The sequence below is a fragment of the Sitophilus oryzae genome, unplaced genomic scaffold, assembly GCF_002938485.1.
Source record: "Sitophilus oryzae breed Bouriz unplaced genomic scaffold, Soryzae_2.0 scaffold_1395_pilon_pilon, whole genome shotgun sequence".
NCBI classification, from domain to species: domain Eukaryota; kingdom Metazoa; phylum Arthropoda; class Insecta; order Coleoptera; family Curculionidae; genus Sitophilus; species Sitophilus oryzae.
In genome coordinates, this window is record NW_022146054.1 from 1,039,340 (window position 1) to 1,111,428 (window position 72,089).

Here is a 72,089-nt window from a genome sequence, read left to right on the forward strand (position 1 = left end):
TTCATATCGGGAATTCATGTCTCTACAAAATACTATTAAGGTTGCCTACCCATCCAACAAAGATTTTTCTAGATATTTTCATTTCTATGAGTTAGTGTCAGGCAGCGCCGGTTTATACATAAAGCGGAACAAGCGGCCGCTTGGGGGCCCGGGTCCCGAAGGGGCCCGTATTTCGGTCATAAAGAAATATAAATATGAAAATGAAGTAGAAGTCAATAAATAAATATGGTCTTTTTAAAAAGGTAAAGTAAATATTTTAACTAAAATTTCTTTATTATGTACAATATAATGTTCATAATCAACGATCAACTGACAAGCGTATAGTAGATATAAATGTCGGCTTGAACTGTGACGATGAAGCGGTCGCAATTTTTAAATACTTAATACTGAGACTGTTCGCGTGTTCGATTTTACAAAATTACTACCCCGGCTATGAACCGAATATTGCTTAGTATAACGTCATAATGTTATATTTTTTATTTTAATGTTAATATTTTTATGTATGTGCAAGTGTGATTTACTGTTTAAACTTATTTTAATAGGCATTTCTTATTCTATACAAAATAAAAATTAAGTACAAGATTTTTCATAATTATTTTGTGATTCTTTTTTTATTATCACTTTTTATCGAAATAAAATATAAATAAATACGAATTATTCTAAATTATTTAATTCCGGTAATTGCGGTGTAAAATTTCTCTTAAACATCTTAGTGATACTAGATGGTCAGCCCGGGCTGATGCAGTTGCTGCTCTCAAACTAAATTATAAACCAATTATAGAATTTTTTTCTGCCATTGCGAATGACCAAGATGAAAAAGCAATAGCAAGAAATGAAGCCTCTGCACTTTTAATGAAAATGCAAAAGTCGAACCTGCATTGTTGACTACCATATGGTTTAAAATCTTTAAAGAGTCAATGCTACGAGCAAAGCTTTGCAAGATCCATCACTAAATATATCTCCTAGCATCGAGTTATTGAAGTCGCTAGAATCATTTGTTCAAACAGTCTGTGGAAAATTTGAATGTATCGAAATTGAGGCAGCGACTTTAGTGGATGACGCTACCTATAAAGAAGATATTTCTCCTAAAGTGGCAAAGAGAAGTTTAAAGTGGAAGCCCATTATGTAATATGTGACTCCATAATTCAAGATTTCGAAAGACGAATTAAAAGCTATCACACTGTCATCGAACGTTTTAAGTGTTTTTTAGCAATATCGATGAAATAGCATTTGAAGAGTCTGCCAATATCTTGAAAAATACATATAGGTAAGTCGGATGTAGAAGGAGATGTATTAAGTGATGAAATGGCTCATTTTTGAATACTATGTGCCAATATGAATAAAAAGGAAATGATTGAAAAATTTGAACTCGTGCAGTCACTAAAATCAACTTTCCCTAATGTGCTTACGTTGCTTGAAATTTATTTTACTATGCCAGTTTCTAATGCTAGCGGGGAACGCTCATTTTCTGCGTTAAAAAGGATCAAACTTATTTGAGATCCACCATTAGCCAAGAGAGACTCGATGCTCTTTCTCTGATCCACATAGAATTTGATCCTTCTATGTGGATCATTATCGAAAAATTAGATTGCAATTTAATAATTGGCCAGTTTGCAAAAGAGAAATGTAGAAACACATTTGATCAATGTCCCAAATTTTTATTTTGTTTACTTATTAAGTTATTTCGTTTATGTTCTGTTCAAAAATTACAAATGTTTTATTTTTGGGTTAAATGTTGTTTAATATTATTTAAATGTTTTTTATAAAATGTTTAATTATAAAATGTTTAATTATGCACATTATGTTCGTTGAAACTTTCGTTTTTTTTACGTAGATAATTTAGTAAATCATACAACACACAACACACTACATACCTAACCATAATCATTATATATAACAAACGTAGGATAGGGGGCCCGAAAAAAAAATCCGCTTGGGGCCCAATGGCCCTTAAAACCGGCCCTGGTGTCAGGAGATTTTTATCTCGATTTTTATTATTTAAAAAAATCGAGGGTGGCTGGTGTTATTATGTCTGATGTTACTTCAACACAGATATCAAATTAATTCAACTTTAACAACTAGTTTGACTATCATTTGTGTCAGTTATATCAAAAAAAATTGTCAGGAATATGCCGAAAATGAAAACTTATCCTACATCAGTGAGAATTGATTTAATTCTATTACTGGTGACTGAAGTGTGCATTCACCAATTAATAACACATGATCGAAAAAAAAACGGCGTCAGCGATGGCTATGAAATATAGATCGCTGTTATTTTATATGTCATCGATCGTCATTTCCAAGCCAACTAGACGCCGTTTTTTTTATCATACGGTAGCATATTCAAATGTTTCAGATTTATCTAGCCCCGACTTTTTTATGGGGGTATGTTAAAGACAGTGTTTACAAAACTCGACCAACTAATGTCGACAATATGAGAGAAATTATTGTGGCTGCTTTTCGAAATAGAATTTCACATATATGCCTTTTAACAAAAAGATCTTTTGAAAAGCGAATGATTTTAGGCAGTAAACTGAAAAGGAAACATTTTGAGCATTTGATTTTATCTAGCTAATTTTTGTCACATAATTATACATTCATATTTTAATTCTGTAGTCATTAAAAAATGATTTAAACGTGCGTTTTTTTTATTACCGACGCAAAAACATAAAAATAGAAATATCTAGAAAAATCTTTGTCTAACGGGTAGGCAACCTTAATAGTTTTTTTAAAATATATCAATTCTACATTGAATATCGGAATAATATACTGGGTGTTCCATTTAAAATAAAAGAGTAACTTGCTTTTAAATGTAACAAATGTGTAATATTAATTTTGATTCACCCTCTATAGCTTTTCGGGTCAAATTTTAATTTAGATTAACATACAACGGTTATTTTAATTAAATATCAAGCTATACAGGGTAAATTACAATTTAGGTATCTGTTATTGAAATTTAAAATTTATTCTTCATTTTCACGAAATGTGAAATACATATTAAATGTCAAAATCCTTACATTTAACGCGTATGCTTCTTTAATGAATCAATTACTATACGAGGTGTTCCATTGCAAAAAAACAACTTTGATGAGTAACCTTTTTTGAGGTCACCCTGTAGAATTCTATATATTTTTCTCCATGAAGTCCCCGCATCATATTTATGAGAGGCGCCAGCCCGTATAGGCTCAGCAATTTTTAACTTTATGGGGTTAAATAAGTGCAAATATTTTCAGGGCTAGTAGATTTCGATAAAAGAAACATAATTTTTTACCGTTTTTCAAATAAGTCCAAAATAACCGAGATATTTTAATTTGAAAATTTTCAAAAAAACAATTTTTTTTTTCGCTTAAAATTTTAGAACCACTGGATCTTTTCTGGGTTTTCTTGTAAAATTAATCTACCGCCTATGTTATAAAGTTATTATGTTATAAAGTTAATATTGTAACGTTTTTAGTTCGTTACATGTCTTTTTTATATATAATATATGATGTCTGGCCTATCATCACCCAATTTCCTCTTGTTCAGGCCGGATAGTTTATTTGACGCGTAATTTTTACGTTCCCTAGTCGCCAACCCTGTTATCGTTCGACACAACCCTGTTACTATCCTCAGGAGGCGCTGTCAACATCGCTTCTGTCAACTCTGTCGGTGCTTAACCTCACTTTGTTTTGACGCTCTGTTGTATCCCAGCTTTTAGAAATGGTGATTATTTAAATCTTGCTGTATAATCTGAATCAGCTGCTATTTCAAAGCAACAGGTAAAGATGAAATATTATTCTTATAGATTCGATATTATTATTGAATATTTTTAGGGTAGAGTTACGGATGTCCCAACTTGTATTTGTGTTTTATTGGCACGTTGGCGTCCCTTTTCTTTTGTCCTCCAGAATGTCACATGGAAGAAAGGACATGTTGTTTATTATTTATTGAGCCTTCGGAAGTATTTCGAGGTAGGTTTATTTTGTTTATTAGACCTTGTTTGGTTTTAAACAAGAGTTTCATATTTTTAGGGTCCAAGATACGGACTGTGTCCAAGGTACGGACTATTTCCAGGTGCCACAGCGTGGATGTAGCTTGAGTCCCATGCTGCTTCGTTCCCAGCTGTAAGCTAGTTAGTTACGGCTGTACCAATTTATGGTGTCTCATGCTGGCCCCTTTGGTTGTGTTGCTTGGCTGAGTACAGAGATGCGAGACCACCTCACGCTGCTACTGTTTGAAGCAAGATTACATAAAGAACAGCTAAGTGTAGATTTACGTTCTAGTTTTTATGTTTTAGATTTATTATATTTTCAGTCTTAAACAGTAACGTACATTTTAAATAATATCGTACAGACTATATTTAGTGGTTAGATTATTAAGAACATTTATGTCGATTCAGTAGTTACAATGTGATTTAGATTTTAGGTTTCATTATATTACGCCTTGTAATAGTATTACTTTCCATAGATATTATTATTGCGCTATATTAACAGATGAATAACGAGACATAGATTCTAGAATCTACAGGTTGCAACACATCAGATTTAACACCGCATAAAATTTAACAATTTAAATAAAGTAATGCTAATTTTCTTATATTTTCTATAACGTTACACGCATTGTATTTTTTCATAGTCTTTTCATAGAACATATTTAATATTATTTACATACATAGTTTTACTCAACAAATAACCACTATAATAATTATTAAAATTGTACAATGCTATTTACCATCAGAATTCATCATGAATAAATATAGTCATTAGTTTTAAGTAATATACAACTGTGTTTTCTTTCTCTGTACATGCCTGGCGCCCAATATCTATTTTTTTGTTTATTGTTCTTAATTAGTTTTCTTTCCAGTGAAATACCTTATCCACGACTGCTCTCCGATGAAAAGCTGCCGTTCGCAGCGGTAGTTGTTTAAAAAACGCTACAATATGTCTTTTTTTTTAACTAAAAACTAAAAAAAAATCCAAATATATTTTCAAAATATTCCAAATTTTCATTTTTTTCGCGAAAAAAATCTCATAGACGTGTTTCTGAGGTCGAAATACGCTACCCCGAAAAATATTTGCACTTATTTTGGACTCACTCTTTACAAATTTACTACACAACATACTACTTTATTACAGATACAGTTTTATCTTAATTTCGGTGAACACGTTCTGTTCCTGTTTTCTTATTACACCTCATACTACGATGATTTCAGGAGGACGTGGGAAGAGAACGAGTGAGGGAGAGGTGAAAACGGCCGACAGAGAGGGGTAGAGGACGACAAGAAGCGCAAGGAAACAATCGCGATCATTCATCATATTAATGGGAGAGATGCTATCGCATTGCAGCATATTACGTATCCAACAGCATACCTATGCCAAATGTACGCGCCCGTCCATTTGTCACAAGTAGGACCGTTCGCTATTAAGCTATTTTGAGTAGCGAGCCTATCGATCTTACGCGGAAATAAGCGACGTGGTTCGGATGCTCCGGTTCGCATTCTGATGGCCCTCAATTGGCTCCGGTGAAGAGGATCTAGCACTCTAAAAACAAAGGGTCCCTAGAAGGAGAGCCAGTTTCGATATCAATTATGTTCAAAAGAAATTTTTTTGCAAAGTCTGTTAGCTAATAATTCGTAGATTTCGGTTACACCATATAAGGATAATTTTTACTCAATATAAAAATAAATTACAATCTTCTTAAGGCTAACTGGCAGTAAGTGCCATTAAGAGTTAAAGGGGCGTATGGGCCAAATAATGACTTCTAGGGCAATATTATCATCGATTTTCATTCCCCAGCCGTCTTTGGTGTGGTTTTTTTTTCGATCGTATGGAATAAGAAACACTCCTCGAAACACTCCAATCTGTAATCTATATTAAAAACCTTCTTAAAAAATAAACAATATAAACAAATCAAAATACACTCACCGATACGAAAAACGGTCACCTTAAAATTTTCATGTATTTTAAAGTTTTATACCGGGTGCCTCTCAAAAGTGGCTCACCCCTATAACTTTTTTTATTTTTTCAGATAAAACAACGAGATTTGGTATGTTAGTATATGATATAAATTGGGATTGATTGACCTATTCAATTGTTTTCGGTCGCTTCCGGTTTCACCGGAAATGACCTTCCACCTCGGTATTTTTTTACTTTATTTGATAGAAAATTACACTCTGAATTAAATGACATATCATATGTCAATTTATGACATAGTCACTCAAAAATAGATTGTTTTTTAAATTTGAATCTAGAGTGTTATGACTGTGTTCAAAAACACTAATTTTTAATCAAGGAGCCTTGGAAAAATAGATTTGATCGTCTAATTTGAGAACTAAATCTCATTGTTTTGTCTGAAAAAATAAAAAAATTATAGGGGTGGGCCACTTTTGAGACGCACCCAGTATACTTTTAAGTAATTTGTAACTAATTACTTATTAGAATAATTTTTTAAGTAATTTGTAGCTAAATTATTTCACTTTTTAGTATCTCTTTCTAGGTGAAAAATGAAAATTTCCATCTGTCAATTATACGAGGGAAACAAAATGTTGGTGAAAAAGGTACGTGATATTTTGGTGAAAGTTTGAAGCACCCTATGGAGTACACTAACAAAGTATGGAATATAAAAAATATTTTATCATCTACAACATATTATCACAGATTATACAGATTATAATCTTTGTTTTTTCTTTATTTTTTTCCGTGGTTCCAATTTTCGGAATCGGGCACTAGTAAGGTGACTAGTTTGCGCACATAGAACGCCCACTTATGGCCTCTAAAATTGTGCACAGCGCCTGACCGGCACAGTTATTAGAGAGATATCGGAAAACCGAATAGCGTCATCCAGTATTTACGCGTACCTTATCATGGTTACGATATGCGCCAGCCAACGCAACACCCGCTAATAACGTTACCGCCTGACGTAATTTGCGGATCAATTACACCAAGCGCTCTTTCTAAATAACATTTATGATTGCTTTAGTTTTATTAGGTAGTTTTATATTTAAGTAGCTGGGATTAGTTATAATTAAATAAATATGGCCCAAAATATGGATTCCACCTCTTCCAATACTAAAGAACCTATAAAGAATCTTAGGTTTACAGCACATCACGACTTATCCCTTCTAAAAGAATTCGTTGCTTGTTGTCCTAAACCCATTGGCAGACATTGAACAATAAAGCACTGGAAATAAGCCCTTTAGTTTTAAAATACCTAGTAAACAAAAACAATTTCAAAGTTTTAAATTCAAAGTTAGGTTAAGTTTAAATAGCGGACGCGACAAGATTAGAATTCTTTCCGATCAGATAACTAACTATAAATGAAGAGAGTTAATACCACCTCACGTGAAGGAAATAACACCTGGCCTTATTAACGTCCATGCACGCTATTCGGTTTAGCGATATCTCTCTATTACGCTGTTTATTGTTATTTTACTCGAGTTTATTTTTGCGCACAGGAAATTTGACTCATTTGCACATCGTCATAAAAAACAATTTTCGTACCACGAATTAGGGACAAGATTTTTATCTGTATAGTTATAGGATACCTAATCTGTGATATTATCAACATTAAAATTTTCCTCGTATCATTGACAGAAGGAAACTTTATTTTTAATTTGGCAAGGGGCACTAAAAAGCCAAATAATTAAACTACAAATTGCATAAAAAATCATCAAAATCGGCCCACTAGAACGAAATATATTAAACTTTAAAATACATGAGAATTTTAAGGTGTCCGTTTTTCGTTCCGGTGAGTGTATATGTTTTGAGCTTAATACCTATTGATTAAAAATGCATTGGAATTAAAGTAACAAGTTCAATTAAATAAAAGTAATATATCAATATCGTCATTGCAACAAATCAAATTTTCAGGTTCATTATCCATCCTGAATATCTTAAAATTGGCGTAATCTTTTTATGTATACCCGGTGTTTCTCAAAAGTAGTTTACCCTATGACTTTTTCATTTTTGTCAGATAAAAAAAAGCGATATTTGGTTTGTTAGTATAGACATAAATGAATCGTGATTTGTTAAATGGGCATCAGTCATTGAATCTAAGTTTTGAGAAAAGTCACTTGGCTAAAAATCACTTGGCTAATAACATTTTCAATGTCAAGACAAAGGACTTTTTGATAACAAACTATAGCATGATTAATGTAGGATTGAAAAAAAAATAAAAACTCAAAAATGGCCTAAATGGTCATAACTATTTTAAATCCATCAGATATTCAATAATAATTATTATTGCATATCTTAATATTTTCTTGAACTTTAACATGATCAATAAAATAATTATGTACAAAATCATCAACATTATGTATACAAACAGCTAAATTATAAGGAATAAATAATTATCAACACGTTTTATATAAATCTAAAACAAAACCCCTAAATATTTATCAGCAGAACACCAAACATCTTAAATCACTCCTTATTATTTTGCCAAGTATTTACTTTCATATTATTTTCTCTCGGCGAGGCATTACCTACATCTGTGACGGTCATTTCAATAAATCTGGAACAACTTTTTGTCGACCGCCTGAAATTATACGTAGTTGGCACTCCTGAAGCAATGATAAAGTATTGTTCATTTAGCGTCCTTTATTGGACAAATCCTCCAGATATTACTCTGCCTTCGCTTTAATGGCTCATGTAATTACGGGGCATTTGTCATGTAACGTATTGACGCACGTCGAAAGATAGAATAAGAAGATAACGTTAGAGGTATTGAAATTATTGTAATAATACTAACATGGTTTGTCTACTTACAGGGATTTATGGTTAAAATTTTTTTTTTATTTATTCAAATGATTCTACTCCTTTTTGCATTTATTTTGAGTAATAGTATTTTTTCAGTATGTATCATAAGAGGCCGCTTGCAGGTATTTTTTATTGTCTTAAAATGATCATTTAGACCCCAAAAGCACCTCTGTAAAATATTTTTAAAATTATCTGGTGTATTTACGCCGTAATAACTGGTTAAAATTCAAATTGATGAAATGCCCGCTAAAACGTCGGCTGCACTGTAAAATGTGCCTGTATTTTTACTGGAATAATTGTGGAACATTTAAGAAAAAAACACAATTAAAGCCATGTAAATATACAGTTTTTCAGTAATTTTAAATAAATTTGTGATTATACTCCATGTTTACACATCGGATCGTAATTATTTCTAATGTGTAAAATAAAATCTCATAAAAATTACAATTTGCTTGATAAATACCATCAACATACTGAAAGTTACGTTAAAAATATAAAACCCTGTAAATTTACAGCAAGCTTTATAGTAATATTTGCCCAGTTTTCGGTCGATACGCAAGGCATATGATGGGGAAGACGCCATTAAAATCATTAACATTCGATAGTGGTTTGTGTAGGTGGTAGGTATTCTCCAGCGCTCTGGCATTGTTGCTTTTTTTGCAGTGGAACAGTGTTTTAAATTATAATTTAGGTAAGTACTTTAGTAGTTAATAATAGGGACTATGTTTAGATGTGATTTTTGTGGCCAAATATTTAATTTACTTAGGAAATACAATGCTTTTTGGCTTTTTTGAATGAGCGAAAAAATCCTTTCAAAAACTGGGACATCTAAAATCAATTTTGAATGTGTAATAATTCAAAATTGACTGATATACACATTACACATGATCTCGAATGTCCCAGTTTTTTTTTGCTCGCGGCCGTACATAGACGTGCAAACCATGTGTCCAAGAATATCGCAACAAAATTATTTGTTTCTTTGACTTTAATGTCGGCGATCAAACTTGTCGACAATTGTACATTTTACAGTAAACATAAATAATAGAAACTATTGCTTTAAACGTTTTTTAGAAAAGTAGCCACTATAATAATAATTGATAATATAATAAAAAAGGAATAAGTACACACATTTTATTTGGGATTGCTAGAATCCTGGTCAATTAGAATAATTTTATATTTCCGCACTAAGGGCGGAAAACTAAAGTTTATTTATCGATCACTTGCCGTTATGTCAATAATGACACCAATATTCTTATGGAATTTGCTGGTATCACCATTGTGGCATAACGGCAAGTGATGGATATTTGAAATTTACTTGTCCGCACTATAAATAGTACATATAGTATAAAAAAGTACAAATCTTTAAACTAAAATGCATGGGGAAAAGTGTACTTTGTATAACTTTGCACAGGCTCTTAAAAAAGCATTTTTAAAAATGTTTAGTACATACAATACATTACCATGTTCAATTTTAGAACCAAGTGCAAACCAGAAACTGTATTATGTGGCCATGAAGAGGCAAATCATAAATGAAGACGGATATGCCACTTTTACTGGAGCCTTTGAAGTATGTTACTCTGCCTGTACTATATATTTGGAGTCAAGTTTCTAATAAATGTTAGCACTAGTTTTGAAATGGTCGTCCAAAAATATATACTTGCCGACCATCCGGATTACGGATCGAAATCTAAGAAGGTCTGCATAAAGTTGCGGTGAGTCTAAAAAATCTGCGTCAAAAAAAATGTTTTACTTTAATTAAGAAATTAAAGGAGAAAAAACCCGAGTAGTTTTAGGAGTCAAATTCAAATACGTGCCTATTTATTTTTTTTTCTTTACCTATTTTTACCTATTTTATTTTTTACTTTTTAAGCAATGAAAACTTTTCTTTTGTTAAATTAAATATTTCCACATTTTTTATACCTGTTTTGAGATAACTCAGCAATAAAATTTTGTTACGAAATTTTCTGTTGCTTATTTATATATCTTTTTAAGTTTATTTAGTTAAAAGAAGTATGTTTCGGAAAGTGAGTTTTTTAGTATTTTTACAGACACAGTGTGTTTTGATAAAAATAGAGGCGTTATATTGCCTCCAGGCATTATTTTGTTGGCTATTCCTTCCTTTTTCTATTTTCAAGGTCTGCCAGAAACGACGTTTGACACCTGCCTTGTTTTTAGCGTAAAAATAATAAGCTAAAATTCTTTCACTACTTAATCGTTGTAATTTTACGATATAATCACAAACAAACAGCAGAAAATTAAATAAGTTATTTTGGCTTTTTTTACAAAAAAATATTGTAAATTTCCAAAAGAAATTTAAAAGAGGTCTAGATTTACAACAATTATTGTTGCAAAAATACAATTTTTATACAGAAGGATTACCCAATTTTTGTAACTAACTGGAAAAATACCGGAATTGTACATAAAACAGTAATATTACTATGATACTTTCATCAAATCTACTCGGATTTTCCCAGCATTTTAGAAGTAAATTTACATGCTATAAAATACGATACATTTACGTCAGGGTATGAAAAATACAAATTACTGTAATTTTGCAACAATAATTGGTGGCCAAAAGTAACCAACAATATTTGTTGTGATTTTACGACATTTTCATTTACAGTGTGTGACCGCGCTTACGATAGTGACGTCACGAGGAACTATTTTGTTTTCACATTCTATTGAGTTACGATTTTCGGGTTGAGTTTAGTTTTTTACTAATTTTCGAATGCAAAATGATTTATCGATATTGTATCGTACCAGACTGCAAGAGTACGACACTTTCCACTCCTAGAAAAAAAATTAATAAGTTGCCTATCGAAGAAAAACGGCGAAAAATCTGGCTCTAGAAAATTAGACGCCAGTCTGAAGTTGTTCAAAAAGGCAGATCTACGTTTGTGAAGACCATTTAATGTAAGTATTTATTTACATTTGTAAAATTACAAAATTAGCTTTTGAGATAGTTGAAAAAAAATACAAATATAAAACAGTTGTGTGTGTCTGTAGAAAATAAGGAATAAGTGTTAAACTAACCTCACTTTTATTTTTATAGAGTTTATAAATACATATAGTACGTTTTTTCTAGTTGGAGCAAAATATGGAAAACTATATGAAATGGAAAATAATGTATGTTCAAAAACGAATGAAAAACATCTGTTTTCCCTACATGTTTGCTTGCCACCAACATAAAAAACAGACATGCCCCCAACCTGCTCGAATAGGTGCTATGAAGAGGGCAAGTCAAAATTATTATTAGTATTACTTTAAAATGCGATTTACCCATAAAACAAGAAATTCTAAGAAAGAATTTTTACGAAATCGTGAAGTATAACAACCCATGTTCGTTCAACAAAGTTGAAGGAGTAATATTTTGGCCAACTGTATAAGAAAAACAATTTAAATGAAATAAATAAAAAAAAACGAAAAAATCCAAGATGGCGGCGGTTTTTTTCAAACTTCCCCCACTGGGCCCAAATGGGACTTTTGAGGGGTTAAATAGGAGATCATTATCTACACATTCCCGTTGAGATCGGCTGGTTACTAATTTTTTCCACCCCATCCTCCAGATTGACTGGCCTATTGCGATTTTTATGAGGAGCTTATTCTAAATTCTGCAATTTTATTTCCCAATCCTCTTTGTTATGTAGAAATATGAGCAACTTAATATAATAATTGACGTGTCCAAGCATTTTGTTTAAGTTCTGGGTGTGATATATAAAGAAATTATTCCTCTTTAAAGACTCACATTGCAAGATCTATAAAGAAATATATCGTTCCAAATTTTTATCCACAGCGAAGTGGGCAAAGATCGGCTAGTAGGTATCCAATAAAACAAAACTTATAAATGGACGAATTGGGAAAAAAGATAACTTTGTATTAGTACGTATTTTCCAGTTCCTGAAATTTCAGTTGCCATCATATTTTTCAACGGTCTTATTTTCAGTTATCGACTGGCACCTCTTTCCGGCAAAAACTCTTTCCACTTCATTTAAAAAGTTTGGCATAACGTTTCAATTTGTTCTCTCGGCGGCTGCCAAAGTACTTAGCGCCCCTTGTGCCGACGAAAAAACTTTTCATTCTAAAACTTTATGCCGGAAAGTTACAGGTTCAAGTGGTGGTAACTGCCATATTTACAGTTGAGGAAAAATATGCTGTATGTACAGGGTGGGGTCAAATTCGACGCTTTTAAATAGAAACACCCTTTTCTATAGGAGATAGACAAAAACTAATATCGGTGTCTGGAGCTCAATTTTTGTCAAAAACAAGATGGTGAAAACCGCATATCTGTTACCGTTTCGGAGTTACGGGGTGTTTTTCAAAAATATGCATTTTTATCAAATCGCTGTAACTTTTTTGCTATGGAAAATTTTGTATTTTTATGAAAGCATTTCCAAGGCACCTTTTTACGTAGAATTTAATGGTTTAAGTATATTTTTTTTTAATTAATAATTTAAGAATTATCAACAGAAAATCTGATTTTTTATATGGGACACCCTGTATATTTTTAATTTATTGAAAAGAATTTAAAATTACCTTTTCAAAAATATAACACACTTGATATTTTGCTCGATTCCTCTTCGAGATATAGAGTGTATAAAAATTCGCCCGCTTTAAATAAGTAGGCTTTGAACGGCCCCGGCTCTAATGCCAAAAAATTCTAGCTGTGAGCATCAATTAAAACGAAAATAATATTTGCTATGAGAGATGCAAAATTTTATAACAATTTAAAATATATTTAACCAACAACAACACATTTAAACTATATCTAATAAGTATAAAAATAAATAGCAAACCAAGACATGAGATTTTGCTACATATGTTCGACATAACGACCGTCTTCTGTTATGGACAGACGGGGCAATTTTTGAACATTTCTCGCGGAATTCATTAACACAGTAGGGGTGAAAGATATCCTCTCATAACTGCTAAGTATTTCTAATTCTTGTCTAGATTATACAGAAGAATAAGGAACTTTTATTCTTCCGCAAATATATCCATAGGATTAGATCCATGGGCACTAAGTCAGACGGCCTCGATGGCAGGGATCTTGGTTAGCTATTCAATTATTGTTGAAATTGGCTGCAAAAATTTGCTGATAACTTCAGCGTTCAGAGGCGGTGCGTCGTCTTGTTGGAAAATATGTTTTCGAGTTCCATTAAGGGCATATCATCAATAAGGGGTCCAAAGCCTACTAGTTAAAAGTGGCAAACTTTTAAAAGTTCTGTATTTTGAAGGGGATTATGACAAAATATTAAGTGTGCTATATTTTTGATAAGGTAATTTTAAATTCTTTTCAGTTAATTAAAAATATAGAGGGTGTCCCAAATAAAAAATCAATTTTTCTGTTGATAACTCTTAAATTATTAATTTTAAAACAATTATACTTAAGCCATTAAATTCTACGTAAAAAGGTGCTTAGGAAATGTTTTTATAGAAATACAAAATTTTCCATAGCAAAAAAGTTACAGCGATTTGTTAAAAATGCACATTTTTGAAAAACACCCCGTAACTCCGAAACGGTAACAGATATTGATGTGCGGTTTTCACCATCATGTTTTTCATGAAAATTGAGCTCCAGACACCGATATTAGTTTTCGTCTATCTCTTATAGAAAAGGGTGTTTCCATTTAAAAGCGTCGAATTTGACCCACCCGGTACTAATAAATATTAACAAAACATATTGAAATAATAATGTTTAGTAAAAGATGCATGAGAAAAGTAAAAACCCTTCTGGAATGTTTGTTATAAAAAAAAATAAACAAATAATAAAAATTAGTTGTAAGTGTCCATTGCAGTAGACAGCTCGCTGATCCAAGTATCCTCACTTTGAGGTGAAAAATCATCACCTTGAGACTGGTCGTTTGACGGTGATAATGGCGATGGCGCTGGCGCTGAAATTGAGCGGTGGGCATTTAGAGCAAGGGTTATCATTTCTTGTTGTAGCGACAAAGCCTGTTGAATTGGAAGAGTTCGTAAGAGAGAGGCTATGTACTTTCCAAAATAATCAAAATTGTCCTCTTTTTCAGCTGTGGCTCTTTTAGAAATTCTGTCTAATTTGTCTATTGCAGACATAAGTAACTCCAGTGTTTCATTTTCTACATTACGCTTTTTTTGCAATACCCTTTCCTTCCGTTCCAGTTTTTTTAATGGCGTTTCTGGGTTATTGGAGATAGTAGTAGATTTGAACTTGGCTTCAGAAGCAGTGCGTGCTGTATTTGGAGATTGAAGCTTGGTAAAATGTTTTGTTGCCTGGGTAGGGCATCTACTTTCATTTAAAGGTCCCGGCTGCGGTGCAGGATCGGTAGCTACATCCACCTCTTGAAAGTGGGGTTCAATTTGCGGATCTTGAGTTTCATCGTCATATAACTTAATTTCATGTGATGCCCTGGACTGACTGGACTGTAATTAAAGAAATATAATTAAACCTTATTATTTCGTGTGTAAGGGTAGCAATAAACTTTTAAAAAACATTTTACCAATTCTCGTGATTCAAAATTAAAGAAAATTAATAAATAGCGGGTAATTTGATGTTGAATTGTTTTTTTTTTTTTTTTCAGGTTCCGGCTAATGCTGTAGAATGGAATTGCATAGAGACTGGGTTTAAAAATAAATGGAATTTTCCGTCTTGCATCGGAGCCAAACGGTCTGACTTCAGATCCTTTTACGAAAACATCACTTCAACTACTTATGCAGCTAGACTACACAAAGCTATGGCCAAGAGTGGGCCCATCCCCAACATGGCACTTAAGAAACCTGACGGAAGCTACACGGAAGGAGATGAAGAGAGAGCCAACCTCCTACTTCATACACACTTTCCAGGTAGCATATCTATTGATACGCAAGTAGCTCCGACCGAACCCCACAATCATCACAGGGAAGACTGGGAGATGGCGAAGCTAGTAATAACAGAACATAAACTGAAATGGGCTATTGACACATTTCAGCCTTATAAAACAGCAGGAATAGATGGGATTTTTCTTCCCCTTCTAAAGAAGGGTCAGAAAATAGCTACACACCATCTATTAAACATTACAAGAAGCAGCTAACCATCTGGAGAAGAGCGAAAGTAATCTTCATACCCAAAATAGGCAAAACTGACTGGGCTAACCCCAAATCATTTAGGCCTATTAGTCTCAGATCGTTCATATTAAAAACGATGGAGAAAATACTGGACAACCATATTAGAGTAAATCATCTAAAGGTTAAACCACTGCACGATAGTCAGCATGCATATAGAGCGGGCAGATCCACAGAAACTGCTCTGTGCCAGTTAACTGAGCTAATACAGGCAAGCCTGGATAGCAAAGAAACAGCACTTTGTGCCTTCTTGGACATCGCAGGGGCGTTTGACAATATACCTCACAAGGTGGTCAAGCGATCTCTTGAAACAAGGGGGTGAACAATACGATAATTCGCTGGTTTTGGGAAATGCTCTCAACACGAACAGCAGAAGCTGAGATAGGTACCAAAACTGTAGTTGTTAAAACAACGCAAGGAACTCCACAAGGTGGAGTGACCTCCCCCCTACTGTGGAGCTTGGTAGTGGATGAACTACTGGAAGAATTAACTCTAGCGGGAATACACTGCATAGGGTATGCAAATGACATAGTCATGATTGCACGCGGAAAACATGTTGACAAAATTGTTATGGCTTGTTTTGTTGTTCCTTACATAACTGGTTACGAAAGGTGAATAGTGCCTATATAAATCCTGGCCTTGTAGACGAAGACTATTTTAGGTATCTCCATGTATCGGGTAACTGGAGGGATGCACAACATCGTGGCCTTTTACCCATGCCTGAAAGATCAAACAATAGAAATCCGACACGAGTGGCATCTCAGAAACGTGACAAATTTTGTTCGTTATTTAATGGAGAAGGAGTCGTTCCGTGGCAATGGCGAATGATAGAATAATAATCGTTAATTGTTTCTTTAATCTGATGGGTGTTCAGTTAAGGATTTGGTATTAACATTTTTGCTAGTTACCTAAAAAAAACACTTCATAGGGCAAATTAAGCTGTTTTAAATGAAGCCAAATTAAAATCGGCTGTTACCTTAAAATAATCGTAGATTGTTTAAAAATATATTTGATTATTCAAATACTATCAATCACCTTATTTAGGCGAATAAAACAAATTGCCAAAATATATTAGGAAATACGTAATACAGATATTTTCAATACCTCTTAATTAACAAAAACACCAAATCTTATTTTTTATCTCGGCTGCTAGCGCACATCTAAAAACTTAAAAATAGCTTCTAGCTTTTTCTTTTAAGGTAATTTAAATATAAAGATAATTTAATACTAATACTTTAGCAAGGAGGGACTACGTTGTGCTACGAGCAGGTCGCCAGGAATGATGTCCTTTTCTTTTAAAGGTTGTCTGACATCTGCTCCGGTCTGACGTATCTTTCGGTTGATGAGACGAGAGTTCGTAGTTTTCTTCATTAATATTAAAATTGCCAGGATTGCCGAGCAGGCAAAAAGGGACTACGCTGTGCTACGGGCAGCTCGCCAGGAATGATGTCCTTTTCTTTTAAAGGTTGTCTGACATCTGTTCCGGTTCAGTGTACCTCTCGGGGAAAGCTAATTACGGGCTAATAATTAATTCATCTTCTTAAGGGACAGTCAGGGTAGTTCAGTAAACGCATGGGTCGCGAATGTTCACGGAGCTAAAACAAGGCTTCGCCCAAATCCCGAGGCTGGTTTTGTAGCTCCCGTATTTTTCTAGGTGTGTCTTCCGGACGGCACCCTGCATCAGTGACGCTGGACGGGATCTCGCCGAAATCCCGAGGTTGTCCTGACCGGGCGGTGTGTGTGCGGGCTGCGCTTATCCAAACGACGTACAACTCGCCGAGACGTCGCTAACGTCTTCGTCGATCCAGGGCTCGCGTTTGTGTATCCCTCGGGACGCTGTTAACTTCGCGATCGATCCAGGACTCGCGTTTGCGTATCCCACAGGACGCTGTTAACTTTGCGATCGATCCAGGACTCGCGTTTGCGTATCCCACAGGACGCTGTTAACTTCGCGATCGATCCAGGACACGCGTTTGCGTATCCCACAGGACGCTGTTAACTTCGCGATCGATCCAGGACTCGCGTTTGCGTATCCCACAGGACGCTGTTAACTTCGCGATCGATCCAGGGCTCGCGTTTGTGTATCCCACGGGACGAACTTCGCGATCGATCCAGGGCTCGCGTTTGTGTCCCACAGGACGCTGTTAATTTCGCGATCGATCCAGGACTCGCGTTTGTGTATCCCGGGACGCTTTTAACTTCGACGCCGATCCGAGGTCCGTGTTTCGTTGTCAAAACGGACGCCGTTCCAAGAAATATTTAGCTGTGACCATCGGGATGCCTGTAACGACGTCGCCGCCGTTTAGAGAGTCGCGTCATAGTAGAGTGTGTTGCTCAGGTACTTACGTGTCTGTGTTCATTAGGACGCCGCTAAATTCGACGTCGATCAGGAACTCGCGTCGGCTTATTTAATAGAACGTCATTTTGGGAACGCGTTTTGAATTCGCATGATAGAATCAGTCAGAGAGTTGCATCTCGGGAATAATCGATCAAAACTCTAGAGGTACACGGTTGTTATTGTAAATTTTACTTTACGGGTCTTTAAATATACATTTTATTTCACTGTTGTTACGATTCGACGTGAACCTTCCTGGATTATTTTTGTACATAATTAATTAGTTAAATAAAAGCCTAGTGTTACGTTATAGTTAATTGTGTGTTTTATTTTCTTTTCATCTCATCACTCCCTGGTATCTCCACTGTATAAAAGCTACCCGTATTGGCACTAGCGGTCTCTCAAACACTTTAAACATTGGGGGTGGCGCCCGAGGAACCGAAACAAGGCAACTCGGCGTCCTTGACATCTCTCAAAAACGGGGGAGCGTCACAAGTTTTTGTACATTGTATGTGGCGGAGAATAGCCTTGCGAGTATGTTAAGGGTTATAGTTTTTCTTCTTTTACTTTGTTTCGTATGCTTAGAGAAAAATCATTTATTATAGATATCCCTTTTACCAACTTAAGGGCAGAAATTGGCATTTTGGGAGCAACTTTCGTTTTGGAAACGAGAACATTTTGGAGGAGTTTTTTTAAGCAGAAGTTTTTGAGCAGTTTTTGGTTTAATGAATGGTTCCTTGAAAGTTCCCTGTTGAGGGCTGGTGTGAAGGGCGAGTTCCCCCTTTTTTCGCAAATTTCCAAGTTTTCTGATGGTTTGAAGCAGTTACGTAATGGATATGGGTCCAAGTACGTAACCAAATCAACACTGATTGACTACAGCTTCAGAGCAAAAGCTAAGTACTGATTTACGTTTTGTTTTAGAATCTTTTTGCTCTTTTTTCTTAACATTCCAAGACCTTTTTATTGAAACCTTCTCATGAAATTTACACAACTATTACGTTTAGTAATTTATAATTGATAATATTTAATTTAAGTTTCGATATATCAAAATAACATTAATTTATTGTATTTTTTTTAAATGACTTTTTTTATTCACTTTCAAACTGGAGTTATTTAATTATTAAAAAATGTACATAGTTTTTTATTAAATTTTGCTCTTTTTAATTTGAGATATATCATTACTGAAGCCTGTGGTAATTTTCTTAATTTTTTAAATATCACATTAACTTGGCTTAAATTAAGTGGTGCCCAACAATATGCAAAAATAATTAAATGAACCTACACCTATTATTGTTCACCAGACGAAGAGCAGTCGTGCGCTGCGGTTTTCTTTTTAATGTTTACCTTCTTTTTTTATATTTTTTTCTAACCTTTTAAAAAGTTGCCGCACCATCCTTATCTGAACATCCTGTATACGTATTTTTTGGTATATTTTATTCGTTTATGTGAACTTTGTTACTTTTACCCAATAAAATACATATCTAAGAATAATTATTAATTATTTTTTACTCACCAAATTGGACTGTGTTGATCTAGCCTTCACATATGGCCTTAAAAAAGCGTCCATTTCTCTGAACCATATTACTTTTGGCATATATACATCGTCCGCAGAAATTCCACTTTTTTTACTTCCAGATATTTTTTTCAATTCTTGGGCGTACGAGCTGCGTAAATTTTTAAATTTAGTTATTACATGAGGTGGTGTAAAACCTGGTAAATTTAAGGTGTCTGCTATTCTTTGGGCTGCTGCAACACGTCTGTCCCTTTTTTTATAATCCCGATTTGTAGGGTCCCATAGTACAGGTTCATTTCTATACAACTCCAAAAATTTTAGAGTTTCTGCGTCGCTCATTCTTAGATTTCCACCACTCATTTTGTGCAACTTCAACGGCCGACTGCTCCTTCACTACTACTGAAATCTATTAAATGGTTCGTGAAATACCAAACACGCTTGATTCGCTTGCGCACGATCGTGACGCCTTTCGTGTCAATTCCTTTCGATTGTCTTTCACGACTCTCCTGTTGACATGACGCGTGACTCACGAAAGCGTGAGCCACGGTCGTGCTTCACGGTCCGTGTCGACGAATTACGCCTAGCTTAAATTCATATTTTCACTACTAATAGCTTCAAACAAAATAGCCAATAAAAGTTTGCCCGGTTTTTTTATTATTATAAAATATGACAAAATTCAAACAAATTGCAAAATGTGATAGCTGTTGATCCTACGTCTTAAATGAACTTTAAATGAACGAAAAAAAACTGAATCATCAAAAAATATTAAATTTTAGTCGAATTATTAAACAATTTGTCCTATTAATCAATGATATGCGTATGAAATCTATCTCCGGATTGTTAAGACTTGGAGAGAAAATTCAGGGATCTTCGAGGCGTAATATCTCGAAAACTACTAATTCTACGGAAAAAATGATAAGGACCATTTTTGTATATAATTACCTAAGCTTCATTTTATTTGAAAAACAATTTTATAATTGGAGCCATTTTTTCGGCCAAAGCTGGCCGAGTACGGTGTTACAGATTTTTTTCCCTAAATCTACTCCCCAAAAGGTACACAATCCGCCTAACAAGTCATGGTCGACGAATCGTCTTCATTCAAATAGACTTGGGTCTTTTCGTCTCCTATTTACTGGACTATTCCAACCCAAACATTACTAAAAATTATATTCGAAAGGATTATTTACACTGAGAAAAAATATGCATTGTAAAATGCGCAATAAATTACGTTAAAATAACTAACTCGTTCTATGGAATTCGTTTTACCTAATTATTTGTTTCATAAACCATTGTTGATAATATAATATTGTTTTATATACATAATAAAAAAATTAAAGTATTCAAAATAGAGTGAATACTATTTTATCGGATATCTAATATTTAGTCCTTTTAAAGTAATTATTACGCTATATATGTTTTAAAAGAACCACGTTTAAAATAAACTGGCATTGCCTGTTTGAATCCTCTGAAGGCTGTTTGTCCCCCTACCCGCCTTCAGAGGTTTTACTTTGAAAATAAATTGTCTTGATGAAAATTTTCGTAAAAACCAATATTGGGTCGGACATCTGAATTTTTACTACAAAATGGCTCAGTTTTACAGGGTTCTGCTGCTTTATTTTCATTAGCGCTAACGGTAATTTGATTTGAATAGGCTAAGATTTTAAGTCACGATTTGGAGAAACTTTAAGACCTCTTGATTCGTTCGGTACAGCTGACCCAATCCTCTGTGTAATATATTACTTTTAGCTCTCTCTTTTCTGCTACACCAGCAGCCTCCTCGTGTACACGTGTTTTTAACTGAATGAACCGCGGTCGCGCCATTAAAACTGCAGCATTTTTTGGGTTATTTTAGTTCTTATCACGGAACTTTTCTTCTACACTTTTCTACATTTGGCATCTTGTATGATAATGGCATGACTCAAACGAAAAAAAACCTAGCAATACCTAGGCAGTGGATATAATTGTGTTCTGATGTGATGCTATGTTACAGTCCATAATAAGAATATTTGGATTTTCGAGACATAATATTTTATTATCTAATCTAGTTTAAACCTTAACTCTTCTCTGCTGTCTCAGTAATTTTTCGCCAATTCATTTTAGCAACATTTTAAACAACAATTTAGACTTGGCTTTTAGTTCTCAGACTTGGCTTTTAGTCCGTCCCCAATTCAAACCAAGCATAGTCAACAGCAGAGTGCGCGTCAAATTCGTCTACCGTTTTACAAAGGGTAGTTCGAAAAATATTGCACCGAGACCCCCAGTTGTCAATCTACGCTACCGTATTCTTAGTATACATTTAGATCGAGACTATTTAAGTTTACCTAATGCTATTCATACTTTTTTTTTGCTGCCAGTCAGTCATATTTATTAGTTATTAATAAAAGAATAGTGGGTGAGTCTTAAATAAGTGCAAATATCTTCAGGGGTGGTATATTTCGACCCCAGGAACACGTCTATGAGGTTTTTTTGCAAAAAAAGGTGTTAAAAATCGAGTATTTTCTTTTAAATTTTCCTGTTTATTTTAGAAAACTTTTTAGAACTTCCTGTTCACCGCAAATTTTCCCACGTGTATAGTTTCTTAATCTCTGATATTAATCTCGGCTTAATCTCGGCCCAAAAAAAGATACAAATACCGAAAAGAAAATTTAAAATATATATATTTTTTTAAATTTCCAAACTTTAATAACTAATAATAATTGGACTTATTTGAAACTCGATAAAGAGAATATATTATGTTTATTTTATTGAGATCTACCAGCCCTGAAAATATTTGCACTTATAGACTGACTCACCTTATACACACATAATAAAAATTTTGAAACCGAACAAACAGATGATTATTGTGTCCCCGAGAATGACATTTTACAAATTGGTGTTTATGTTTAAAAGCAACTAACGATTATACTGATGCAAATTGATTAGTTAGTTATGAAGTCACTAAGGATCTTACGTCACTTTAGTTAGAAGATTAACCATTTAATTTTTGCTAATACAATCTTTTTTGAGCTCTGATCGGGACCGACCCACCGGGAATTTTCCCGTTTTCCCATATCGAAATAACGAAATGCGTAGTAACCCCTGCAGTGGGCTCCGTGTTATATAGAAATCTATAATAGTATTCTATTATCCCTTTCTATCGGAGGACGGCGATAGTAGAGTTTATTGGCACTCTGTGCCGATATCGTTTTCGTTCGGCTGTTTTCGCGTATTTTTCGCTAGCGATACTATTAATCCTACAAACATTAGCAAATGAAGCGCCTGATACAAATTTTGGTGTTATTTTCGTCTTTGTTTATCGCACATTTAGATAATGTGGAAACATACTCCGGCGTGTAAACAGAGAACGCATAGAACGTTTGTTTACATGATAGATATCCTAACCAAAAATTAGTTTAAATATTAAAACATCTTCAGTAAAAAAAATTAAGAATCTTTATTATATCATTTTGATTAGCAAAATGAGAGTAAGGGCCGAACATTGGAACTTACTGTTAAACGTTTGCGAGAACAATCCGGAATTAATAACAAATAAATTTAATGGAACTGAAGGAATGCAATGCCTTATGGCAAAGTGTTTCGGTACAATTGAATAGTTTAGGATATAGTGAAAAAACCGTGGATGGTTGGCGAAAAGTAAGTAAGTATGTTATTATCCCGTCACAGACCTTTATTAATCTGGAAATAAGTTATAAATTAAGTGGTAAGAGTAATATTACAAACATATTTATTTTCAGACGCTTACTGATTTACTGATTGGAAATGCAAAACAAAATCAAAGGCTTCTGCCATAAAAATGGAGCAGCAACGAACTGGTGGTGGCCCCCCTCAGGTTCCTCCATTAACAACATTAGAGAAAAGAATTTTAAAAATTATGGGGAATAAGGCAATTTATGGTGACGAGATAGTGCCCGAGTTAGGATTTGGAAAAGTAAGTGCTACTTTATGTTAGTTGAAAAAAGTCACAAGGGCATTTACATTATCATGTTCTTTAATTGGTTTGTTAATTAAAAAATTAATATAATTTTTTTAATAGGTTGAAATTCTCAAAAATATGGAGACTGATGCACCATCCACCAGTGCCACACGAACTCCCAGTACCCCATTAAATGTTGAGATTAATGCAGCATCCACCAGTGCCTCACTAACACCCAGTGTAAAAAGAAAGTTAGAGTACAAAAGCACTCATTCAGAAAGGTGCTATTCAGGCGAGCTCAATCGGCGACAGTTGAAATATTTGAAGGCCGTTCATGTTTATTGTGTGTTTATTTCATAATTATTACCATATTATATATATTTTTTAAACAAAATATTGTTTATTTAGTACAGAAACAAATTATAATCTTCTAGCCTTTCCTCTTCTCCTGCTGCCATGATATTTATTATGTTAATTGGCAACATATTTAAATAACTGTCACACAAAATAGAGTTGTCAACAACTCAAAAACATAAACAACAACAAACAAAATCTTAGATTAGCAAATTCCTCTGAGACAAAATAGATAACTTAATCTAATAACCTTAAATGTCAAATATATTCTCAATACGCGTGCGCTACGTAGAATTCGATACCAATTGAAATGTAGAAATCAAGCGACCAAAATAATCGCATCTTATCGATATCGTTGCTGCACGGAGTGCCGATCCTATAGAATTCTGACGATATGTAGAATTCTACATGACACAGAGTCCCACTGCTGCGTAGTAACGAAATGTTCACTAGAATTCAGGAACTTTAGACAAAAATTTGAAAAAAATCCAACAATTTTGCCATCTTTTGAACCTCCTGGGTCGAGCGGCGGTCGATCAACCGTGCAAACTTTGGAAACAAAACATTAATTAGCTTTCCTACACGTTTTTACAAGTGATCCCTTTAATTTGATTGGACTATATTATAAATAAATATTTTCAGAAAATTATAACATTATACTGTGGGAATTAGAATCCATGCACATAAACTTGTATTGCATTGGTAATAATATATTTCAAAATATATTAACGTTCTAATAATTAAGCTTTCAAAAAATTCGCCAAAAAATTGCCTAATAAAGCCGTCTGCTTAATACAAATATATTAAACTGTTTTTATTATAATTAATAGTGTCACTAACATTAGGTATTCACACGGTAAAACATCTTCTTTCCCAAAATGTTATTAATATTTTCCAGAAGACAACATTACTTTTCATTAAAATCAGGCGCATCGTCATAAAATGATAACAAATAATATTTCGTGGATCTTTATTTTTGTCGGTCGACGAGCACTTTTTAGAAAATTAGGAAAACTACTTAACTAAATTGAAACGGTTCCATCATCGCCATTGTCAAGATAAAATAACCCACTGAACGAGATAAATTTGGCGGAAAATTAAGAAAATCGAGCTTAGAAAGAAATAATTTATTACCGCCGCTCACGTTTTTTCACTTTAGTATAATGAAAACGACGTCACAGTGGGCGTAGAATATCGTCGTTCTAGCTTTAGTTGATTCTTTATTGCAAAATGTTTGTGGTAGTAAACAAGCCATTAAACTAGAAAAGTCGCCTGATAAGTCCTAAACAGTGCAAAGCAACCAATTTCAGGGTTCGGTCAATTCTGACTATTGAAATTAATAATTCAAATTCAAATTCAAATTTCTTTATAAGACCCCATTAAGTTTTACAGAATAATATTAGTATTAATAAATGTGTGTCTAAAGGGATCGCAACGCGATTAAAAAACCGATACAATGGCACAAAGTGCCAGAGTGGTGCGACCCCAAATACAAAATAGAAATAAATTAAATTACAAAAACAAAGAGAATTAAAAAAATTAAAATTATATAAAAAAAGTGAAAATATAATTTTATCAGGGACGAGCGGAGATAAGCAGAGAGGCATAATGAAACAGTGTAAAAACCGGAACAGCAACCAATGACGGGCATATCAGAAGAACAAGATCTCACAAATCAGTCGAAGAAATTATAATATTTACGAATTTAGTAAATGATTTTTAATTTGTTTCTTATAATCTGTAAAGGATTGAAATTTAAAGTTATTAGAAATATTATTCCACAAATGTGGCGCTATGATACTGAAAGATTTTTGGAAGTTAGCTGTTCGGTGTTGAGGAATTTTAAAATAATGCACTTGTCTAGTCGAATGATCATGGTCGACGTAGTGAAACAATGAGAACAAATAGGGAGGCTGCTCTGTAGTTAAAATTCGATAAATGAATGTCATTAAATGAAATTGTCGTCTGTTAGTCATGGATAAAATAGATAAATTTTTAAGATGTGGCGTTATATGATCTCTAAAAGGAATGTTAAAAGAAAACCGTAGACACGAATTTTGAAGTATTTGGATTTTTCTAGAGAATCTAGCGTTTATGGATGTACCATAAACAACATCGCCATAATCAAATAAAGATAAAATAAGTGTGTCACATAATTGATACTTAGTCTTTGATGGTATATATTTCTTAAGAGACGAAAAATTCTTCAACCGTATATAAGCAGCCTTTAATTTAGTAGTTATATGTGCCTGAAATGAAAGCTTCGAATCAAAATAAACTCCAAGATTTTTAGTCTTTGTAACAATGGGTATCGCAACATTATCTATATGGATATTCATGTTACCAGCCGTATTTGTAATTTTGTTTATATCACTACCAAATACTATAACACAAGATTTACCGGCATTTAATTTCCAATTGTGATCTAGAGCATATTTATTAATTTTATTAAAATCGTCGTTAAAATTTAACTGAAATTGTGCCAAATTATTAGTATCTATTCTGCAATAAATTTGAGAATCATCCGCATATTGCTGCAATTTAGAAAACTGTAATTCCTTATCCATATCAGCTAAATATAACGAAAATAAAAGTGGTCCCAGAATAGATCCTTGAGGAACCCCAGAAATCATAGGAATGTAACTAGATTTTTGTTTTAAACTACCCCGTTTCATGACAACACAATGTGATCTATCTTTTAAAAGGTTTTTTATCAATTCTAAAGAGCCGTCTGAAAATCCAAAATACTGTAATTTTGCTAGGAGCAATGAATGGTCTAGAGTATCAAATGCTTTACTAAAGTCTAGTAAGCTAAGACACGTCATATTTTTATTTTCTTGATTTGTTCTAATATCATTAACCAGCTTTAGTAAACAAGTGGTAGTGCTGTAGTTCTTACGAAAACCAGATTGGCATTCAGGTATTAGTTTATTTGAATCTACAAATGAAACAATTTGATTATGTAGATGTTTTTCTATAATTTTAGAAATTGCTGGCAAAATACTCACGGGTCTTAGATCGTTGTTATTTAAAGGTTTGGAAATTTTACAGAGAGGTGTTATAATAGCTTTTTTTCATATTTCGGGATAGACATTGTCTAAAATAGAAGTATTAATTATATTTATTACCGCTTTACCACAGTAAGGCATGCACAGCTTTAGTGCTTTAATTGATAAATCATCTTCAACGACAGCATTAGACCGAATAGAATTTAATATTTGATGTAACGATCCCTCATCTATTAGTTTGAAATTTAGAACATTATTCCCTATTTTTTGCTTATTTTGTCTATAAAAATCTATTTTTTTATTTGATGTACTATTAATGCAATTCTGACAGTTCGAAAAAAATATTAAAATTGTAGTTCCCCATTATTCTTAAATAAAAGGAATTTAATATGAGAACAAATGCATAATACTTTCAACCTAACACCAATATAGCACATGAATTCCAAAAATATAACAATATTAAAATATATATTTGATAGTTAACTCAAGTGAAAATTATTCATAATTCATAATTATAGCAGTAATTAATTATGTTGAGAAATTATAATAACAAAAATAAATTTAATTTCCAGGATGATCTTCAATGTAAAGAAATCAAAATATACGAGACAGTTCCAAAATAACAATAGAGAGATAAACAATATTTACACATTATTCATATACTTAATAAAAAATTACAGGCTATAAATTCCGTATTAAAAAAGTAAATTCCGTATTAAAAAAGTAATAAGTAAGTAATAAGGTACCTATCCTTATCTTTAAATGTGAAGTTTTAGAAAGATAGAAAATAAGTAAAAAAGTTCGTAGTAGAAGTTTCATTTTTATTTCTATTTTTTCCAAATAATTCTGAACGAGGGTCGATAATTGGACGAAAATTGGTATAATGTTGGTAACAGTTGTTTTGGAGGGTAATAACTTTTCGTCTGTACCTAAACTACTGAGTAAAAATTACATATATTCCCGCTATTTTTTTGTAAAAATATGTTTTGGTAAAAATCGCTGCGATCAACCGTTCTCAAGATATTTGAAATAGAAATTATCAATACATGTCATCATTGACAAAAATACAAGTATTTGCTAGATAGTTATTTGTTAATATAGTTAATATAATAATATTATTATTATATTAATTTATATGTAGGTGTTTATATTGGAACAACGCGTCGAGACACGCTTGGCAGTTGAGCAACGAAAAGAACAACGCTAATTCAGTGCTTTTATCGTTTATCGCAGCTCCAACATAAACGTACCCTAATAGAGATAATAGGTGATGAGTAACAGCAAACAAAAAAACAACGCTTTATTGTGCAAAAAGCCAAAACAGCTTCATCGACAAAGCACTCACAAAGAACAAAATCACAAAAAAATACAAACAACAAAAAATACACAATACAAATAATACAATTCAAAAAAATTTAACTCTTTAAAATTACAAAAAGAATATACATGGGCAATTTTAGAACAGTACGCAGTAAATAGATATAATTTTAAAGTTATAGAATATTAAATACTTGACCTTTGACCAGTGTGTGAGATGATCAAAATTTTAAAATTCAAAATTGTTCATAATTAAACATCAACAAAAAAGTCGTTTACCGCATATAGGGCTCTCTCCAGTAGGTATGATTTTAGAGCCTTGCGAAATGCGGGAAAGAATGAAAGCGATTTGATATTCAAAGGCAGATGATTGTACATTTTTTTGGCATTGTACAGTATTGAACCCTTAACTAGTTCTGAGCTCGGGGTTGGCAGATGAAGATCGTGCTCGCTCTGCATTCCTAAGTGGATAGTTATGAGATGGCCTTTCGGGAATAGCAGATATGTGCTTGCGGATTAAGCAAACGGATTCAAAAATGAATAAAGAAGGAAGAGTCAGTATTTTCAAATTTTTAAAGAAATTCTGGCAGTGAGTTCTACTGTTCAGTCCCAATAAATATCGAACTGCTCTCTTTTGAAGTATGAAAACACGATCAAATTTTGTTGCGCAGCAAGTACCCCAGAATGGAAGGGCATAACGAAGATGTGACTCAAAAAGGGCATAATAGGTTATTCTAGAGGTTGAGAAGTTAAGTTCCCTAGAAACTTATCTTAGCGCAAAACAGGCAGCGCTTAGTTTCTTTGATAGAGCTTCAATGTGAAAGTCCCATTTTAACGAGTTGTCTACAAGAAGTCCTAAGAATTTCACAGAGTCCACGACGTCAATAGTAGTGTTATTAAATACAAAAGGTTGTATAGTACTTTTATATGACAAAACTTTAGTTTTTGATAGGTTGAGGCATAGGAGATTAGAATCGCACCAAGACTTAATGGTGCGTAAGTCACTGGATATAGTATCATATAGCGCCGCAACATCTGGGCCGCTCCAGGTGAAACTAGTATCGTCCGCAAAGAGGCAGATTTTACCGCTAATGTCTAGATTTGCAATGTCGTTGATAAACACCAGAAACAAAATAGGGCCAAGTACTGAACCCTGAGGGACACCACATTCTATAGGCTTACAAGAAGACATAGACGTATCAATCCTCACAAGCTGCCTTCTGTTGCCAAGATATGACTTAAACTATTCGAGCTGCACTCCCCTGAAATCATAGTATTGCAATTTGTTAATTAAGATATTATGATTTACACAATCGAAAGCCTTAGAGAAATCACAGAAAATTGTAGCTGTAGAGTGATGGTTATTCAGGCTAGAGCATACATTATTAAAAAGGTCGAACATAGCATCATTTGTGCAACTGTTACTTAGAAATCCAAATTGATGGGTAGTAAGTATTTTATATTTAAGGAGAAAAGATAGAAACCTTTTTTTAACCAATCTTTCAATGATCTTAGATAATGTGGGCAGGAGTGCAATGGGCGATAGTTCGAAGCTTCATCTTTATCACCTCCTTCATACAGAGGAATAATTATTGCTGTCTTAAGGCAGTTTGGAAAAACTCCTTTTTGGAATGACTCGTTAATTAAAGTAGTAAGATGGTTTAATGTGCATTCAGGAAGTTCAGAGAACATTTTGAGAGTAAGCCCATCAGTCCCAGATGAGGATTTGTTTTTAATACTATTAATTGTACTACGTAGCTCATCTAATGCTACGGGCGTGAGGAAGAAACTGTGTAAATTCTCATTTGCTTTAGGGAGATATGAAAGTGAATCATGGCAAGGAGTTATGGTGTTCACTAAATTTTTAGCCACATTAACAAAGTAAGTTTTGAGACTACAATTTTTAGACCAGACTACCATAGTCTCAAAGACAGCTTTGAGACTACCATTCGAGACGCATTGATATTACTTTGGTTCGTAAGTTTTGTGACAAAGAATGGTATTAAAGGTAAAGTAAATGTTGTCTCATTATTTTTCAAAAATTTACCAGGGACGTGCATATTATGCACGTACCTAATGAATCTGTCGACACTTTTTTAGCATTAAAATATGTCTCACTTATAGTAACTTTCCCCTTCAAAATTTGGGTTTGGCTTTAGCAGAAATCGGTTATTAGAAAAAAAAAATGTTGTCTTTAAAAAGCTACTGTGTACCACGGAAAACACAAATTTTCCTGCGGAAATAAGCTGTTTTCATTTTCTAAGGAAATTTATTAGACTTTAGAATAGCTGAAATCAGTTATATAAAAACTAAATATATTTTTGCCTGTTAGAAGCGTTTACAAACTCAGCAAAAATAAAAAAATTCCTGTGGAAATGCTTGATTTTGATTTTTCATTTGCTCCTTATTATATTATCTGGTCATGTAAAGTATAAGTACTCACGAATTTAGCTTTTTTTTGGGCAGAAAGTCCTATAGAACAGTTTAAAAGAAAAAAATCCTTGAATGGAGCACTTTTGAACCAAAGAAAAAAAAAATTAAAAGTGTCTCAATGCTAACCAATCTAATAATATTTTTATACAAAATCAAAGTTAATTATTAAATTATAAAAACCACAGCTTAATACCCTCCACAAAAAAAACTAACCAAAGCAACCCAAATGCTAACCAATCTAATATTTTTGCAAAATCACAGTTAATTATTAAAATATAAAAGAAAACTGCATGATCCAATGATTTTTTGTTTTGAATCAGCCCTGTTTACGTAAAGCTTTAATAAAAAAAAAACAAGAATAAGTACAACATTTCGAGATACTTATAGTTTACAAGAACCTATATTATCTATTCTACAAGAATTGTTATTCCTCCGAATTCCTCTATTCGCTCCCGGGTCCCGTAAGCTTCTAAACTGAAAAATGTATGAAAAACAAAGTGCACAAAATGACATTGGCACATTTCCGCAGGAATTTTTTTGTATTTCTTTGCTCGTAAAGGCTCCTATAAAACAAATATAAGTTCATTTTTCATGTAACTGATTTCGGCTATTCTAAAGTCAGAGGATTTTTTTATGTAAAATAAAAATAAAAAATTTCCGCAGACACTTTTTTGTGTTTTTATGTTTAGAAAAATGTCTAAAACACACCCCGAAGACTAGTTTTGATGTAACAGATTTCGGCTATACTAAAGTCCGAAAAATGAAAATGACGCATTTCCGCAGCAAAATTTTTGTATATTTTTGTACTCCTAACGCCTTCTAGAACGCATATACAGGTCCGGTAATAGGATATCTAGGCATAGGAATTACATGCATTGGAATGAAACGCCTATAAAAAGTCTAAGCTTAAACAGAGATGGACAACAACTTCCCCGTTTCCACTTCCACTACGACTGTCGAGTTAGACAAACAAATTTTGGAAATTCCGCCGCCTCCCAACCACCCATGATATCCACCTGCCCTTTATCACCATTATTTTATTTCCCTTCCCGCGCCTCCGCAAAACGCCATCACCTCAGTCCACACAGAGTTGCCAGGTCTACCGGTTTCGTCTGTAAGCTACCGATCTACCGATTTAAACAAAAATCTAACGATATGTTCAACTGCGTCTTTAGTCTAATCTGACTTTATTATTGTTTATTAAATTTTATTTAGTAATCATAGGTCATCGTTCTGTCTAGTTGCAGAGTGACAAATATATTCCTACAAATCCTTATTACTCTTTATTAGGCGCGGTATTGGCGATATGCCCGAAGATGTTGATATCTTTTGAAAAGATTTTGTTTCATTCATTTACTAAAGTTAAACCCATATTTTCCCCCAAAAAATATAAACAAAAAACAAAATCTAAGTTAAGAAACAAACTGAATACGAATAAATATTTTAGTGCTTTTCCTGTCAAAAAAATATATTAATATGAAAAAAGAGTTGAGAGTTGCTACAGCTTTCCCATTGAAATTAATTTTAGATATCACTGATCAAAATTTGTACAAAGGTAAAAAGTGACTGCTATCCCTACTTGTTATAGTTTTTATTAATATATTAATATTGTTTAATTCAATATATTTTTTTTAATATTAAATAATATACCTCTACCTCAACCCGGATTCATCCACTCCTGGATATAGGTCTCTCCTATCCTTTTCCATGACTCCCTGTTTTGTGCTATATTTAACCACCGTTTACCTGCCACTTCCTTAATGTCACGCAGGCACGTGCCCCTGCCCACGCGAGCCTTATAGCTTATCTCCCAAGACCATACTGGGGAAATCACTGTCCCATCCCATTCTCATATCCAAACCTCAAAATTTTCTAATCAAAAGCGTGGCCTAGAAATTACCAAACCTCTAAACCACGAAATGTCGAACCTTAAAACAAAACTACCCCAGGCGAGTAGAACGTATGATTCAGAATCTCGCACTGAATATAATATACCTACCTATTTCTAATTCTTGTTATATTTACTATATTTGTATTTTATTTGAGTGATCTAGTATTACGACACATAGGAATGCTAATTTTGGACTTAAATATTATATTTTATTTTGTTTCTGTACTTTTGATTTTTGTTGAAGATCTACCGAGAATGTTGTTCTCGTATGGAATTATAATCTAATAAACCTGGCAACCCTGTTCGGCTACTCCTTTATAAAGTTTTTTCGGCCTTCTTCCTTTGTCGCCGCCGCCGACCGACCGGTCGGTGTCGGGGCGACTGCAAGGAAAGATCGTACAGTATTGCCATTTCATAGAATTGCACTTGCTATTTTAGAAATGATTTCAAACTTCTGCATGTTACTTTTTGTTTTAGAAAGAAGTTGTTATGTGCCTAGAGAAAACATTCTTAAAATTGTTTTGTACTTTATTTAATATTTCATTAAGTAGGCAAGATAATGGGATTAGAAGATTCGGGATTTAGAATAAGCCAACATAATTTTGATTTAACAGAATGGCAACACTGTCCTTCGTCTTTCTATTTTTTCCATTCTATTCTATTAGTAGCCGGTAGCCCCCACACAAGCGTCTTAAAGACCCGCCCCTCACGCAGAAGCTCTCTCGTCGTATCACTTCTATGATCACTTCCCCTCTATACAATGGTAGGGAAAAGACACTTTATCCGTCTCTGTTGTACTGCAGTGTATTTTGCAGCCTTACCATCTTTTTTTATCGCATTGAAAAGCTCCTATTGCTAATGAAATTTTGCCACACGTGTATAGTCATTTTTTATATAACAGATTTCAGCTAAACGAAAGTTGAGGCCAAAATTTTATTATTCAAATCACTATAAGCAAGTTGGAAGAAAATTGTAATAGATCGAAAAAAAAACAAGACTTTAACCCCCTGTAGTTACGAAACAAAGCTGAATCAGACCTATGTCAATGAAAGAAATAAATCTTCTTTTTATATGAAGAATATCCTGACGAGAGATGGCACATATTTTGAAACACCCTGTTTAATATTCCATGTTTGGTACAAAAATGTGCAATACACCGTCTCTGAACAAAAATTCAATCTACGCCCATATTTCGTTGTTAGGACACCAAAAAATTTCCAATTACGTCAGCTTTTCTCGCACATAATTTCTACCTATGCAGATGTTCAATGTCTATTTCGGTGGTGTAACATTCCTTGGTATCGTGGCAGAGTCTCATAACCCTGCACTCATGTGCGATATTAGAATATTTACATTTTTATGAATATTCGAAAAGGAATGTTGGATGAAATTTGAACTGGAGTTGTCTCTTTTGTTGTAGAAAATGAAAATGCATATGCGTTTCTATTCGTGTACGAGGTAAGTCAACAATAGAGTGAAGTCCATTATCTCATTTTTTTTGAATGACTAAAAATTATATTAAATTATTATTAAATGTAATACTATTTGTACAATTTTTTAAATGCAAAATTAAATTTTTTTTATATGAGGTGCGATTTTGTAAAAATGGGTATACCGATTGCGTCTCAAAAGTGTCTCACCCCCTATAACTTTTTTATTTTTTCAGAAAAATCGGATTACAAAATAAAAAGTTATGAAGCATGAAACTTTGTCAAATTTTTAGAGTGGCGGAATTTTGTGCCGGGAAATAGAAATTAAAAAAATATGTTGGGCAAATAAATAATAATGACTAAAAAATGTTGAGATATTGAACAATAATTTAAAAAGTATTATTTTTTATTTACTCAATATACTATGTAAAATACTTGTAAATAAATCATTTTGATACAGAGCCATATTTTCCAATATTTTTATGTGGTATCCATGTGTGCATTTTAGGCACTCTCATTGGGAACGGAAATGACTTATAGCAATCAGCCGTTAGTTCTTCTACCGGTGTTTCTTTATCTTTGAACGCTTTTTCTGTTTCTGCTGTTACTAATTTCTTATTTTCGGTTTCTATTGCTTTGATTTCTTCCGGAGTGGCTAGCTTACTTTCTACAAGCATGTTTTTCATATGCTGAATGGCATCTTTTCTCTCCCTGACGCTGCTAATTTCATCCCTGTCTCTGTAACTTGTTCCTGGATCTGACATAGAATGGCCAAAATATCTAAAATTTTTACAAACAACATATTAATGGTTTATTGTGTCAGGAGAGAAATTTACTAATAATTGTTAGTGAAACTATATTTTGCAAGCTTTTTTTCTAGTATTATAGTTCCTAAGAATTTCACCATTTTCGTTCTATTCTTTCTAAAATTTAAGTCAATATAAAATCCCTCTATCAAAAAAGTTGCTGATATTTTTTAAATTGAGTGCCTGAACGAATCAGATAGGTAACTCTTTTTACTTTCGTGAAATAGAAAAGGAAAATAATAAAACAAGTGACAGTTCTTCCTCTTCTTGCAAAAATCAACAGGAAATGTCATAATTGTCAAAGCTTTGACATTTCTAAATATCAGACCAATGCCGTCTCTAATAGAACAGCCTCGGAGCGAGATTTATGACGTCACGCTAGATAGATACTACGGATTAATAAATATGTTGTAGAAGAAATACATGGAAAACATAATTATTCCTCGTATTTTTGGTTTGTATTTTAAAAATAATAATAATAATATTTATATGTAATAATTTACATATAAAATTACAGCGATCTTTATTTCATAGCCATCGCTGATGCCTTTTTTTCTCTGATATTGCATTATTTGCAAATATAATTTTTCAACAAAGATGCTTGCAAAATATACAAATAAATTTTGTAATGCAAATAATAATGCATCACTATTAGTAGATATTGAATGTTTGTTGTTAAATTAAATCGATTTTCAAACCCCAAAATTTAAAATATATTTTACATTTCACCCGTTATCTTATGTACCTATTCATTATTTGTATATTGTAAAACATTTACTGCATTTGTATGGTTCATAGTTTATTTGCCAAAGTATTTATTACTTTAAATAGGTTGTGATCATTATTTATTTGTGATCATTATTTAGTAATTATTGTTTCCAAGCCAACTAAACGATTTTGTTCGATCGTACGAAATATTCGGTACTTATAAAAGAATTTTTATTTTTGTTGCTTATTCTATGTTTAACACGAATAAATATTCAATACCCTGGCCGGTTCCATATAAGGTGCAACCAGAACCCACCTATATAAAAAAGGTGTATAAACGCAGATTTTTCATCCAAAGATATTTTCGTCTAAGGCATTACAGATATTACATTTTAATATGGTAACACTGTCACTTTCAGTTCCATACCGTCTTGGGTACCCGCTGGACCTTTGCTGGCCGATTTAGAGAAAATAAGTGTTTTATGCGTTGGCTGCAGAGCAAGTGGTGAGTCCACCGTACAGCAGTTGAGACGTAAGGGGAAATCAAATCAGCTTTATCATAAATTCGCCCATTGTGTTGCGTGTCTTTCTAATTCTTTCAATCAATGGTTTTATAAAGTTACTGTTTTAAATAATCATTTTTATTTTATTTTAATAAATATTAAAACCAGTAACTGCAACAACAACCTACAATTTGTTATTTACCCACGAGCGATTTTCAATATTCTGAAGGTTTCCTGTACGCAAAACCATACATTTAAATATTAAAAGTTCTAGTTCAGTTCTAAAATTCTTTAAAAAACAACGAACCTGTAAGTCATCATTTCAACAATTATCGGGCCTTTTCCATCTAAAATATGTTTGAATCCGTATCTTGTCGATTCTCTAACGGTTAATATATCCATTCCACTGCATCGTATACCTGGCAGAAAGCTACATGTTCTATAATACTCCGGATTGGCAGAACTCCTATGACTTGCCGTTCCCAACCCGTAATAGTTATTTTCAACAATAAACAAAACAGGCAGCATTAATAGTTTCGCTATATTAAACGCTTCAAAGACCTATGGAACAAAATTCAGTTAGTTATTTACACTTATATGCATTCAACAGGTATTCAACTTTTTAACTATTATTTTATATTTTCTCAACAGTATCAAACAAATTAGTACAAATCCATTTGAATGGAGAAGTTGAATCGCTAAATACATCCTTAAGATTCTTTTATTTCAGTATTTATAGATATACTTTTATATAAAATGTAACATTGGAAACTTCTTGACGCATAGTAACAGTTGGTTATGATCCCACATCATATATACTTACGTGGATAAATCAACGCCATAAGTTTAGCGTTAAAAAATATATATCTCAAACATCACGACATACCATTTTCAAACCTACTTTATTGAATTTATGAAACGTTCATTAGGTTTGTCTACCTCGAAGACGTATATACGTATTTCCAAAATAATCACATTTTTATACGGTTTAGAAAGTACAAATTATATATTGTTATAGAAACCAACTTTTCATTGTCATCATATTGTCATAATCATGTCATAATCTTATTTCCATTGTGTAACGACGCTTCTTTTTTGCGTTTTTTTTTTAATTGTATTTAATACTCATTTATCGACCTTTTTATATAGCCATGGATGCAAGTGTGTTCAGTGAAAAGCTAATTTTAAGTTTGTGCAACTATTTTTCTATTTTTTTTTCCGTTGGTTGGACTTTCTAAATACTCCTTAAAATGGCTAGAAAGTGTTTAGTGTGTGAAAGTTCTAATATAAAGGTCCCCGAATTATCTTTTCATAGGCAAGTAAAGTGTTCAGTTGTTCTTTTATTTATATTAAGCCACATGCATACTTTCTGGTTAGATTTCTTAAGAATATTGATATTCGTATGGAGTGCCTAAATGTGCTTTTTATATAATTTAATTTCTGTGACAGTAAATATCCAATTTATTGTTCAATTAAAATTAATATTCAAATTTGGCGCACGGACGATAGGTCCTCGACAAGGATAGATAGAGTAGAAGCATCGCGTGTGCAACAAAAAAAGAAGATAAATGGAAGACGTTGATATGTTTGCGACAGTTTCCATAGTGATTTACTTATCCACGTAAGTATATATTATGATCTAGAGTTATGATATTATAAAGAAGAAAACATTCGACCAATGTGTACTACCAGTCGTCATGACATATGCATGCAAAACGTGGACACTTTAAATGGACATCATAAGGACACTGCAGGTCGCACAACGCTTAATGGAACGAAATATGCTGGGAATAACTAAAAGAGACCGTAAAAGAATAGAGTGGATACGACAAAAAAATGGATACGACAAAAAAACCAGGTAATAGATGTTATCCACAGTGTCAGATACCTCAAATGGCAATGGGCAGGACACCTGGCAAGAAGAACGGACAACAGATGGACCACAAAAATTACAGCATGGTACCCACCGAGGAATTAAGAGACCTAGAAGAAGACCGAACCTGAGATGGGACCATGATATTAGGAAATTATCAGGGATAACTTGGGACCGCATAGCTTACAATAGACAACAATAATAGGCTCTACTAGAAAAAGAGTATGTGAAGGAGGCTACACCATAATTGAAAATGGTTGAATAAGCTAAAAATGATAATGATGATGACAGATCATAATACCACGGCACATAAAACAATCGGCACGCCAACTCTGCTCAGATTCCTTTATTTAAAATTTCTATAAAATTTGACCTTGACGGAGCCATTATCGTTTCCTAGTCAGGGCCGGATTAAAACGTATCAAAAAATTTCTAAGAAAATACGACAGGGTCGTATTAAAAAAATACTGTAATTGACTGAAATTGAATTTTATTTACACAATACTTTTGTCCAAACAAATGAATCCTTAACCGCGCATACTTCTCGACAAGTAAAAATGAAAAAAATCAATTAAATATTTCACTGTAGAGAATAGACAATTAAAATTAAAAAACATGCAACTAACAAAAACATGCCAGGAGTTACAAACAAGAATTAAAGAAATACCAATAAAATATTTATTGAACAATATAAAGACGCTACGTACAAATTATGCCCATCAATGGGCGTAGCAAATTTTATTAATATTCAAATTTCACAAATTAATAAATCCACAATTTTTTTGGAAACTTCTATTTTTTTCATGGCAGGACCGCAACGAAGTAGGTACCGCATTGTATTTTATACGGTTACAAAGTGAATTGGTAAACATTTTAAATTCAAAATGAACAGAACGCAACTTGTACCTTTTGTGGGCCTTATTTATATATTCAAAATGTATTGTTAACTTATTTTAGATATACTCATTTTATTTACTTTTATAATTATAATTAAATTAATAGTATAATGATTTTTAAATTTAGTTTTTAATGTCTAGATACAACATTAAATTTTACTAAATATTTAACATTAAATCTTACTAATATTAAAGTTTGTTAAAATTTTTAATTAGATCTTCCTATTTAGCTGAATGTCCTAATATGTATACTACTGTTTTTTTTTCACAACTAAAATATGTTAAAATAATTAATCACATATATACAAACCTAATAGGATCTCTAGGAAACAGAAAGAAACTTTTCTTGAACAACAAAAATAAAACTACTAAAACAAATTATATTACATTATAATAATACTAGCTCCCGTATAAGCGTTTGACGCCTTGGGAGTAGCAAGGTACAGCTTGCCATACTAGAGCCGTTCGGTATACAAAGGAAGGTAATGTGGCTAGCACTACGCTTCAACCGCCTATTATTTCTCGAAATTTCGCGTTACCTCAGGATTGTGAATCCCAAGTACTCATTTAAGGCTGAATCGACCTAGGTACCCAAACTATTTTTATTTTAATAAAAATTGTCGGCTGATGAAATGCCGGGTGTGAGATTCGAACCCACAACCTTGAGATTGGTAGACGAGAGCCTGTACCTCTACGCCACCGGTCACCTTTTAGCAATTATAATACATAAGAAACGAAAATAAAACTAGAAAACCCAAATATATCACATAATAAACAAAAATAAAACAACAAAAACAAAATATATCACTCAAGAAAAAATCAAAATAAATTAAGCCGCACGCTACTGACCCGAATCTGCCGTAACTGTGTGTTGTCGCTGAAAAAACTACGACACTGGTTACTTTCTGTTGATGGAAACGCAAATGGCGGCGTGCGCGAGGATATGCGCGTAGCGTTCCCGCCAAAGCGAGTCGGCCTGCCGTGTGATATATATGCCGTGATAATACCCTGTATAATGGAATATAATTATTATTACATTATAGGTTTATTTACGTATTGGGTACCCTAACCAGGTTGAAATAATAATTAATTCAAAAATATAGTACAATGATATAAATATATTTGGGTACTTTGGGTTTCAAGTGAAACACATACCTGTCCTTGGTTAGCAGCTCCATCGCCATACAACACAACGCTAACTGCACCATCGTTTGTATATTTGTGTTTTAAACCAATACCAACACCTAAAGGTACGTGTGCCCCAACTATTCCATTTCCTCCGAAAAATTGGGGACCATAAATATGCATGGACCCTCCTTTCCCTCTAGCCGCCCCAGACTGAAAACCTATATTATGCTGGTAATAATCAAAAAAAGAGATATATTTTTATATACCATGCCCAGAAGTTCTGCAATAACACCAGATATGCTTTCACACCTCAAGACAGCCCAGCCATGGCATCTGGTTCGCTGATCGTTGTTATTTGCTTGCTGTATAGTGTTGTATAGAACTTTTCAATCACCGTCAGCATTGAATCTGTGGTCGAGACTAGGTGGCCTTCCGAATCTTTCAGTTGGTAAATTTTATTTTTGCTTCCGAGTCTGTTCCTTCTAAGTACTTTCATATTGGAATTCTGTTCTATGCATTCTTTTATCATATTCGTGTTGTAAGTTCTGGTGTCTTTACGTATAGCCTTATTAATTACCCTGTTCATTTCTCTGTATTGTGATGTGCTCTTATCCAGCTTCCGTCTCTCCATCATTAGTTGTTGTGTTTCTGGGGATATTTTTGGGTTTCTGGCAACTTTTAATCTTGATGCGGTATTCCTGGTACTATTTATAATCTGGGAGGTTGTTTGTTGTACCAGATTATCCAATGACAGGTCTTCCGCGTTTCGCATATTGGATAGTCTTCTATTTAGGTCGATTTGGTAGTTAGGGGTATCTTGGTTGGTCAGATTTAGGTGTTGTCTTTTAGTATTGGTGAGTTTTCTTCTTTCTAGTGATGTGTTGATTTTAATTCCAGTTCTAACTAATGTATGATCACTGCCAGTAGAGAATTGGTTGATTACCGATACATCTTCAACAATGTGTTTTTTATTACATAGGACATAATCAATCTCATTTCTTGTTGATCCATCGGGACTAGCCCAGGTCCATTTTCTATTCGGTTTTTTTTTGAAAAAGGTGTTCATTGCATAGATGTTGTGTTGTTGAAGGAAGTTAAGAAGTTTTTCGCCCCTTTCGTTTCTTTGTCCTAGACCATATTTCCCTATATATGGGCCATCGTCTTTCTCCCATTTGCCTATCTTAGCATTATAGTCACCGATAAGGAGGGTAAAATATGTTTGAGATGTATTTAAGGCTCTCTCTATATTATCATAAAAGTCATCAATCTCGTCCTCGTCAGAAGATGCAGTTGGTGCGTATACTTCAAGCAGCGAAAATTACTCGATTTGATATGGATTTGAACTCTGTAATATTCTTCCGATGTTTAGGTGAGATGAGTATAGCGACTCCACCCTGCGAGTCTGTTTCAGAATTTCTTTGGAACAATGTGGACCATATAAAAAAATATAGAAAAATATAGTAGAATGATATAAATATATTTGGGTACTTTGGGTTTCAAGTGAAACACATACCTGTCCTTGGTTAGCAGCTCCATCGCCATACAACACAACGCTAACAGCACCATCGTTTGTATATTTGTGTTTTAAACCAATACCAACACCTAAAGGTACGTGAGCCCCAACTATTCCATTTCCTCCGAAAAATTGGGGACCATAAATATGCATGGACCCTCCTTTCCCTCTAGCCGCCCCAGACTGAAAACCTATATTATGCTGGTAATAATCAAAAAGAGATATATTTTTTATATACCATACCCAGAAGTTCTGCAATAACACCAGATATGCTTTCACACCTCAAGACAGCCCAGCCATGGCATCTGTAGGATGTTATTATGGTATCTTGTGGTCTCATTATTGAATTTATTCCCACACAGACGGCTTCTTGTCCAACAACTAAATGACAGAATCTAACAGAGAACGGCCATTATTATTATACCGGATAAGTCTCAAAAGTGGCTCACCCCTATAACTTTTTTAATTTTTCAGATAAAACAACGAGATTTGGTAAGTTAGTATATATGACATAAATTAGGATTGATTGACATATTCAATTGTTTTCGGTCACTTTTTGTTTCACCGGAAATGACTACAACTTTTGATTTTTAAATGGCACCCTCGATATTTTTTTACTCCAACCCCATTTTCTTTTGCGGATTTCAATGCCTACTTCTTGTTGGTTTGTAAGATAAAGCAGGTCGGTGTTACGTATAGTGTCTAGCCAAAAGATTTTAAGTATTTTCCGCAAGCAGCGATTGATAAAAACCTGTGGACGGTTGATGGATATTTTTGTCACTCTCCATGTCTCGCAGCCATATAATAAAACTGGTATGACGTTGGAATTGAATATTCTTAATTTTGTTTGTATGGAGAGTTGACGGGAGGTCCAAACTGATTTTAGTTGGCCAAAGGCTCGCTGCGCCTTCCTGATCCTGCTGACAATAATCCGCGTCTGCGCCACCGTTTGCTGTTACAATACTTCCCAGGTAAGTAAACTCTGTTACATTCTCGACATGTTTGATTCCTACATTGAATGGAGTGTTGTTGTTTGTGTTAATGCGCATTGACTTTGTTTTGTCGATGTTTATGCTTAATCTTACTTTGTCTGCTTCTGTTTTTAGACGTCTGAGCATCACTTCCATGTCTTTGAAGGATTGCGTTGTGAGACAGATATCATCAGCATAATCAAGATCCGTCAGATGCGATGTCAGAGTCCATTGTACTCCCCTAATATTTGCTGTGGCTTTAGTCAAAACGCTGTCGAGTACGATATTAAATAGAAGCGGCGATAATGTGTAACCCTGCTTTATTCCTGTCCCTAAGTTAAAACTGTCGCTGGTTCTACCGTTGCCGTTGTGCAGCACATTGCATTCTGTGTTTCTGTAGAGTTCCTTGATTATATTAATTAGTTTTTCCGGAACACCTTTTTCTTTTAGAGTTTTCCATACTATCGCATGGGGGATACCGTCAAAAGCTTTGACGAAATCTATGAATAATAAGAATAAAGGTGACCTAAATTCTATTGACTGCTTTATGATAATGCGCAATGTGTTAATATGGTCAATGCACGAGTGGTTCGGTCGGAAACCAGCTTCGTTCTCTCTCAGAGTAGGCTCTATATAGGAGTTTAACCTTAAATGAACTATAGAGGATATTATCTTGTGAATGGTGTTTAACAAAACAATACCTTTCCAGTTGTCACAGTTAGTGGTATCTCCTTTTTTAGGGAGTTTAATCATCTGGAATGATGTTAGATACCCAAGCTCGTGTAATTAGAGGATGTCAATTTATGTCATATACTACTTACCAAATCTCGTTCTTTTATCTGAAAAAGTAAAAAAGTTATAGGGGTGAGCCACTTTTGAGACGTACCCGGTATCGTATCTACATTTTACCGTTTATATAAAATATATAATTATACAGGGCGTCCGAATATTCCGTGGGCCTAGAACTACTACGTATTTTTGGAATCAATTTCATTGGACACAATTTATCTTAATTTCTTCTAACCTAACACAATTTACCTCAATTTCAAAAACTTAAAAAAAATAACACATTTTTTAAGAACCTATATTCCGATTTGAATTAGATTTAGGGTGTCTATGTTTTGCTAATCGAAATAACATGTGACTTTCACATAAAATCAAAATGGGTTCGGAGAGAGTGAAAACTAACCCCTCCGCTACACAAATTCTAGTAGGAATTCCAATGACGAAATGAAGTGATTCATTTTTCTAAAATGGTCCTCCTAGTATTTACTATATTTTTAGTTTATGAGAAACCCATTTTGGAGCATATTTTCATAGAAAAGTTGGGCAAAAATACGCTATCTGTGATTATGTCACCGTGAAATAAAATAACGGATCATGGTCGTTACCAAGATAAGAATAAACCGTGACTGGCCAAAACGTGACTGATACGGCAAACACAGTGATTCGCTCCTATATGTTGTTCCTATATGTTGAAAGTGCAAAAGCGAAACCGAACAACTAGGCCAGTCAATCTGGAGGTTGAGGTGGAAAAAATTAGTAACCAACCGATCTCAACGGGAATGTGTAGATAATGATCTCCTATTTAACCCCTCAAAAGTCTCATTCGGTCCCAGTGAGGGAAGTTTGAGAAAAACCATCATGGATTTTTTCATTTTTTTCAAATATCTCCATTTAAATAACTTTTTTCGAAAAAACTAAAGATGTGTTTTTGTAGAGAATTAAATTTAGAATATTTTACCTTCAACCATATTTTTATTCTAAATTAAGTAGTAATAGAGATAGAGCAATTTTTTACTATACGTTTTAATCTAATTTAATAAAATTTTTATGTTTTTTAAACCAGTCAGCTATATTTTTTGCGTTAACAGTATAGATAAACCAAGTATAAATTTAAGCATTAAAAATAACGTTTATAACAATAATTAAAAATGTATTATTATTATATTATTAAATTAAAGTTATTAAATAAAATCTACTATGATGTCATCCTAAGCGTTATTTTCGTCAACTAAAATAAGTACAAAAGTTTGTGCAACTGATTCCGTAGCATTGATATTGACCACATTTTGAAGTGAACATTTGAAACATTTAAGAGACAGTTTTCTACAAGAGCAATTTTTAGAGCACTGCAAAATATTAATTTTAATAGGTCAGGAGGCACCACATCTTCTGTTGATTGAATAGGTGTCAGATTGCCTTTTTGATCTTTCTTCCATACATATTGTAAAGGATCTAACTTGATACCAATCCATTCTTGAATCTAAAAAATACAACTTATAACATTTCTTTTAATAGATATATGTTTACAGTTACCTACTTGAAAGTATGTCCTGAGTAAATGGAGTTTTGCTCTTTGTTAATTTGAGTTCTCAGTTGGAGGCTTCTTAGTTGGAGGTAGTCTTAAGGACTTGTCTTGATGTAATCCTATTGTAGAGAGTGTATCTCAGATGGTTAATATGTTTAATATAGCTTGGGCAGTGATATAGCTTTAAAAGATAAATTAATCCTGACTCAAACAAGTCATCTTTGTTAGGATTTTTTTCTAAAAATACGTCGAGGTATTGACAAAGACCGTCATCTCTTTTCAGTACCGACAGGCACATTTTTGACTTGTTTCGGTCAGGATTAAATTATCTTTTAAAGCTATATCACTGCCCAAGCTATATTAAACATATGAACCATCTGAGAATGACTTAAGGCTACCTTTAATTTATCTAATTTGCCTCCAACTGAGAACTCTGCAAAACTCAGGACATACTTTCAGGTATTGTAACTGTAAAGATGCATCTATTATAGAAAATATATTATAAGTTGTATTTTTTAGATTCAAGAATGGATTGGCAACAAGATCCTTTACAATATGGATGGAAGAAAGATCAAAAAACCAATCTAACACCTATTCAATCGACAGAAGATGTGGAGCCTCCTGACCTACTAAAATTATTTTTTTGCAATTGCAAAGAGAATCAGTGCTCGAAAAATTGCTCTTGTAGAAAATTGGGTTTTTGTACGTTCTTCAAAGTATGGTCAGTGCTACGGAATCAGTTGTACAAACTTTAGTATTTTAGTTGAGGCTAAAATGATGCTCAGGATGACGCCATATCAGATTTTATTTAATAACTTTAATTTAATAATAATTTTTTTAACAATAATTTTATTTAATAAATAATATTTAAACGTTGTTTTTAATTATTTTTGTGCTTAAATTTATACACTATACTGTTAACGCAAAAATTATAGCTGATTGGTTTAAACAAACTGGAAAATTTATAAACTGTATAATAAAAAATTGCTCTATCTCTATTACTATTTATTTTAGAAAAAAAAATGATTTAAGGTAAAATATTCTAAATTTAATTCTCTACAAAAAACATATCTTTAGTTTTTTCGATAAAAGTTATGCAAACGGAGATATTTGAGAAAAAAATCCAAGATGGGGGCGTTTTTTTTCAAACTTCCCCCATTGGGACCGAATGAGACTTTTGAGGGGTTAAATAGGAGATCATTATCTACATATTCCCGTTGAGATCGGTTGGTTACTAATTTTTTCCAGCTCAACCTCTAGATTGACTGGCCTAGTTGTTCGGTCTTCCCCACGTAAAAAATCACGGTTATCAGGTACCTGTTAATGCGATTTCACGTTTTAGCCCAACTCCAGTTCATGGTGCTAATTAAATATTAGATATGCTATTAATATTAATAAGTATGCTCAATTTTCTCTTTCGACTGTGCTAGCATGAATATGAAATGTTTGACTATGCATATCAACAGCGCTAAATATCAATATTTTTTTAAACTCATAACTAAATATATAAATATAAATTAAAAGTTTATACCCTCTAATTTTCTTTTCTCTGTATAAACCTGCTAAGGCATTTTCAGTTCTGCGCACCATATCCATTTGTTTAAACAATTTAAGAGCTTCAGCTTTTTCCAGTTCTGATGTTATTGATGGACCAGTCTCAATTTGATGTAATCTATATACCTTATTATCGAATGCCGTGTCAACATTCAGCGTTAAACATCGCTTCAATACGGTTGAATAGCCTTTATTCCTGCAAAACTGCTTCAGGGCAAACATTTTATTTAAAATGGACATAATGTTTATGACAATAATAATGTTAATGTCAGTATGACATTGAGTAGTTGAAGGGTACCTGCTAATTCCAGGATATACAGGTTGCTCCACTGTTCCGTGGACTATACTTAAGATAGTTAAATGAACTAAAATTAAGTTAAACTGAATACAATAATTTATTTCGTTGATCAGAGGCATCGAATTAAAAAAAAATCACATATGTACACTCAGAGGCACGAAAAACGGGCACCTTAAAATTTTCATGTATTTTAAAATTTTATATATATATATATATAACATTTTAAAATTTAACATTGTCATTTTTTTTTATTTTATTTAATTTCTAAAATTTCGGTTTTGGTGAACTATCCTGACACGATTTTTGCATTTTGCATCAAAAGTAACCATTTTTAGTAGTAGTTTTTTTTTTTTTTTTTTTTTTTTTTTTTTTATTATAATAAAAAACGAGTTATATCTTTTTTCTTAAAATTCTGTTTTTGATAAAATCCTTCCGATTTTCTTTTAGAAATGCAATTAAATGGACGTACTTACTGGTATCTGTATTTATCTCCTTTTTTAGGGAGTTTAATAATGAGACCCTGTTTCCATTCATCTGGGATGGTGTTAGATACCCAAGCTCGTGTAATTAGAGGATGTCAATTTATGTCATATACTACTTACCAAATCTCGTTTTTTCATCTGAAAAAGTAAAAAAGTTATAGGGGTGAGCCACTTTTGAGACGTACCCGGTATAGTATCTACATTTTACCGTTTATATAAAATATATAATTATACAGGGCGTCCGAATATTCCGTGGGCCTAGAACTACTACGTATTTTTGGAATCAATTTCATTGGACACAATTTATCTTAATTTCTTCTAACCATGGAAAAACCAAACCTAACCTAACACAATTTACCTCAATTTCAAAAACTTAAAAAAAATAACACATTTTTTAAGATATTTTAAGAACCTATATTCCGATTTGAATTTGATTTAGGGTGTCTATATTTTGCTAATCGAAATAACATGTGACTTTCACATAAAATCAAAATGGGTTCGGAGAGAGTGAAAACTAACCCTTCCGCTAGATAAATTTTAGTAGGAATATTTCAGTAGTAGGAATTCCAATGACGAAATGAAGTGATTCATTTTTCTAAAATGGTCCTCCTAGTATTTACTATATTTTTAGTTTATGAGAAAACCATTTTGGAGCATATTTTCATAGAAAAGTTGAGCAAAAATACGCTATCTGTGATTTTGTCACCGTGAAATAAAATAACGGATCATGGTCGTTACCAAGATAAGAATAAACCGTGACTGGCCAAAACGTGACTGATACGGCAAACACAGTGATTCGCTCCTATAATATGTTGTTCCTATATGTTGAAAGTGCAAAAGCGAAACTGAACAACTAGGCCAGTCAATCTGGAGGTTGAGGTGGAAAAAATTAGTAACTCAAAAGTCTCATTTGGTCCCAGTGGGGGAAGTTTGAGAAAAACCTCCGCCATCATGGATTTTTTCATTTTTTTCAAATATCCCATTTGAATAACTTTTTTCGAAAAAACTAAAGATTTTTGTAGAGAATTAAATTTAGAATATTTTACCTTCAATCATTTTTTTTTCTAAATTAAATAGTAATAGAGATAGAGCAATTTTTTACTATACGTTTTATAAATTTTTATGTTTTTTAAACCAGTCAGCTATAATTTTTGCGTTAACAGTATAGATAAACCAGGTATAAATTTAAGCATTAAAAATAACCTTTAAAACAATAATTAAAAATATATTATTATTATATTATTAAATTAAAGTTATTAAATAAAATCTACTACGATGTCATCCTGAGCGTTATTTTCGTCAACTAAAATAAGTACAAAAGTTTGTGCAACTGATTCCGTAGCATTGATATTGACCACACTTTGAAGTGAACATTTGCAACATTTAAGAGACAGTTTTCTACAAGAGCAATTTTTAGAGCACTGCAAAATATTAATTTTAATAGGTCAGGAGGCACCACATCTTCTGTTGATTGAATAGGTGTCAGATTGCCTTTTTGATCTTTCTTCCATACATATTGTAAAGGATCTAACTTGATACCAATCCATTCTTGAATCTAAAAATACAACTTATAACATTTCTTTTTAATAGATATATGTTTACAGTTACCTACTTGAAAGTATGTCCTGAGTAAATGGAGTTTTGCTCTTTGTTAATTTGAGTTCTCAGTTGGAGGCTTCTTAGTTGGAGGTAGTCTTAAGGACTTGTCTTGATGTAATCCTATTGTAGAGAGTGTATCTCAGATGGTTAATATGTTTAATATAGTTTAGGTAGTGATAGGCTTTTAAAGATAAATTAATCCTGACTCAAACAAGTCATCTTTGTTAGGATTTTTTTCTAAAAATACGTCGAGGTATTGACAAAGATCGTTATCTCTTTTCAGTATCGACAGGCACATTTTTGACTTGTTTCGGTCAGGATTATATTATCTTTTAAAGCTATATCACTGCCCAAGCTATATTAAACATATGAACCATGCTGTAACATTTTTAGTTCGTTACATGTCTTTTTTATATATAATATATGATGTCTGGCCTATCATCACCGGATTCCCTCTCGTTCAGGCCGGATAGTTTATTTGACGCGTAATTTTTACGTTCCCTAGTCGCCAACCCTGTTATCGTTCGACACAACCCTGTTATCGCTCTGAGGAGGCGCTGTCAACATCGCTTCTGTCAACTTTCTCCGTGCTTAACCTCACTTTGTTTTGACGCTCTGTTGTATCCCAGCTTTTGGAAATGGTGATTATTTAAGTCGTGCTGTATAATTTGAATCAGCTGCTATTTGGAGGCTACAGGTAAAGATAGTTAGTGCCTTTTATAGATTCGATATTATTATTGAATATTTTTAGGGTAGAGTTACGGCTGTCCCAACTTGTATTTGTGTTTTGCTGGCACGTTGGCGTCCCTTTTCTTTTGTCCTCCAGAATGTCACATGGAAGAAAGGATATGTTGTTTATTATTTATTGAGCCCTCGGACGTATTTCGAGGTAGGTTTAGTTTGTTTATTAGACCTAGTTTGGTTTTAAACAAGAGTTTCATATTTTTAGGGTCCAAGGTACGGACTGTGTCCAAGGTACGGACTGTGTCCAAGGTACGGACTATTTCCAAGGCACGGGTAGTGTCTTATGTACAGACATTATCTTATGTACAGATGTCCTGTGGACGAGTGTCCCCAGTAAGAACGATTTTTTCTTACATCTAAGTGCCACAGCGTGGATGTAGCTTGAGTCCCATGCTGCTTCACTCCCATTTCTAAGCCTAGTCAGTAGCTACGGCTGTAAGGATTCATTGTGTCCTCAATCTGGCCCCTTTTGTTGTTTTGACCAACAGGATCGCCGACAGACAGTACAGAGATGCTAGACCACCTCACGCTGCTACTGTTTGAAGCAAGGTTACATAAAAGAACAGCTAAGTGTATATTTAAGTTCTAGTTTTACATTTAACATCTAAAACATTTTCAGTCTAAAACAATAACGTACATCTTAAGTAATATCGTACAGACTATGTTCAGTGGTTAGATTGTTAAGAACATTCCTGTCGATATAATCTTTAAAATATAATTTAGATCTTAGGTTTCATTGCATTACGTCTTGTAATGGTATTACTTTTATAGATATTATTGCACTATTTTAATAGATGGATAATCAAACATAGATTCTAGAATCTACAGGTTGTAACATTTTCGATTTAGCATCATATGGAATATATCAAATTAATTAAAGTAATGCTACATTTCATATTTTCTCTTAAACTTTACATGTCCTGTATTTTATCGTAGTTGTTTTCATTGATATTTAGTACGACTCCTACCACCACTTTCTTTGACATATATCCACTATATATTTACTAGAACTCTACAATGTCATGTATCAGCAAAGAACGTCATGAATAAATATAGTCATTAGTTTTAAGTATTATACAACTGTGTTTTCTTTCTCTGTACATGCCTGGCGCCCAATATCTATTTCTTCTGTTTATTGTTATTAATTAGTTTTCTTTCCAGTGAAATACCTTATCCACGATTGCTCTCCGATGAAAAGCTGCCGTTCGCAGTGGTAGTTGTTTAAAAAAAACGCTACAATGCATCTGAGAATCCCTTAAGGCTACCTTTAATTTAGCTAATTTGCCTCCAACTGAGAACTCTGCAAAACTCAGGACATACTTTCAGGTATTGTAACTGTAAAGATGTATCTATTATAGAAAATATATCATAAGTTGTATTTTTTAGATTCAAGAATGGATTGGCAACAAGATCCTTTACAATATGGATGGAAGAAAGATCAAAAAAACAATCTAACACCTATTCAATCAACAGAAGATGTGGAGCCTCCTGACCTACTAAAATTATTTTTTTGCAATTTCAAAGAGAATCAGTGCTCTAAAAATTGCTCTTGTAGAAAATTGGGTTTTGTACGTTCTTCAAAGTATGGTCAGTGCTACGGAATCAGTTGTACAAACTTTAGTATTTTAGTTGAGGCTAAAATGATGCTCAGGATGACGCCATATCAGATTTTATTTAATAACTCTAATTTAATAATAATTTTTTTAACAATAATTTTATTTAATAAATAATATTTAAACATTGTTTTTAATTATTTGAGTGCTTAAATTTATACACTATACTGTTAACGCAAAAATTATAGCTGATTGGTTTAAAAAAACTGGAAAATTTATAAACTGTATAACAAAAAATTGCTCTATCTCTATTACTATTTATTTAAAAAAAAAATGATTTAAGGTAAAATATTCTAAATTTAATTCTCTACAAAAAACATATCTTTAGTTTTTTCGATAAAAGTTATGCAAACGGAGATATTTGAGAAAAAAATCCAAGATGGAGGCGTTTTTTTTTCAAACTTCCCCCATTGGGACCGAATGGGACTTTTGAGGGGTTAAATAGGAGATCATTATCTACATATTCTCGTTGAGATCGGTTGGTTACTAATTTTTTCCAGCTCAACCTCTAGATTGACTGGCCTAGTTGTTCGGTGTTCCCCACGTAAAAAATCACGGTCACATATACACCTGTTAATGCGATTTAACGTTTTAGCCCAACTCCAGTTCATGGTGCTAATTAAATTTTAGATATGCTATTAATATTAATAAGTATGCTCAATTTTCTCTTTCGACTGTGCTAATATGAATATGAAATGTTTGACTATGCATATCAACAGCGCTAAATATCAATATTTTTTTAAACTCATAACTAAATATATAAATATAAATTAAAAGTGTATACCCTCTAATTTTCTTTTCTCTGTATAAACCTGCTAAGGCATTTTCAGTTCTGCGCACCATATCCATTTGTTTAAACAATTTAAGAGCTTCAGCTTTTTCCAGTTCTGATGTTATTGATGGACCAGTCTCAATTTGATGTAATCTATATACCTTATTATCGAATGCTGTGTCAACATTCAGCGTTAAACATCGCTTCAATACGGTTGAATAGCCTTTATTCCTGCAAAACTGCTTCAGAGCAAACATTTTATTTAAAATGGACATAATGTTTATGACAATAATAATGTTAATGTCAGTATGACATTGAGTAGTTGAAGGGTACCTGCTAATTCCAGGAAATACAGGTTGCTCCACTGTTCCGTGGACTATACTTAAGATAGTTAAATGAACTAAAATTAAGTTAAACTGAATACAATAATTTATTTCGTCGATCAGAGGCATCAAATTTTAAAAAAATCACATATGTACACTCAGAGGCACGAAAAACGGGCACCTTAAAATTTTCATGTATTTTAAAATTTTATATATTAATATATATATATTATATCATTTGGATGTCATTATGGCTTTCATAATAGCACTAATGCTATTATGAATTCATAATAACGCGCAAAAAAAATTTAAAATAAGAAACAAGCAAAAAAAGGTACCTAAATACGTTTATTGGGTCCGGTAAATTATCCTGACACACGATTTTTGCATTTTACTTTTTTTATCAAAAAGTAACCATTTTTAGTAGTAGTTTTGTCAACTTTTGTCAGGAAATAAGTTTTTATCATCGGCTTCCAACAAAAAACGAGTTATATCTTTTTTTTCTTAAAATTCTCGATTTTTTTGACCGAAATCCTTCCGATTTTCTTTTTAGAAATGCAATTAAATGGACGTACTTACTAGTATCTGTATTTTTCTTCACTGATATAACTGAACGTAGCATGGAATAATATACCCAAAGTGATGAAGCCTTCCTATGTTTTGAAAGATGTTCAAAATATGCCAGGAGAACCTTTTCGTTACTACTATTCTTGATTCCTTTCACTTTACACCAATCTTCAAGTTTTATATACGCTTGCTCGTACGTTTGTCTTGATTTTTCGGGAAGTAATCGACGTTTTGCGCAATGCCTTCTATATCCGAAGGGTAAAAACCATGCTAAAACTGAACGTTTAACACAAAATTGAACATCAATAATTGAATTGTCAAAATCAAAATGGAAACAATCGACAAGCACGGTTACCACGGCGTCGACTAATATGGGCATGACAAAAAATCTTGTCTTGACAAGCAATTTCTTGTCTTGTCTGAAATATTTTCAAAAATTAAAAAAAAATTTGTCTTGACAATTTCTTCAGAGCTGATTTCTTGTCTTGATTCAAGAAATCTTGAAATTTCTTGATATCTTGACAAAAGGGGAACCCCCGTTTAATACTTGTTTATTAAAGGAGAACCCCCTGTTTAAAAGTCGCGGTGAAATTGGTTAATGTGATATTTATGCTTTATGGGTAAAATCGAGGGTCAGGCATCAATTTTCAAAAAATTCAAAAACTTTGGGCTCATTATACTACAGTAGCCAAAATCATTAGATTTACATAATTTTGTTAATTGTTATTATTATTATCTAACATTAAAATGAGCGATTGTGATGGTTCGTTGAGCAGCAAATCTGAGCCATTTGTAACTGAATCTGGTTCAGAATACCTACCACCTCAGACACCTGGACCACAAATTACCTATAACAGATGCCAAAGAAAGCGACTGCATCGGAAACCGCTCGGCAAACCCGACACGCCTATTGAGTGGTGTAAATACACCAGTCGTTTAGTCCGGAAACCTATGCTGTGTCGTATTCGCTTTCTGGAATGACACAGTGCGTGGTTATATGTTTCTTTTTAAAAACGCGTGTAGGATTTTTGTTGAACTTAAATTTAAAAAATTAATTTTTTATACTATAAATATCTTTTTTTTCCTAATCTCCTACGAGCTGATATAATATGACGAGCAATCTATTAAATTACTGTGAGATTATACAGAAAAGTCCACAGACTTCGAGACATAGGAAAATCAAGTCCATTTAGCGTGTGTCCAAATTTTGACAAGTTTTCAAAAATGACAGTTTTGTTTAGACTGACGTTTAATTTCACCTGACTTCTCGGTGAATGATTTCTTTTTATGGGGGTACATAAAATCTAAAATTTACGGCCATGAAGAAATTCAAAACTTGGAGCAGTTAAGGCAGAAAATATTTAATGCCTTTGACACTGTCACCCCTGATATGTTATCCAATGTGAGGAGGGGATTTTATGATCGTTTGGGTTATTGTTTAATGCAAGAGGGAGGCACTTTTGAACAATTTTTGTAATTTTTTAAATTTCATTATCCTGTTTTTTTACCGTTTACCCATTACCTACCTTGACGAACATGGGAAAACGAAGGTCCTTTTCAGGACCACAAATATTTTGATTGAGAAAATTGGTAACTTTTTTTTGGATTAAAAAACAAAAGTTGTTAATATAATACCAATTTAAAAGTGTTTTAGTAGTTTTAATACACACTATGATATAAAATTTATTATTATTATAATCGAGGGGTGTCTCATTGGGGTAAAAAATGTACACGTACTGCCAAAATAATCTTTCACTGTCAAGCGACTCCCAATGACTACGAAGAAGACTGCCTATGACTGCCATGTAATTATTATAGGCGACTGCCATAAGACTGCCAATGACTGCCAGCGACTGCCAAGAAAATGTACATGTAATTCCAATAGTGAGACACCCCTCGATTATAATGTACATTATTAATACTATTGTTCATTCGAAATGGCATTAAGGCCCAATTGCAACAATGACTTAAATTTTTCTTAAAGATAAGTAGAGCTTAGAATGAGCTGTATTTATATTTACTTTAATATTCACCTTAAATGAGGGAATTTGACTGATACAATTTTTGAATTTGAATTGTTTTTAATGATACTAACAATTTTAGTTCAATTTTTAATAAAATTTATTTAATATTAATAGAAATCCAAGAGATTTGAAACCTTTTTTAGCGATTTATAACATTCTCAAATGAATTACAGGTGCCCTTATTTTCTATAAAAATCACACAGCTTTTTTCATAGTCGCTGCAGTTGCTATAGCTATAAAAAACTAATTTTTTAAGGTGTGAAAATTGCGACACACGCCAAATGGACTTGATTTTTCGTATGTCTCGAAGTCGGTGGACCTTTTTGTATGCCTCGATAACATATTGGTGCAGATTATATTTTCACCTAAATAAATAATAACCCAAACTATACATTGATGCGGATTGTCTATGAACTCTTTCTGAAGGTCACAGAAACCTGAACGCGTAATTCAGTGTTCTTTCGCATCTGTTATAGGTAATTTGTGCCTGGACGTAGAAGTTTAATTAGTGACTTTCACAGTAGTGACGGTGATAATACTTACTACAGATAAAAACCGTCAAAACAACAATGATAACAGCTACTCTACTTCAGTGGCGTACATTAAAATGTATTATTTTTTTATTTTAAAAGTTTTACGTTAATTCAAAAAGTCTGTGTGCCACTGAAGTAGACTCGCTTTGCAATTTTTTTTTATTCTAATATCGTAGGCCATAACATATCCAAAAAAATTATAAGAAAAACATTTAAAGATTAAAAAATTATTAGGCATTAAAAAAGGTTCCATTTTAATTTGGCCCACAGTATGCCAACTTTGGACATCCGACTTTGGACGTACTTATGTCAGCTTTGGACATTGGACAAAGTGACATCTGACAAAGGGCCACTCCGTACAAATATTTTTTGCTTACTAATTTTTTTATCCGTCAATTAATGGATATTCATATAATATACTTTCTTTTTTATTATATATTTTCAAGAAATTTCAGGATTTTCTTGATTTCTTGTCAAGACATCTTGATCTTAAGAAGTAATTTCTTGTCTTGTCTTGAAAACCAAAAATTATTTCTTGTCATGAGCTTGTTTTGAAATCAAGACAAGATCAAGAAGTTGTCAAGAAAATGACGACCCCTACTTGGGACATACTCGGAAAAGTACTAATTGCCCATGAACCTCCTCTTCAGAACGTAAGGTCACGGAGGCGAGTTCTTCCACATTTTTTGGATACCTTTGATCAAAATGCCTTGGATCATTTTGATTTTAAGTATGCCTCGCCGAGTTAAAGCAGTAATGGCCAATAGAGGTGGAATTACTCGGTATTAATAGTTTTTTTTTCTTTTTGGATATTATCATTCTTACATTATTAGAGAAAAATTGTCTGTAAAAATTAATTAAACATTTTTTCAATAAAAACAAATGCGTTTTGTTTCTGAAACAGCTGGAAGTAAATGTACGTTATACAATTTTTTTCGAAAACTTTTTTTCACAGAAAATTTACAATATCCCTAACTTTTTTCGATTAGTTTACATTAATAATTGAATAGTACCGTAAAGTCTAAATAAGTCAGTAGGTATAATATTAAATTTAATTCTAGTTTTTGTTAAAAGGAATACACCAAAATAGCGTATTAGTTTCCCTGAAACATTACTCGTTTCGCGCATCGCAAAGCTCTTTCACTGGAAATGGAATCCGTTAATTTCACGTATGTAGTATGTGTACGATTATATGCATTCCTCAGGTTGCCATTTGTCACTGCCTTATGTGGCGAAATAAAGTGTTAATTTAGAGTATTTATACCACGACAATCTTACGACTAAATTAAATTTATTTACTATTAATTTCACGATGTTGGTGCAAATGTGACAGCTCAGCTTCTCCCGGGATATTTCGTCTTGTAATTTGTAGACGTAGACGTAATAAAATTGGTACGAAGTATATTTTCAGTGAACATCGAATTATTTCGTAGCATATATGTTGAGTTTTCTACGATGATGGGTATCTCGAAAGCTACTGCAGCTAGAGAGTCGGTTAAATGGGGAACGAATTGCAGTTTTGTGAGGACATAAGCTTGCTTTTCGGAAAGTGATATAGATTATATAGGTAAAGTTAATTAATCATACTTGTTTACAGGGTGTTCGTTTAAATAAGTCACTAATATAGTCGATGTTCCTAAATGATATGCTAGTATTCAGGAGGTGATTCTTAGACCTTCTTAAGAAAAAAACTTCATATGAATGTATTTCATAACTTTTGAGATACAGGGTGGTAAAGATTTCCTAAAGGAATATAAAAATTAAAATAAAAAAAAATATATATATATATTTTAGGTCGCCCTCGCATTTGACTACATAGTTTGTGTTCAAAACATATATTGGGGTCGGATAGCTCTGAAAATCATAAAAATATTTCAGTTCTGGCGGCGAACTTGAATTTTTGGATATGGATAGTACATATACCAAGCATCAAAAAACGCCCCAGACCCTAAAATTTTGGGGCCCCCCACCACCGGTATGACGTCATTAAAGCGGGAGTAAAAAAAACGGCTTTTAGGCATATAAATACTTTTTTTTCTTTGTAAAAAACCATTTTAATTTTATTTTTTATGCTAAAACAACTTATTTGAAAATATCTTCAACTGTTTTTAATTATATGGCGGCGATCTTGTTATATAAATGTCAAAATTTTGACATTTTATCTGAAATTTTGTGTTTGATATCAATTTATAGGTTTTTGGGGTCGACAAATCTAGTGATGATATTAAAATTTTAATACGATACATCTACAGCTAGGTTCTACCCGAAACAACCCCTCAAAATTTTTCTTTTATATATCCCTTCCCCAACACCCCCCTATGCACCAACCTTTATACTAAAATATAAACTTCTATTTATATTCATAATATTTTATTTCGTCAAACGTATGAGTAGAAATGACTTGAAAATTAAAAATAAATTAACATTCTAAATAAAAATAACATTTTAATTAAATAAGTTAATACACTCTATTAATCGTTTTCAAAACAATGTCCTTCACTGCCTTCACATGCACACAGCTGTGTACACCGAAGACCGTTTTTTACATATTTACATGCTGAACACCGTTGTTTGCAGCTACAAGCGATTAGTTCCTAAATTATCAGGCAATGGAGCTTGAAAGTTTTTTCCAAGCAGTTGTTCCATATAATGGCTTGTAGACTGGCTCGCTTGATATGTTGCATCAAAGCATTTTGCGTTGGAGGTATATTCTCAATTGCCCTATTTTTTCCAATCTTCCAAGCTCCTTTCTTGCCCACCCCACAGAATGATGAGACAGTATCGCAACCTGTTATAGAATGAAATATTGGTAGATATCTGCAAGTCTCCTGTGAAAGCTGGGAACATAAGCCATGGATGCTATTAATCTTTGATGTTTCCCTGTTCCAAAATCGAATTTTTACAAACAGCAGTTATTTAGCTTTTTGGCAAAACAGCTAACAAGCGAAACTTTTATCTGAAAAACAATAGTTTGTACGCTCGAAGAATATCAGTAATATCTTCTTCAGCAGAATTGGATCTTTCAGATATTTTGCCATCGTGGCATGAAGAAGCAAACGGTCGCCTTCTTCTGCATGCTAAACATGCAGTCGATAATGGCCACAACTGCGTCACCATTTGAACGGTGGATTCAGATGTTGTTGTCATTGCAGTGTCAACATTTTTTAAAATTAAAAACATTCAACAACTCTGGATTGATTTTGGAACTGGGAAACATCAAAGATTAATTAGCATCTGTTGCTTATGTTCCCAGCTTTTTGCAGATATCTACCAATATTTCATTCTATAACAGGTTGGGATACTGTGTCATCGTTCTGTGGGGTGGACAAGAAAGAAGATTGGAAGGTTTGGATAGCAGATCCTAATGTTAATTCGGCTTTTGAACAACTGCTTATGGGAAGAGATCCAGATGAAGATATTTTGCGTACTATGGAAAGATTTGTGGTTCTATTATATGATGCGACATCACCCTTGAGTAGTGTTAACGAGTGTAGACATTTCCTTTTCATAAAAAATACGGCAATTGAGAATATACCTCCAACGCAAAATGCTTTGATGCAACATATCAAGCGAGCCAGTCTACAAGCCCTTATATGGAACAACTGCTTGGAAAAAGACTTTCACAAGCTCCATTGCCTGATAATTGGGGATGGCAAAAAACTAACGACGGATTGCAGCCATTGTAGTCTATCATTCCAGATGTGGGGAAAAGCTGTGAGGAACTAATCGCTTGTAGCTGCAAACAATGGTTTTCAGTATGTAAATGTGTAAAAAACGGTCTTCGGTGTACACAGCTGTGTGCATGTGAAGGCAGTGAAGGACATTGTTCTGAAAATGATTAATAGAGTGTATTAACTTATTTTATTAAAATGTTATTTTTATTTAAAATATTAACTTATTTTTAATTTTCAAGTCGTTTTTATTCATACGTTTGATGAAATAAAATATTATGAACATAAATAGAAGTTTATATTTTAGTATAAAGGTTGGTGCATAGGGGGGTGTTGGGGATGGGATGTATAAAAGAAAAATTTTGAGGGGTCGTTTGGGGTAGTATCTAGTTGTAGATGTATCGTATTAAAATTTTAATATCATCACTAAATTTGTCGACCCCAAAAACCTATAAATTGATATCAAACACAAAATTTCAGATAAAATGTCAAAATTTTGACATTTATATAACAAGATGGCCGCCATATAATTAAAAACAGTTGAAAATATTTTCAAATAAGTTGTTTAAGTAAAAAAATAAAATTAAAATGGTTTTTTACAAAGAAAAAAAAAGTATTTATATGCCTAAAAAACGTTTTTTGACCCCCGCTTTAATGGCGTCATACCGGTGGTGGGGAACCCCAAAATTTTGGGGTCTGGGGCGTTTTTTAATGCTTGGTCTATGTACTATCCATATCCAAAAATTCAAATTCGCGGCAAGCACTGAAATATTTTTATGCTATCCGACCCCACTAATATGTCAATACATGTGTATGTTTCTCTTCAAAGAGACTGCCTTATCGTACCAAATAGAAAACAAATAATTTTTATTTATTGAAATTGTCTCTAAAAAAATATTTTTTTGAATTTTTTGGTACTTCTAGGCAGCCAGTTTTCGAATGACTCTTTAGATAAAAGGATTACTCATAATAAAAACGCAAATAAAAAAATGCAAATCACAACTTTAACAATTCAAAGACAAGCGTCGCAAAACCAATAAAGTAAACAATGGTTGGCAATAATGAATTTAAAAATCGCACCCTTGATTACGTAACTAAAAGTTTAATTGATATGAAATATAGATAGTTATTAGATTTCAAAACAGTTAAAAACATGTAGGTAGCGCCCATTACAAATAGGGGTCATACTAACATCGAAATCAAATTTCTCGTGTCAAAAAACAACCAGATATCAATTTTCATTCAAATATCGGCTTTGGTTCAAAAATTGAAAAAAAATCAGAATCAAAAAAAAAAGAAAATAAAAATGAAAGTTCTACACCCTGTATCTCCGAAACCATGTATTGTAGGACATACCTATCACATATTTTTAAATATCTTAAACATCTAATACCAGATTTGACAAGAAAAACAAATCCCTTTTTCTCTAAATTGATCTGTTAAAAAGTTTTTTTCTCTACTGGACTGTCGTTTTACTCAAACAGAAAAAAAAACAAAAACAGTTACTTGTCTTGATTAAGAATAATCCTTTAAGAAAAAAACTAGAGCATAAAATTAAAAGCTTGCTGGAACAAAATACTGTAATCTTTCAGTTCGTGAATTTCAACGATTTAGCATAGAAAGGGCAATAGTAGTGTCCCTTTTATTTTTTATTTAATTAGCTTAACTTCCCATTATTTAGATTAAAATGAAAAGAATTTAAAATAATTCGTGAATATACTTAAATATTTGTTTCGAGTAACAAGAGTTAATAATCTTTTTATTATGATGTTTTTTGTTATACTGCCAAACTATCAACTACGATTCTTGCTTGCCTTATTTAAAACAGATAGCATAATATCCAATATATTATATATCCAAGATAAATGAAAAAACCTTTGTTTTATGTTTAAGGTTTACTTAAAAAAAACTGAAAGTTAACCTGAAAAATAAAAAAAAGCATTATATATCTAAATATACAGTATGTCCCCGGATTGTCTTTTAAGAAGAAAAACTTTTTTATTATTTTCTTCATAAAAATTTTTGCTTGTTCTAAAATGGTTTATCCCATTTATACTTTTCCAAATCTCCGTACCATTTTAGAGAAAGTTAAAAAAAAACATGAAAATAATATGGTTGATTCTTTTCTAAATCCTAAAAATCAATAGGCGTTTCCATGGTAATATCCTTGATTATATAATATAAACAATCATAAATTATCATTTCCATTTCATTCTTTGATACCTACATGGTTCTTATTAATTTTGATTAACGTCATATTTTTTGCTGATGTTTAACCATTACATTTTCCGATAACTATTATTATCCTTTCCCTAAATAAATTTTGCGCTTCTTTAACATTTTGAAACAGCAAAACATATTACGTAAATTGAAATTCTATCAATAACAATCTATTGAAGAATGAATTCGGAATGATATTATCATAGAAACGCCTTTTAAATTTTAGGACTTTAGACGAAAAAATTCAACTATATTTTCATATTTTTTTAAATTTTCTCTAAACCGGTATGGAAATTTGGAAAAGTTTAAATAAACCAGATTAATCATTTTAGAACAAGCAAATTTTTTTATGAAGAATGTATTTTTCTCAAAATGTCGGGGACATACTATACAGGGTTGTTCACCACATACGACACGGAGTATTGTTGCTAAAAGATCAGATTTTTAGAAATTCTAAGTTTTGGGTTTGTTGAAGGGCTATTAGAGCTACAATTTAAAAATATTTTTACAAGATAGAAAGTATCCCAAATAAATAAAAAATATCAAAGTAGTATTTTTTTTAAATGGAACACCCTGTATATTATTACATTTTTAGTTTCTACGATTAAAATAAAGATAAATTTAATTAAGGTTCATCACACTGAAACCTTACCGTTTTTGAAATATTTTCAATTTTGTGAAATTGCAGTAAACATTTTAAGGCTTTATTTCTCCAAGAGTATCAAAGTTTTTAATATTAAATATTTACTGAAGTTTATTTGTTGATCAGTTATTGTGTTGGAATAATAAAAATAATACTACCTCATACAGAGTGTCTAAAAATGTATTGTATAATACAATTTGATAGACAATTAAATTGTGCATCTGATTCTCATAAAATATACAGGATGTTCCATTTAAATTAAAGAAGTTATTGCCGGTTAAAGCTAGAAATTATTTAAAATCAATTTTTAGACACTCTGTATAAAGTAGTATAATTTTTATTATTGCAACACAAAATTTAGTAAATAGAAAAACTGCAGTATAATATTTGGTAACTTAAATACGCCTAGAGAAATAAAGCATTAAAATTGTTACTGTATTTTGACAGAAAACGTAAATATTTCAAAAATGGTAGCATTAAAAAGCGGTAAACCTTAATCAAATTTACCTTTATTTTAACCCTAGAAACTAAAAATGTAATAATATACCGGGTGTTCCATTTAAAAAAATACAACTTTGATATTTCTAAAACTAAAGCTTTGTCGTATAAAAACCTGTTGCAGCCTTTTGTACTTAACAACACCACCATTGACGTCGTAAAATCTGTAAAATTCTTAGGGCTTGTTGTGGACAATTCTCTGAAATGGGACATACATATCGAAGCTTTGTCGAAAAAATTGAGCTCTGCCTGTTTTGCGTTAAGGTCTGTTTCTAAGGAGCTTAACTTGTCAGTGGCTAGAACTGTTTATTATGCACTTTTTGAGTCGCACCTCAGGTATGCCCTTCCATTCTGGGGTACGTGTTGTGCGACTCAATTTGACCGCATTTTCAAGCTCCAGAAGAGAGCTGTTCGATATTCACTGGGACTAAACAGCAGAACTCATTGCCGGGACTTTTTTAAAGAATTAAAAAAATATTGACTCTTCCTTCCTTATTTATATTTGAATCCGTTTGCCTAATACGTAAACATGTATCAGCTTCTCAAGAAAGGCCATCTCACACTTATCCACTCAGGAACGCGGAGCAAGATCTTTATCTTCCTACCCCACGCTCAGAGTTAGTTGTGCGCAATATTATACAACTCGAAAAAAAATACACAATCACCTGCCATTTGAAATCAAATCCATAACATCATTTTTGTACTGTATTTTGACAGAAAACGTAAATATTTCAAAAATGGTAGCATTAAAAAGCGGTAAACCTTAATCAAATTTACCTTTATTTTAACCCTAGAAACTAAAAATGTAATAATATACCGGGTGTTCCATTTAAAAAAATACAACTTGGTCATTGAGGTCATTGATATTTTACTATAAACTAGCTGAATATTTTTGAATATTATTTTTATTTTTTTGTTCTTTGACATTGTAAACATTTATAAATGTTTATTTTAACAATAAGACTGACAATATTATTTGTATAATGTTTTGTATTATTATGTATTTGTTTGTTTGCTTGTGTACCTGGTTTTTTTACTTTGTTTGTTAGTTTACCTTTGCCTACAAATTGAAAATTTTTTGACAATAAAGGCATTTATTTATTTATTTTTTATTTATTTGGGACACTCTATATCTTGTAAAAATATTTTTAAATTGTAGCTCTAATAGTCTTTCAACGAACCCAAAACTTACAATTTATAAAAATCTAATCGTTTAGCTACAGCTACAATACTCCGTGTCGTATGTGGTGAACAACCCTGTATAATAATATTATCATAATAGTATTTAAGTAATTAAACTTGCTATTGTTTGAATCAGTAGAAAATACACATATTTTTTTCAGATATTTTGTATCATTATCTTAATGTCTGACCAACCCCAGCATCCTTCAGGGAAAAATTAACGCTATCGAAAGATGGCGTACAATTTATCTTAGGAACTATCGAAAACAGGAACTTGTCAACCTATCCGATAGTCAAGCAGCACAAAACGCGATAAACTCAGTAACAATCAATTCGAAGTTGGTCAAAGAATGCCTAGAGAAGCTCAACAAATTAGGCAAAGAAAATACAGTCCTCCTACTCTGGGTGCCTGCTCACCAAGGAATAGAAGGCAACGAAAAAGCAAATAATCTAACTAGAAAAGGAGCGAACACTCCACTAACTGAACTAGAACTGTTCTGTTTTCCAAGCGGGAACCAACTGAAAGCGGAACTGAAGAATCTAGAAGACTCCATCCGTAACCTGGAATGAGTGTCCTCCAACGATCTAGGACACTCGAAAAATTTCCTCAGAACTTACGACCGAGAAAAATCAAAGGTTTTCCTTGATTTAAGTAAAAACAATCTTTAGCACTTAAGTAACGTGAGTATGAAATTTTGTAAGAGTAATGCAGAAAGTTTTGCAATTTTCTGAATATCATGTTCAGGGAAAGTTTCAAGTCAAGCAAATAAAAAATATTATAGAAGAGGCAAAATATAATTCCATAGGAAATAACATCGTAAAAACATTTTGTTAAAAGTATATCTGGAAAATATAAAAATGCCACACAGCTACAATACATTATAATGCTGGTCCCGTAAATTCCTTGTGGAATTTAAATAAATTCTAACAATCTTCGGAAAGTTCAAACATTGAAAATTCAAGTCATTTAGGGCATCAATTCGATCACATATCGGAACCTGGCTGTGGAGGTTTTAATTTGAATTCCTATCAGGCATGTAAGAGAGAGCCTCCGAAGTTCCGTATAATTTTAGAAGTTTAAATAAAAGTGGAAGAATCTGGGAGTAAATGTCTCATATTTAGCTAACAAAAAAGTTCGGAACTCTGGCAAGAGTTTTCAAAGTTATTCTTTTAGTGAATTTTATTTCCAATAGCGATTTTCTAAAAAAAAACATTAGATGGAGTATTAGACCTTATTTCTTGTTTTATTGATGTAGATTTTATGTTATGACCGGCTTCGAAATGATTAACTATACAGAGTGTTTTCGATTTTGTTAGGCAAATAAAAACAATGTTATATTAGTTAATGGATGTCACCTTAATATTTATGATTAATACTTGAATTTATTAGGAAAACTTTCTTATGTTTCGAAAATAATATAGCGTTTTTTAAACCACTACCACTGCGAACGGCAGCTTATTTCTTAACGTATTTCACTGAAAAGAAAACTAATTAATAACAATCAACAAAAGGATATAGATATTGGGCGCCAGGCATGTACAGAGAAAGAAAACACAGTTGTATATTACTTAAAACTAATGACTATATTTATTCATGATGTTCTTTGATGGTAAATAACATTGTAAAATCTTAATAAATATAGTGGTTATATGTCGAAGAAAGTTATGTTACTAAAATAATAAAATAGTACTAAATATGTTCAATGAAAATGACTATAGAAAAATACAATATAGATTAAGCTATAGAAAAAATATAAAAAGTAGGATTATTTTATTTAAATTGTTATATTTTATACGATGTTAAATCTGAGATGTTTCAAGCCTAGATTCTAGAATCGGTTCGGTTATTCATTTGTCAAAATGACGCAAGAATATATACAGAAAGTAATACTATTACAAAACGTAATGTTCTCCAAAGAAACTAAGATCTAAATCATATTTTGAATATTAAACTGACATAAAAAGGTCAATCACTAGACGTAAAGTCTGTACGATGATATTATTCAAGATGTATGTTATTGTTTTAAGACTGAAAATGTAACACATAAAAATCAGAACTTAGATCTAAACTTAGCTTATTGTTCTTGAGGCAATCCTGCTTCAAACAGTAACAGCGTGAGGTGGGCTTGCATCTCTGTACTGTCTCGCGGCTTTGTTGTTAGCCAATACAACAAAAGGGGCCAGACTGAGGGCACCAAACCAAACCAAACTAATACAGCCGTAACTATCGACTAGGCTTAAAAACAGGAACAAAGCTGCATGGGGTCTACGCCACATTCACGCTGGGCAGTCTGTTCATAGGATAAACTATCCGTACAGTGGACACTCGTCCATCGGACACCTATCCATAGGAAATCTGTACATTAGTAGGAACACTACCCGTACCTTGGAACACTACTAGGACCTTGGATAATGCCCGTACCCTGGATACTGTCCAAACCTTAGGATAATTTCCGTAACTTGGACCATAACCTTGGTATCAATACATATATATGGGACACCTGCCCATACCCTGGACCCTAAAAACATGAAACTCGTGTTTAAAACCTACCAAGGTGTAATAAACACAATAAACCTACCTCTAAATACTTCCGAGGGCTCAATAATAAACAAAGAAACTGTCCTTTCTTCCATGTAACATTCTGGAGGACAAAACGAAAGAACACCAATGTACCAGCAAAATACAAATACGAGTTAAGGTGGGCCAATCCAAAACTCTACCCTAAAAATACTCAGTAATAATAACAAATCTATAAAAGACGATATCTCATCCTTACTTAGTTTGGAAATAGCAGGTGATTCGGATTATTCAGCAAGATTTAAATAATTACCATTTCTAAAAGCCGGGTGACCAAAAGTAAGGTTAAAGGTTGTCGCCCACTAGACCGCTGCGCGGCGCGGCGCTGGGAAGAGAATTTTTTCCGGCTGCGAAGGGACTGCGCCCACTATAGCGCGCTTTTGAAACGCGGCAACGCTATTTAGTTATAGTCGAAGTGTTTTTTACTTACTGTAGTTTAGTTTTTAAAGCAATGAGTTCAAGTACGGACGAAAGCGTATTTTTTGTGCTCTTCTAACAGAGGAAGAGGAAGAGGGGGTGAGGAAAAGTTTGGACTCATACGATTAACAAAAAAAGAAAGAAGTTTGGAGAATTTTACCATCTTTTTCCAGATTTAATAAAAGACAAAATCATTTTTTTCAGTATTACAAAATATAAAGGAAACATTTTACGCACTCCTCAATTGAGGGTTTTAGAAGAAAAAACACCGGGTATATCTACTCATCATATTTTTTCAGAAGAGACAAATTACTAATATTTTTGATAATTCTTATTTATTCTGATGTGTATATTAGTTATGTGGTCAAAAAAACCCTGATCTTTTTTATATATTTAGGTAATTAGAATTTAAAAATTGGAGATTGTCACTTTTGTTAAAAAGTGGAGATTGCCAGTTTTGCCTCTACACCCCTCAATTATATTAAATCTTTGATAGAAAGGCATTTCGTCCATCTGTCTCTAGTGAGGGAAGACTAAAAAAAATATCATATTCCTTTATGAAAATCGATTTGCCTAATTTACCTTTAAAAATACAATTCTGCCATTGATACATATCACTAGTTCCTAGTCAAAAAGCCAACTGAAAAGACTCGAATGCAAAATTATTTCCCTTGTGAGTACGCACACTGCAACGCGCCGAAACGCGGGAGACGGAAAAAAGTTGCTAGAGAAGTCTTCCGACTTCTTGACGGAAATCCCGCGGCGCGCTTCTGCGCTGCGCGCTCTAATGTGCGTTGGTCTATTTAAATACATGGCAAGCAGACAAAAGAAATTTCCACATGGCGCCGCGCCGCGTCGCGCCGCGGTCTAGTGGGCGACAACCTTAAAGCGCAGAGAGGCGAGGCGCCTTGAAACGATCTTGACAGCCCTCCACAGAAGCAGTGAAACGATAACAGGGTTGTTGACTAAAAAACGTAAAAATTACGCCAAGCGTTTCAAATAAAATATCAGGCCTGAACGATACGGAATCGGGTGACGATACGCCAGACATCATATATCATATATAAAAGACATGTAACGAACTAAAAACGTTACAATAAGACGATGCAACTGATGAATATCTAATAATATTCTATTAATTTCAGCGTATTGTAGTTTAGAGTTATTTAATAATTTATTTATATTTAGCGGGTTCTCAAATACACATAGATGCAAGAAACAAGGAGGTTCACCTCTATAATAGAATATACAAGGTGCTACAAATTCGGACTACGAGCATTTGTAACTCGGTAACCGTAATAGATACTCACATGGTAAAATTAGAGCAAAGTTGTGCTTTAGGATGTTCACCAAGATGCCATTCAAAAAGTTTTAAAATTTCAAGGATTGCTGAGTTTTTGGAAAAAAAAACGGATTTTTTGAAAATCAGTTTTATTTTTATTCTCGTTACTTTTAAGAAAATCAAAAAAAGTTATTGCACATTCTCATAGCCACTTTATTAGGGCTATCTGATAGTATTTTAGATTTTCAAATTAGCTGATAATTTGTGATATACAGAGGCTAACTTGATTTTTACAGAGACTAACTTGATTTTCACATATACAGAGGCTAACTTGATTTTTTTAAATGTGTGAATCTGAGCATCCAACACGAATAAGCTCTGCAGATGTAAATAAAGCTCTCCAACAAATGAAAAATGGAATGCCCCAGGTTTGGGAAATGTTTCAGTAGAACTTTTAAAGGCTGCCGCCTCAGAAGATTTAGAAATTCTAGCAGATATTTTTAGTAGATGTTTAAATGGAGAAGACCCGCCCAAGGAATGGAAAAAAGCGATTATTACGTCCATATTTAAGAAAGGGAGCCGACGCGACTGTGAAAACTATAGAGGAATTAGTGTCATTTGTACTGTTGCTCGACTCTATGGCAAAGTACTAAAACATAAGATAGAAGCACAAATAACGGAATCGGAAGAGCAAAATGGTTTGAGACCGGGACGCTCATGTACTGAGGGCATTTAAACATCTCTCTTAAACATCTAATCGAAAAAAGGCTAGAAAGGGGAAGGACGGTCCAATTGACATTTATTGATCTACAGAAGGCATACGATACAGTCCCACTAAGTAAGTTGTGGGTGTCAATGCAAAATTTTGGTATCAGTAGTTGGTATGTCCAAGCAACAAGAAAATTATACGAGGGTTGCAGTAGCACAGTTAAACTTGGAAACAATATTTCCCAAGAATTTCTTGTGAATAAGGGCTTAAGACAAGGGTGTTCATTAGCACCAACTTTATTTAAAGTATATTTGGAGGAAGTACTAAAGTGTTGGAAGATGAAATGCCGTGGAATGGGAATCCCAGTAGGAAAGACACTTTATATACCTTACTCTTTGCCGATGACCAGGTCTTAATAGCGGGAGACAGAGAGAGACGACTCCAGTTATATGTTTAGAAAACTGTATGAGGAATATTCGAAATGGGGCCTAACAATAAACACAAAGAAGACGGAGTACATCGTAGTGGGGGATGACGAACGTGAGGATTTGGATGTAGGAATCGGCACAATTAAAAATGTCTGTACATTTAAATACTTGGGCGTCACTTTTACAACAAATGGAAAAAGCACTCAAGATATTGCAAATAAAGTTGGCCAAGGAAAAAAAGTTATCGGTCATCTTAACTCGTTGTTGTGGAGTGACAAAATTTCCCAAAAAACAAAAATTCTACTTTATAAAGCCATTGTAGAGAGCATTACCACGTATGGCGCTGAAACGTGGGAGCTAAACAAAGTAGAGAAAAATAAGTAGCTGTCTCTTGAAATGGATTTTTGGCGAAGAAGTTGTCGCATTTCAAGACTGGAACACATCTCAAATCAAAGAATACGAGAAATTATAGGAGAAAAAGAAACTATTCTCGACTCCATTGACGGCAAAATCCTAAGTTGGTACGGACACCTCCAACGAATGGATGATAACCGATGGCCAAAAAGAATTCATTCATGGACACCAAGCGAAAGGCGGAAACGTGGAAGACCACCTCGAAGATGGAAGCAGGGCGTAGATGATACTATGAATTATAGGGCCCTTCAGGAAGAAGACTGGACAAACAGAAATCTGTGGAAGTTGAGAAGCGGGAGACGACGAATGTCGTAAAAATCCGCAATATATATAATAATATGTAGTAAAGTAGTGTGAAATATAATTTCGGTATTAGATACTAAAATTACATTTTTAAAAAATATTTACTTATTAGAATTTTTCATTAATTTATCCGGAATATGCAAAAACATCAAAAAGGCATACCCTCGTGTTAATACAATTTTTGGCATATATTTTCCCTAAAAGACGCGTCTTTGTCGTCCTTTAATAAGTTATCATATCAAAGCCGGTTTAAATTAAATTCGCAAAAACATATTCGCGATCTAAAGCATTTTAACTGGAATAACTGAATATTTTATAAAACGAGGTTTTAAACTAACAAAAACCTCGTTTTGTGAAAATTAAATTTCGAGGGATTATAAACTTCCAACAAATTTAATTAACTTTCAATTACGGCCAAAACAAAATTCCGAAAATGCTTTTTCGAAAATATGTTGTCTATGAGAAAAATTGACTTTGCGACGTTGACTTCTGGCAAGATTATTACAGCGGAATATTTTCTTCATTTAATAGAGACTCTTTAATATTATTTGTATATACAATGTTAGAAATAAATCAAATTAAGAAAAATCGAGAAAAATCAAAATAAATTAAAATTAAGTACCTGTTTAAAATGTTTTATTATCAACTAATGTTAGTACTTTACTTTTAATATATTTGTTGTTCTTATAGTACCGTCTGTACCGTGCTCTATACCGGGTGCGTCTCAAAAGTGGCTCACACATATAACTTTTTTATTTTTTCAGATAAAAATACTATGTGTTGTAACGAAAATATTTTCGTTACATATTTTTTTTCCTTTATATCCCTTATAAGTTTTTTATATATTATCGATTTTTTTGCGGAACCTCGATAGTGGTGCACATCACTAGCGATGGTTGTTAGTTTAAATTGTTTAAATATTTTATTTATTTTCTGGTTGCCTATCGGTTATCGATTATAATTTGTTTATTTTTAATGAAAACGAAGGTTTATTATTAATATTTTGTTTAGTGTTAAATAATTAAGATGCAATTGTTACACGCATATTTTTTTGAAGGTATGTAAGAAATTTTATCGTATGTATTATTTTTACTATTAATTATAGAATTTTTATATTGACATTTGGTACTTAACGCATGTCTAAATGAATGGGAGAATTCTATAAAGGGACTTTTTTTTTGTTTTGCCGAAAATCACTCTCTCATCTCGATCTTCTTTGCTTAAACATCTAGCGTTTTTTTTTTCAGACACCAGCACGAGGTACGACTTAGAATTTATTTATTAGTTTTATTTTTTTTAAGCATTTCTTACTATCTAATATGATTTAATTATGTGATTTAATTATTTAATTGATAATTAAAGTAACTGTAGAATTTCGTGGGTTATAGTGTAAATTATGATTAATTTTGACGTATTCAATTGTTTTTGGTCACAAGAAATACAACTTTTGATTTTTTAATGGCACATCTTCGCATATGGTTAATTTGAAATTGTAACATGCGGTTCATAACGATAATTTGACTCGAAATACCAAGTGTGTGGTACCAAATTATTCGTAAAAAATGCTTCTTCTAAATATGCTAATGATTCCATTTGAAAAAATTGAGATATGATTAAAAATACGATTTGGGTATCTTTTAACCGGCCAGGATAAGGCACAAAAAACATTAAACGATCAGATCTATTTTTCCAAAGCTCTTTGATTAAAAATTAGTTTTTTTAACACAGTCATGGCACTCTAGATTGAAATTTAAAATACGAATTTTTTATAAGCGAAAATGTCAATAGTTGACATATGTTACATCATTCTACTCAGAGTGTAATTTTCTATCGAATAAAGTAGAAATATACCGAGGGTGCCCTTTAAAAATCAAAAGTTGTAGTCATTTCCGGTGAAACAGAAAGTGACCAAAAACAATTAAATACGTCAATCAATCCTAATTTATATCATATAATATCATACCAAATATCGTTTTTTTATCTCAAAAAATAAAAAAAGTTATAGGGGTGAACCACTTTCGAGATGCACCTGGTATAGAGCTTAGGGGACCTCTGGAGGCAAAAAACAGATCTATCAGATTTTTTATACAGAGTGGTCCGAAAATTAAGATCTAGTAGGTGATCAAAAGTTTTTTTAATTAAAAAAAATTTAAAATATTTGCATTTAATTTTTAAACAAATTTTAAATCTCTAGTAAATATTAGATTATAACAGAATAAACAACCTAGACTAAAACGCACAAAACTTGGTATTAATTTCACTTATTCTTACTTTATCTAGTATTCTGATTATACAACGTTCTAACAAAATAAACCAAGTAACAATCAAACTTTAAAATAAATGTCTCTAGTTTAGCTGACAATTGAAAATCAAGAAATTAAGGGACAACAAATGGCAACTTTGTTGGGTATGCTAGTTGACTAGTGGGACGTAGAAGCTAGTGTTGTATACAGGTACGGACGAAAAGTTATTATTCTTCAGACCAGTTAAAAAATGTGTAGGTGGCGTCACATACAGTCT

General features: G+C 32.9%; 3 protein-coding genes across 3 annotated transcripts; 1 reads left to right on the forward strand and 2 right to left on the reverse strand.

Annotated features, from left to right (window-relative positions):
• Positions 1 to 14,507: 14,507 nt before the first annotated feature.
• On the reverse strand, positions 14,508 to 20,034 carry LOC115875751. The gene is made up of 2 exons (XM_030891263.1): positions 19,661 to 20,034; positions 14,508 to 15,134 (listed from the first exon to the last, which is right to left on the reverse strand). The coding sequence occupies exons 1-2, from the start codon at positions 20,018 to 20,020 to the stop codon at positions 14,508 to 14,510; spliced, it is 987 nt and encodes a 328-aa protein (XP_030747123.1). The 5' UTR covers positions 20,021 to 20,034.
• A 3,232-nt stretch (positions 20,035 to 23,266) lies between these two features.
• On the forward strand, positions 23,267 to 24,100 carry LOC115875727. The gene is made up of 3 exons (XM_030891241.1): positions 23,267 to 23,297; positions 23,395 to 23,588; positions 23,694 to 24,100. Exons 2-3 carry the CDS (start codon positions 23,454 to 23,456, stop codon positions 23,931 to 23,933), a joined length of 375 nt encoding a protein of 124 aa, XP_030747101.1. The 5' UTR covers positions 23,267 to 23,297; positions 23,395 to 23,453; the 3' UTR covers positions 23,934 to 24,100.
• A 10,307-nt stretch (positions 24,101 to 34,407) lies between these two features.
• Positions 34,408 to 46,535, reverse strand: LOC115875728 (pyruvate dehydrogenase E1 component subunit alpha, mitochondrial-like). The gene is made up of 5 exons (XM_030891242.1): positions 46,247 to 46,535; positions 41,677 to 41,828; positions 41,434 to 41,624; positions 36,331 to 36,584; positions 34,408 to 34,786 (listed from the first exon to the last, which is right to left on the reverse strand). The coding sequence occupies exons 1-5, from the start codon at positions 46,507 to 46,509 to the stop codon at positions 34,453 to 34,455; spliced, it is 1,194 nt and encodes a 397-aa protein (XP_030747102.1). The 5' UTR covers positions 46,510 to 46,535; the 3' UTR covers positions 34,408 to 34,452.
• Positions 46,536 to 72,089: the final 25,554 nt, after the last annotated feature.

Bases quoted from the DNA above. Each gene is read 5' to 3' on its own strand.
- LOC115875727 (XM_030891241.1), top strand. From the start codon at position 23,454: ATGGAGCAGCAACGAACTGGTGGTGGCCCCCCTCAGGTTCCTCCATTA. The intron at 23,589-23,693 runs GTAAGTGCTACT...TTTTTTTAATAG, and splicing joins CCGAGTTAGGATTTGGAAAA to GTTGAAATTCTCAAAAATAT.
- LOC115875728 (XM_030891242.1), bottom strand. From the start codon at position 46,509: ATGTCCATTTTAAATAAAATGTTTGCCCTGAAGCAGTTTTGCAGGAAT. The intron at 41,625-41,676 runs GTATGGTATATA...AGCATAATATAG, and splicing joins TGTTATTGCAGAACTTCTGG to GTTTTCAGTCTGGGGCGGCT. The intron at 34,787-36,330 runs GTTCGTTGTTTT...TAAAAATTTTAG, and splicing joins GTTGAAATGATGACTTACAG to ATATTTTGGCCATTCTATGT.
- LOC115875751 (XM_030891263.1), bottom strand. From the start codon at position 20,020: ATGAGTGGTGGAAATCTAAGAATGAGCGACGCAGAAACTCTAAAATTT. The intron at 15,135-19,660 runs GTGAGTAAAAAA...CTTTAATTACAG, and splicing joins GATCAACACAGTCCAATTTG to TCCAGTCAGTCCAGGGCATC.